Source organism: Salmo salar, chromosome ssa06, assembly GCF_905237065.1.
Source record: "Salmo salar chromosome ssa06, Ssal_v3.1, whole genome shotgun sequence".
Classification (NCBI taxonomy): Eukaryota; Metazoa; Chordata; class Actinopteri; order Salmoniformes; family Salmonidae; genus Salmo; species Salmo salar.
In genome coordinates, this window is record NC_059447.1 from 44591492 (window position 1) to 44663580 (window position 72089).

A 72089-nucleotide genomic window follows, 5' to 3' on the forward strand; every position below is an offset into this window, starting at 1 on the left:
CTTCCAGGCCTGAGGCGAAATACTTTCCTCTAGGCTCAGATTAAAGATATGACAGATAGGAGTGGCTATAGAGTCAGCTACCATCCTCAGTAGCTTTCCATCTAAGTTGTCAATGCCAGGAGGTTTGTCATTATTGATCGATAACAATACATTTTCCACCTCTCCCACACTAACTTTACAAAGTTTAAAGTTGCAATGCTTTTCTATGGTTTTCGTTTTTTTTTATGCATGAATAAGATGGCTCACTGTTCGTTGTTGGCATTTCCTGCCTAAGTTTACCCACTTTGCCAATGAAGAAACCATTAAAATAACTGGCAAAATCAAATAGTTTTGTGATGAAGAAACCATCTGATTCAATGAAATATGGAGTTTAATTTGTCTTTCTGGAAGCGAAAGAAACGCACACCTATTTAGGCGAGGTGCTGGCTAGCGGAGTGGAACACTTAAAAAAAATAAAGGAGAGCCGTACACTCTAGGAGCTCAGATGCAAAAATATAAGTACGTTTCGACAGACAAGCTGTCTTCATCTTCATATAACGACAAACACTGCGGGATGACTAATTTATATAGTGTCAAAAGACACACACAGGCAGTGTTGCCAACTCCTCAGTAAGGAAAGTAGCTATTTTTTATTATTATTTTTATTTATTTATTTTGCAGATTCATTTTTATTTTATACTTTATTTTATTTATTTTTTAAATTCAAAATACAGATCATCAATTTACATTCTTACATTCTTACATTACATCAAAACAGAACGCAGGTATTAATGAGAAAATATTGGAGAAAAAAAAACATTTAAAAATAAACAATTCTAGTGCAATTGTAATCACTCTGAAGAAATCTTAATGATTTAGGAATATGTTATTCTTGTTATTGTTTACTAGGGTTAATGTTTAAATAAAATAGTTACATTCAATCCCAAAAAAATTGTAGTTTTGGTATAGAATTTTGGAATTTTTGTTTGTGTATGACATATTTGGCAACAAGAATAAAAAAATGCACAATCATTTCAGTGGTCTTGTTATCATTGCAATAGTAACATATATCTTTCATGTCAAAAACATAGGTAGTGTTCATAATGGTAAATAAGTATTTTGGAAGGTTTTCCCAAAATTCTGACACAAATTTACATTCAAAGAACAAATTAGACAGATTCTCACCTTTTTCACAGAAAACGCAGATATCATCAATAGCCACAAATGTGGATATCATAGAATTACATGGATATATCTTATGTAAAATTTTGAAGTGCACTTCCTTAACTTTGTTGGTATACAATATTTGTAAGGCCTTAACCATGCATTTTTCCAGACAATGTCAGGAATAAGCATGTTCCAGAAAAACTTTCCTCTGGTGTAAGTTGGTTTTGTGAATGGAGAATTTGTCTTATATATTTATTACAACAAGATCTCTCAAGCAAGCCCACACCTTCCAATCTGAGTTCTGGATAAACTTTGTGATCATTACCAAAACTAAGGTGAGTTTTCATTAGTGTAGTTAGACCACTGGGAACAGCTTTGATCACAGAAATAAACTCTCTGAAATGTATTATAAATTGTTCATATGTGAAAATATTACCCTTGTTGTCGAAAACATCAAGAACAAAGTCAATATTCCTCTCATGCCAGCTGGGGAAGAACAATGACTTATTCCTTACAGTTATGTCTGAATTATTCCACAAAAGAGCTTTATGTGGGGAAAAATTGTGCAGGAAACATTTTCCAGGCTATTAAAGCTTGTTGGTGAAACCTAGCCAATTTAGCAGGTAAGGAAAGTAGCTATTGGCTGTCCTAAAAGTCGTTAATTGACGTCATCTCCTTATTTGCATAATTGGCCACGTGAACGTAATTGTGATGGATGCTGTAGGAGAGAAGAATAAAGTCGTGGGAGAGACAAAAAGTGAGTAAAAAACACCCTAAATATGTTTAGAACTACAAATGAACTTTCTTCTGTCGATTCTTGTTTTTTTTCATGTCACAATTCCAACCCTCCTCTTTTATCCGGGCTTGGGACCGGCAAAAGTTACCCAAATTAGACACTCTGGCGGAGTTACTTCGTTTTTTAATTTTTTTTTTTAAAGTTTTCTTAATTTGGTTTGGTTTTTAACCTTATGGTCCACTTAGGAGCCTACAACAAGTCTCAGTAAAACATGAACATTTTAACCATAACATTTTATTACAGTTACAGTTTTACGTATACAATCTAAATGGATAAAAAAGACAATCGAAAAAAACTCAGTGGCAATGTGAGAAAATGATGGTAACTAGTCTGGCCCTAATTCGTTTTTTTGAACGTAAGTCAGGGCGGCATCAGCCAGCGGCTGCTTCCGGCATGAACGTTTCATTTGCAGTCTGGACGCGGAGGGGTGAACATGTCCTGCTCTGACCGCAAAATGACTGGGCGGCTGTGAGTGCTTTGGGACGGGGGCGGCAGCACCCGCTGCTCGTTGAGAACAGTAAAAACGATACGTGCTTTCACGTCAGTCTCCAAAAACACCGGAAAAAGTCTCTAGATTTGTCGCTAGAGGGGTCTGAATACTCACTAAATATAAATTGGCAACACTGCACACAGGTGCCTGTAATCATGGCCGGGTGTGGCCTGATACCATTGGTTGGTTAATTATCATATATTAAAATAGCATACAAAAACAATTTGATAGCGTACGATCATAGATACAATTTGGCTGCATAAGCCTACAAACATTTACAATAGCAAAACCACAAGAATGATATCAGATCAAAGGTTACTTTGAGACCGAAGGGAGAATGGTCTTTAAATTAAAGATCCATCTGTTTCCCTGTTTGGGGGTGTTTGAAGGATCTACATTTATAAGTGCCATTGCATTGAGCGCAGCCATTCTTACACTTGTAGTTTCCATTCAGCAGGGACGGAAATAGACGTTGTGCAGGGATATCTTGGGGTGGTAGATCAGTTTACCAATTGATCTGTGAGGTGTCTGCCCCGCGAGAATACGACCAAGGGAAGGTCCGAAAACACATTACCGATACTATCATCGGATCTTTGAATGTGCCAATGTTTGAACGATTCCCTTAATTTGTTCAGAGCACTTTGAATAGCAGGTTTCTCCAGAACGCAAGAATGCTTATTTTTGCTATACTCACCTTGAAAAAGGTCATGTCTCGTTTTGAATTTTCTCAATGGCAGTATTTATCTGACCATTTTTGTACCCCCTCCTTGAATTTCCTTTGCGTCTCAGCCATATTTCTGTCAATCTGTTTTTACAAATGATTTTGATTCGACAGAATTGGATTTAGGGCAAACTGTTTTTCAAGGGAAGTGGGTGACAACTATCAGCCCTCAACAAACTGTTACGATCAGTAGGTTTCCTGCCAAGATCAGTGTATAGAACATTATCTTCACACAAGATCAGAAGATCAAGAAACACGTCAAATCAGTTATCAGATGCTCAGAACAGGAGTTAAGACGAGCATGGAACGCCTGGAGCTGTTTTGCATCACCCCTCCATAGAGCAAAAATATAATCAATATACCGTTTCCAAATAATGTTAGGCAAGAGAACATTTGCGAGGATTGAAAATAGACTGTTTCTCCATGTAACCCACATACAAATTAGCATAGTTAAAAGCCAATGGGGGATCCCATAGCAGTACCCTTCGTCTGAATAAAGAAATCATTTAGAAACATTAAGTAGTTGTGTGAGTACTATTTCAGCCAACGTTATAATGCATGCACTGGAAGGTAGTTCATTAGGGTAACGTTGCAGAAGAAAATGTTCCATAGCTACAATACCGCCCTCGTGTGAAATATTTGTGTATAACGACTCAACATCAAAAGCAACTAACAAAGTATTCTCAGGGAGAGGATCAAGAGATTCAATAATAGAGATCATACTGCTGGTGTCCTTTTTAAAGGAGGGGAGTTGTTCTGCGAGTGGTCTAATAAAAAAAGTTGATGGAGGGGCGGTTACTGCATCAATGCCCGCTACAATAGGGCGGTTTTATAACTGTCTAGGGTAACGCCTAGTAATTTAGTCTCCTCAACTTGTTCAACAGCCACACCATTCATTACCAGATTCAGCCGAGGTCTACAACTTAGGGAATGATTTGTACCAAATACAATGCACTAAGTTTTATAGATGTTCAGGACCAGTTTGTCATGATAATTTTCAATCCAAATGATAACTAACAATCAATAAGCTTTGACTAATCCCCAAGGTTTGTAAGACACTGGGTTAATAATAATTAAAGACAGCTTCTGCAAAAGGTCTGAACAGTTTATTCAGAGAACGTTCTGAAGTCCATTATACAAAGACATTAATTTTATAACTCACTCCCCACTTATGCACATACCTCCACACAAACAGTAGATAACCTACGCACATACATACACACGAACAGTAGGTGAGTTGTATCCCTCCCCAGAGTTCTCACCATGGTTAATCACTACCCAGTGCTGTCTGTTCCATTCCCCCGAGATTAGAGGAATGTTGAGGTACTCCCTGTCCTATCAGGGGCGAAAATCGGATATCAACTTTGGAGGGGACAATTACATGACATTTTCTCAAGAGCAATTCCTGAGGGGGACACCAAAAGTAGTGCTGTAACACATAGCCTACACTGTAATATGGTAAATGTATATTGAGGAACCAAAGAAATAAGGTGTTTGCCGTACTCCTAACTACCGGTACCCAAAACTACACAACTAATCACAACAGTAATACCATTGCCTTTGACAAATCTTAGTTCAGTCACCAGTTTAAGTTGAGAGTGGGGGTATCCATGGCATTTTCCAATTATGTTCCTATTTTACAAGTCAAAAAAATTGAGAACCTTTCATAATGTTGCCAAACAAAGACTCAACAAACTTACCTGAGACTCCGTCTCTGCCAGTCTGTCCCTGCATATCTGTCCCCAACTCTGCTGTCTGTGTGCCATCTGTTGCCTGCTCTGCCTAATGACATCATTGTGAAACATTTCCATTAGAATTTCATTTCTTTCTTATGAACATTTTATCAACTAGTCTTTGAGATATTAGGCTACTAGGGTTCTTACTTTGCGTTTTGGTGTACTGAAAAATACTCTGATGTCCGTCTTTTATTTTTCTGCCATTTTCCTACCTGGCTGGCTGGCTACACACACACACACACACAGTGTGTAGGTTATTTACAGTAGGAGATGGGCTTCTATCATATCTTTTATCATTCTATTTGGGCTTCGATCTAAAAGGTAGCTAGCAAATGTGAAACGGATTAAAATGACAAGAGTTGACAGCTGTATGAGTTCACCATTTACACAACATATGCTGCAACCTTTTGTAATTTTAATAGTTTGTTTCATATTGGCTGGCTTCCAACAATGGCTGAATTTGCAAAGCAAGCGAGCACCAATTCCGTTTCAGTGGTGTTTGCTATAATCTTTGCTACCCGGGTTAAATAAAATAAATAAATAAAAGTTCCCTTGCGACAATTTAGCTTTTGCAACGAGACCATTAAATATATTTAAGACAATGGTAGAAGAGAGTGTAGTTATGTTCAGTTTGGACTTCAGTTTATCGCTAACCTTATCACAGGGACTTTGAAGCACTAACTTACATCATCTGCATGCTGATCTTGGAATAAATTGACGATAGCAAAGATTCCATCTTTGACGAGGCCACATAAATGGAATAGGTACTAGCTAGCTTAATAGTTAATATTTGTGCGCTAGCTCTGCATATTCAGCTAGTGTGTGTGCGCGATTGACTGGAGTGAGTTCCTTTCAGACAGTAGACACGACCCCTCTGTTACCTTGCCAACTAAGGAACTGGCAGTGGATCAAACCATTGTGGGGCAAAGGGTGGGGGGGTCGCAATCTTTTGAAACTTAAAAACGCGCTATTAAGTGTCTATAATCAGCACAATTGCTTTCATTGCGTATTATTAATATTATTTAAATTACATAGTTATGTTTCAGTGATATATTGGGGGGGACAAATCATATTTTTCCCAGGATGGGGGGGGTCGTGTCCCCCCTGGGATTTCCGCACCTTTGTCCTATCATAAATTTCTCAAAGTTCTAGCTAGGTCGGGTCAAACACGGTCTTCATTGTTCTCGGTATTCTCTTAGGCACACACACGCACACACATTTCTCTTCCTCACAGGTCTCTACTGAACCTTATGGGACTTACGTTTTGTACTTTAGTTATTCATTATACATGCTAAATAAACAACGAATTACTAATTATTTAGGTTTCAGGGTAGAATTATTTAATCATTTATCTTTAAACATAGAAATTATTTTATCAGTTTTTTACTGTCCGCCCATTCCAAAACAGATTGCAACTCTTTGTTAAGGGTTTCAGTGACTTCATTAGCTGTGGTGGCTGATGCGTATCTGGACACACATGCTTTGTTTAATGCCAGTGGCAGGTCATTGGTACGCCATACTTTACATGTTTGACATTAGAGAGAACCTTTTGAGTTCTATTAGATGGATAGATCTGAATCCACGATATGGTAGAGGTTGAAAAGCCATAAAACAAATGTTTTTAACAACAGGTTATGGTCAATAATATCAATGGCTGCACTGAAATCTTGCAGTACAGCTCCCACAATCTTCTTAACAATTTCTTTCAACTGTTGGAATCGGCTAAACTTTGATCATTGTGGTAGTAAATGAGCGAAAGAGACTGGGTTCTATGTCAGAAGTTAAAGGTTCTCTGAAGAAAGACAGATGGCTTCGGAATGTATTGTGGGATGAGAGGAGAGCAATGTGTGAAACGGGAGACAGATGGACATCTGTAGATTAGCTGGAGGTGAGGACAGATTCTCTTAAGGGAGTAATAAAGGTTTGTTACCCTCTTTATTAGCTTCCTGTAGAGCCATAAAATGTAAGGATTGGAGAGGAGTGTTTAAAGTAGGATGTATTTCACTGTGATGTGAGAAATGTTTTGCTGTCTGATTACAGCTGTACAGAACCTTTGGGACGAATTAAACTTGGTTAAAGCTTCTCTAGTGTCCAGTACATGTTGAGTACTCTTCTCGATAAGCATGCTGAAAGTCTGTTGTTAATTTGTTTACAGAGAAATAGCATTGTATTTGGTGAAACACCATTCCCCCCCCCCAACAGTTTGCTAAGAGCTGGCAGCAAGCTTGTAAATATGCTGTTGCAACCAGTAAAAGCCACTTCACAACTCTTGGGTAGCGGAATTACTTTGGCTTCCTTCCAGGCCAGAGGCGAAATACTTTCCTCTAGGCTCAGATTAAAGATATGACAAATAGGAGTGGCTATAGAGTCAGCTACCATCCTCAGTAGCTTTCCATCTAAGTTGTCAGTGCCAGGAGGTTTGTCATTATTGATCGATAACAATACATTTTCCACCTCTCCCACACTAACTTTACAAAGTTTAAAGTTGCAATGCTTTTCTATTGTTATTAGGTTTTTTTATGCATGAATACGATGGCTCATTGTTCGTTGTTGGCATTTCCTGCCTAAGTTTGCCCACTTTGCCAATGAAGTAACCATTAAAATAATTGGCAAAATCAAATGGTCTTGTGACGATTTGATGAAATATGGAGTTGAATTTGTCTTTCTGCCCATAATTTCATTTAAAGTACTGTTTTTTTCCATCATTCTTTATGTCATTGGTCTTGGCTTCATAATACAGTTTCTTCTTTTTGTTGAGTTTAGTCACATTTGCAGTCAGCCAGTCAGATGTGCAGCCAGACTTATTATCCACCCCTTTTTCAACATCTCTTTCAACCATATAGTTTTTCAATTCCTCATCAATCCACGGAGCCTTAACAGTTATAACAGTCAGTTTCTTAACAGGTGCATGTTCATCAACAATTGGAAGAAGAAATTTCATAAATGCATCTGGATGCTCCTTATTAATCACATCAGACCAACAAATATTTTTAACATACAAGATTATGTTATATATTGTTATTGCATCAAATGGTTGTTTTCTGCAACAGAATGCAGTGGTTCTCAATCCTGGTCCTGGGGACCCAAAAGGTTGCACATTTTTGTTTTTGCCCTAGCACTAGACACCTGATTCAAATCATCAAAGCCTTTTGATGAGATTATCATTTTGAATCAGCTGTGTACAGTCGTGGCCAAAAGTTTTGAGAATGACACAAATATTAATGTTCACAAAGTCTGCTGCCTCAGTTTTCTATGATGGCAATTTGCATATACTCCAGAATGTTATGAAGAGTGATCAGATTAATTGCAAAGTCCCTCTTTGCCATGCAAATGAACTGAATCCCCCAAAAACATTTCCACTGCATTTCAGCCCTGCCACAAAAGGACCAGCTGACATGTCAGTGATTCTCTCATTAACACAGGTGTGAGTGATGACGAGGACAAGGCTGGTGATCTGTCATGCTGATTGAGTTAGAATAACAGACTGGAAGCTTCAAAAGGAGGGTGGTGCTTGGAATCATTGTTCTTCCTCTTTCAATCATGGTTAACTGCAAGGAAACATGTGCCATCATCATTGCTTTGCACAAAAAGGGCTTCACAGGCAAGGATATTGCTGCCAGTAAGATTGCACTTAAATCAACCATTTATCGGATCATCAAGAACTTCAAGGAGAGCAGTTCAATTGTTGTGAAGAAGGCTTCAGGGCACCCAAGGAAGTCCAGCAAGCGCCAGGACCGTCTCCTAAAGTTGATTCAGCTGCGGGATCGAGGCACCACCAGTACAGAGCTTGCTCAGGCACGGCAGCAGGCAGGTGTGAGTGCATCTGCATGCACAGTGAGGCAAAGACTTTTGGAGGATGGCCTGGTGTCAAGAAGGGCAGCAAAGAAGCCACTTCTCTCCAGGAAAAACATCAGGGACAGACTGATATTCTGCAAAAGGTACAGGGATTGGACTGCTGAGGACTGGGGTAAAGTCATCTTTGATGAATCCCCTTTCCGATTGTTTGGGGCATCCGGAAAAAAAGCTTGTCCGGAGAAGACAAGGTGAGCGCTACCATCAGTCCTGTGGCATGCCAACAGTAAAGCATCCTGAGACCATTCATGTGTGGGGTTGCTTCTCAGCCAAGGGAGTGGGCTCACTCACAATTTTGCCTAAGAACACAGCCATAAATAAAGAATGGTACCAACACATCCTCCGAGAGAAACTTCTCCCAACCATCCAGGAACAGTTTGGTGACGAACAATTCCTTTTCCAGCATGATGGAGCACCTTGCCATAAGGCAAAGTGATAACTAAGTGGCTCGGGGAACAAAACATCTATATTTTGGGTTCATGGCCAGGAGACTCCCCAGACCTTAATCCCATTGAGAACTTGTGGTCAATCCTCAAGAGGCGGGTGGACAAACAAAAACCCACAAATTCTGACAAACTCCAAGCATTGCTTATGCAAGAAGGGGCTGCCATCAGTCAGGATGGGGCCCAGAAGTTAATTGACAGCATGCCAGGGCTGATTGCAGAGGTCTTGAGAAAAAAGGGTCAACACTGCAAATATTGACTCTTTGCATCAACTTCATGTAATTGTCAATAAAAGCCTTTGACACTTATGAAATGCTTATAATTATACTTCAGTATTTCATAGTAACATCTGAAAAATCTGAAGACACTGAAGTAGCCAACTTTGTGGAAATTAATATTTGTATCATTCTCAACTTTTGGCCACGACTGTAGTGCAAGGGCAAAAACAAAAATGTGCACCCCTTTGGGTCCCCGGGACCAGGATTGAGAACCAGTGGAATAGGGTTCTTAGAAGTCTGTGTGAACTGAGAGGAGCTTCTGAGATTGAACTCTTAACAACTGATTTATGATGGTCTTGTCCTCTCTCGGAGGCCGCATTCCATAGAAAGTTGGTGATACAGCTATCCTGTGTGAGTATCTTGTATGTGTATTTCTTTTCTCTCCTTCTCCTCCTCACAGGTGGCAATGATCACTCCCCAATCAGTCACTAATCAGAAGACACCTGCTCCTTTTCACTTACCCTATGACAGTCCCTTTCCCTTGGTTTAAAACCCCAGTCAGTTGCTCTCTCATTAGTTAAATCTCACTGTAGCTCGATCTCTCTGTGTCCCCATCCCTCTCTTTTGTTTTGCACCTACATGCCACATTTGTCCGGTACCTGTGAGTATTGTTTTGTGGTGCATGACTGTTTGATGGTGGGAAAAGGGGGTAACAAGACCAGTCGCCCGTGGGCCTACATTACACGTAGGAAAACAGTGTCTAAATACACTAGTTAGTACTGGGCGGACCACCCACTGTATTTTTGGTTAGTTAGCTAGCTGTTCTTGAAGTAGGCTAGTCTAGCTCAGGCGTGTTTTTGGATTTATTGTCTCTTTCCTTGGGTCCAGCTCAGCCCCTTTTCCCGCCATAAAACAAACAGTCATGCACCACAAAACAATACTCACAGGTACCGGACAAATGTGACATGTAGGTGCAAAACAAAAGAGATCGAGCTTACAAAGAGAGATCGAGCTACAGTGAGATTTAACTAACAAGAGAGCAACTGACTGGGGTTTTAAACCAAGGGAAAGGGACTGTGATAGGGTAAGTGAAAAGGAGCAGGTGTCTTCTGATTAGCGACTGATTGATGACTGATTGGGGAGTGATTGCCACCTGTGAGGAGGAGAAGGAGAGAAAAGAAATACACATACAGGATACCTGTATCCCTACCAATTGGTGTTTGTGTAATGGGAGGTACCAGGGTGTAGATGGCTCGGGTATGGATAATGATGTTTCCACACAATGTGAACAGTCTTTACAGCAGATACTGTCTGATATGAATTATTCATTTCTTTCATACGAATCCTAACCTTTTGACCCATTCCACACAGCTGTTTTGTCATGTAGACTAAGGGGGTGTATCTTTGCTATAAAATATATTTGTACTCTTTGTGTCAGGGCTCTCAACCCAACAGTCAAGAGTGTTCTGTCGACCAGCCATCGTTATTGCAGAGCACTCACTGCTACTCTGTTCATATATGCATAGTCACTTTAACCATATCTACATGTACATACTACCTCAATCAACCTGACTAACCGGTGTCTGTATGTAGCCTCGCTACTGTATATAGCCTGTTTTTTGCTGTTTTATTTCTTTACCTATCTATTGTTCACCTAATACTTTTTTTGCACTATTGGTTAGAGCCTGTAAGTAAGCATTTCACTGTTGTATTCGGTGCAGGTAACAAACTTTGATTTGATTTAATGTAAAGTATGGTGTACCGCAGGGCAGCTCTCTAGGCCATCTACTCTTTTCTATTTTTGACAATGAGCTGCCACTGGCTTTAAACAAAGCATGTGTGTCCATGTATGCTGCTCATTTAACCATATACACAACAACAACCAATGCTAATGAAGTCACTGAAACCCTTAAAGAGTTGCAATCTGTTTTGGAATGGGTGGCCAGTAATAAACTGGTCCTGAACAGCTCTAAAACTAAGAGCATTGTATTTGGTACAAATTATTTCCCATGCTCTAGACCTCAGCTGAATCTGGTAATGAATGGTGTGGCTGTTGAACAATTTGAGGAGACTAAATTACTTGGCATTACCTTAGATTGTAAACTGTCATGTTCAAAACGTATAGATTCAATGGTTGTAAAGATGGGGAGAGGTCTGTCCGTAATAAAGAGATGCTCTGCTTTTTTGACACCACACTCCAAAAAGCAAGTTCTGCTGGGTATAGTTTTGTCTAATCTTAATTATTATCCAGTCGTGTGGTCCAGTGCTGCAAGGAAAGACCAAGTTAAGCTGCAGCTGGCCCAGAACAAAGCGGCACATCTTGCTCTTCATTGTAATCAGAGGGCTGATAGACTGGCATGCGTAGTATTTCTACCTTGGCCTAGAGTTGAGGAGAGACTGAATGCATCACTTCTTTTTATAAGAAACAATAATCTGATGAAAATCCCAAATTGTTTACATAGTCAAATTACACACAGCTCTGACACACACACTTACCCCACCAGACATGCCACCAGGGGTCTTTTCACAGTCCCCAAATCCAGAATAAATTCAAGAAAGTGTACAGTATTATATTATTGCATGGAACTCCGTTCCATCTCATATTGCTCAAATAAACAGCAAACCTGATTTAAACAAAAAAAAAACTGATAAAGCAACACCTCACGGCACAATGCCTCTCCCTTATTTTACCTAGATAGTTTGTGTATATGTAGGATACGTGTGCCTTTTAAAAAATGTATGTAGTTTTGTCCTTGAGCTGTTCTTGTTTATTAATGTTATGTCATGTTTTGTGTGGACCCCAGGTAGAGTAGCTGATGCTTTTGCAACAGCTAATGGGGATCCTAATAACGTATCAAACAATATTCTCTGGTCTGAAACGAAGATTGAACTCTTTGGCCTGAATGCCAAGCGTCACGTATGGAGGAAACCTGGCACCATCCCTAAAGTGAAACGTGGTGGGAGCATCATGCTGTGGGGATGTTTTTTAAGTGGCCGGGACAGTAAGACTCGTCAGGATTGAGGGAAAGATGAATGGAGCAAAGTACAGAGATCCTTGTTGAAAACCTGCTCAGGACCTCAGACTGGGGCGATGGTTCACCTTCTAACAGGACAATGACCCTAAGCACACAGCCAAGACATCGCAGGAGTGGCTTCGGGATAAGTCTCTGAATGTCCTTGAGTGGCCCAGCCAGAGCCCGGACTTGAACCTAATCTAAGATCTCTGGAGAGACCTGAAAATAGATGTGCAGCGACGCTCCCCATCCAACCTGACAGAGCATCTGCAGAGAAAAATGTGAGAAACTCTCCAAATACACGTGTGCCAAGCTTGTAGCGTCATACCCAAGAAGACTCGAGGCTGTAATCGCTACCAAAGGTGCTTTATCAAAGTACTGAGTAAAGGGTCTGAATACTTATCTAAATGTGATTATTTGTTTATTTTCATAAATTTGCTAAAAAAAATCTAAACCTGTTTTTGCTTTGTCGCTATGGGGTAGTGTGTATTTGAGGGAGAAAAAAACAATTTAATACATTTTAGAATAAGGCTGTATGTGGAAAACGTTAAGGGGTCTGAATACTTCCCGAATGCACTGTAAATACTAACATATTTTCACTAACACCATTTACGCATGGAACTACGTTATATTAAGTACTTATAAATCAATATAAAACAGCTCACAGAAGTATTGCTTACCTATGTGACGTTTTTGAACCACAGTAATGTACGATGAGCAAGGATGCGACTACGTGTCTCAGCAGCATTCCTAAAACACGTACACATCTAATTTGAATAGCCTAGGTACATTACTATCAGGGGGCGGAAGGATATGGACTATACCGCTCAAAGCACCAAAATAACAAGGGTTACAATAGCATCTCTCTCCATTGAATACAGGCGGGTGACGTCAACAACCTCATCGAATATTCAAACAAGGATTACAATAATGACCTAAACACCAAGCTAAAGAAAGTGTAGGCGGGAGCTAGACAGCCGTTGTGCTGCTTTGCTGATAACAACTCATTGTTAGGGCAGAGAGACGTGTACCATGTCAATATATCCATAATCTTTGGTTTACCCTCTGATCAGATCTGCTGTAGAATTATTATATATTTTTTTTTTCTAAGTTAAATGACTGGACAGACTGAACCATCGTAGAATTGTGTGCAAAAAGGTTTATTTTAGCTTTACTTTTCACTAAGCAGTTTTAAAATGTAGTTAGAATAATTGATATAGGCTTTCCGTTTGTATAGACTAGTAGGCTATGCGTCAAGGCATATAATTAGGCCTAAATACTAGACCTACGGAAAATTAATTAAATGAATAGTAAACATTCACCTTTGCATATTGTCTTATGTTAATGTTTATTAGTGATATCATGAATTTGGCGTAGCCTAATATTTACATGGCTATGGCTATATTATTATTATTATTATTATTATTATTATTATAACAGCTTTTTTTTGTATTTACATTAGGCTATACAATTTTACATTTATTGTGGTTTATCCATCCAGTAAGTATCGGCAAGCCATTCTTCAAAATCGGTAGATTAAAAAAAAAAAAAAAGAATATAACTTATTTTTAAACCTTTTATTTAACTATGCAAGTCAGTTAAGAACAAATTCGTATTTACAATGACCCTAGCAAACACTTAACCCGGAAGACGCTGGGCCAATTGTGCGCAGCCCTATGGGACTCCCAATCACGGCCGGTTGTGATACAGCCTGGAATCGAACCAGGGTCTGTATTGACGCCTCTAACACTGCGATGCAGTGCCTTAAACCGCTGCGCCACTCGGAGCTCATAAATGCATGCCTCTTAGATCAACTCTCCTAACCTTGTTCTTTTTTTCTATTCATTACGATGACTTTTTGGTCCACGCACCACAAACCCAAAATAAGATTGTAGCCTACAACTAGAAGTGCGCGGAGCTTCACTAACTAGTTTTCCATCCAACATTTGTATGCGAGTAGCCTGTGTCGGATAAAAAATGTTATGACCGGCAAATTTGTCGGTAAACTTTCCAAATGTCGACAAAACAAAATACACTAGACAAGGCGGGATCTTTTTGTCGGTAATTTTGTGAGAAATAGCGATGAAACGCCTTTATGCGGCACATATTGATATAATAACCATCATATTAAACATGGAGTCACGCGATGGTGTTGTACCTCTACTATGACTCAGGAAAGCATGCAGTTTATTAGGCTAAACTATGTTATGAACTTCACAGGGTGGTGAAAATGCTGTGATGGAGTTTTATACTCCAATAAATATCGAGGGTCTTATTCTGGTGAAATTATGATCGATCCTTGGCTGCCGTTTGACAAATAAAAATAATATCAGCTTCAATTTTGTTACTTTAACTATAACATTGATAAGGTTCCTGCAAAATGATCTGCTTTTCATAGACACGTATTCTTAGTGTGGATATATATATATATATATATAAAAATTCCCCCGCATAGGTATTTAATTTGGAGCAGTAAGGATATTTTGTATAGAAACACGTCTTTTTATTATTTCATATCCTCCTGGTGAGTCAACTTTTTAATGCAGAAAGATTGTTACTCAATTATGAGGAATGTTTATCTCGTTACAATATCCCTGTAACACCTAGAGAGTTCGCCATTGTCTTTGATGCTATTCCATCATGAACTCTCATGTTGTTTAGAGGTGTAACCAGACCTCAACTTCTTGAGCTACTCTCGCTTAATCCAGTTGACTCTCCAATAGGAAAAATGTATTACTCATTCCTCCCTCAGAACAACAGATCTATACGTGCTTTATTTCAAAGGGATACTGTATATTCCTTATGTCAAAACTTACTGGAATACATTTGTCAATATCTGTTGGGGAAAAAAGTATGGTTATTACCACACAAGTACCTGCTTGTTAACAAGGTCAGAGGTCTCTTTCAGAATGATCCATAAGTATTACCCTGCGAATCATTTACCTGAAGAAACTCAAAAAAGACATTAACAACACATTGCTGTGCACCCAGAAACAATTTTGCTTTTATTTTGGCATTACGGCAAGATATGTATAATGTTATAAATACATTTTTGTTTATTATGGGAGAATGGGCTGCTCGGTTTCCTTATCTATAATAAGGATAAAGGAAAAACAATTTTACCTCCTAAATCTATTTGTGCTAATGGTAAAATGTCATATTCATAAATATAAACAGTCTTCCATGTTTTCTATAAGGAATTCGAGCAGTACAGATGATTCTACATTCTTCCAATAAGAAAGCTGTTAAAACAGTCAATACGTGTGTACCTTTTTAAGGTCTTCAATCTGTAATGTGTTGTGCCCCCTAGCATATGTTATCATTGTCTGTTTTGTATACTAATGTTTCTTCAATAACATCTGCAAAATATGTGGACGTAACCAATGACATTTTATATGAGGAAATTATAGTCCTCAAACCGCTTTACAGTTTCAATGACTCACCCAATGATGTGCAGCTCACTCACTGAAGATAGACCTTTGGCAGGAGCCCATCGCCGATCTTTCTCAAGATAGGCTTTTAATTATTTTGTTTCAGCAGGAGCGATTTGCTTTCCAACCTGTGCTCTCCCATAATTGCATTTGAAATATTGCAAAAGGCCGGTTTTAGCTGTATGCCTTTCACTGACAGCTTTGCCATGCGTTCCCGACTGTAAGCAATGCATTGTGATTGGGTTACACACACCCCACAGCTGGGCTATACATGATTTATTTTGTAATCTATTGATCCTCTGTGGCTAAATTACAGGCAAATGTATGGCAATGATTCTTTAATGAAATAAATGAAGTACAACTCTGGAGAGATGGTAGTTGCAGGCTCATGTCTCAGAGCAGAGAGAGGGAAAGATCATAGAAATTCTGGTTCTGTGAGATACAGCCACGCTTATCAGGCGCGGGCTGAAAAATCTACGTTTTCACCTTAGATTACGTTTTTTTTTAGGTGGCAGGATAATTACAGAGAAGGCAACTGAAATACATTTTGATCGCTTTTATTAAAATGTTTACATTGCAAACAGTGAAAATTATTATTCATGCCATGAGAGGTACCGGATCCAGGCAAATAGGTTCCGGAACGAAACAGTCCAAAACTGAGAGGTGCATCCGGCTCAAATTATGCACTGAACGGCAGTCAAGGATCGATCATCATGTCACCAGAATAAGACCCTTAATATTTTTTATTTCACCTTTATTTAACCAGGTAGGCTAGTTGAGAACAAGTTCTCATTTGCAACTGCGACCTGGCCAAGATGAAGCATAGCAATTCGACACATACAACAACAGAGTTACACACGGAATAAACAAAATATACAGTACAACAAAAGAAAACTAAGTCTATATACAGTGAGTGCAAATGAGGTAAGTTAAGGCAATAAATAGGCCATGGTGGCGAAGTAATTACAATATAGCAATTAAACACTGGAATGGTAGATGTGCAGAAGATGAATGTGCAAGTAGAGATACTGGGGTGCAAAGGAGCAAGATAAATAAATACAGTATGGGGATGAGGTAGGTAGATGGGCTATGTGCAGTGATCTGTGAGTTGCTCTGACAGTTGGTGCTTAAAGCTAGTGAGGGAGATATGAGTCTCCAGCTTCAGAGATTTTTGCAGTTCGTTCCAGTGTTGGCAGCAGAGAACTGGAATGAAAGACGACCAAAGGAAGAATTGGCTTTGGGGGTGACCAGTGAGATATACCTGCTGGAGCGCGTGCTACGAGTGGGTGCTGCTATGGTGTGCACTTTCACTGCCCTGTGAAGTTAATCATTTATTTAATCTGTATCCTAATAGACTGCCTGGTTTCCCGAGTCGTTGTAAGAGGACAACGCACCATATCCTCACGTGACTCCAAGATTACTTTCGATAAGTTGGTTATTATATCAATATTTCCGCATAAAGACGTTTCCACCTCCATTTCTGGCATAATTAATTTCTATAATTGTATCGAAACTTCCTGTTTTCCTCACAGCTGTCATTACTTGTTTATATGGTATGACTTTATTTGCATAAAAACTGGTTGGAAACGTGGTGATTTGAAACTTTTGGCAAAAAAAAAATAATAAGCTGCCCTGTGAAGGGTTATTAGCAGAGCTGTAATTTGAGTGATAAAGCATATTACCTACGGGGCACAGACGTCAATTTAAGTGTAGTTTTGATGTACATTTGAGTTGTCAACTAACACACAATTTAAAAGGAATTTTGTGGATCTCTTAACCTAAATCCAATGATATGGTTCCACGTTGTTGATTTCACTTTTAAATTGTTTGTTAGTTGACAACTCAAATGTACATCAAAACTACACTTAAATTGACGTCTGTGCCCCGTGGGTAATATGCTTTATCACTCAAATTACAGCTCTGCTACTAACTATATATATATATATATATGATGGCAATAACGTTGATTCAACCAGTTTGTTCCCAGTGCTTAGCCCCTTCAAGATTTGACATTGCTTACCTGGTCAGAATTTGATGCTCTTGTCTTCTACAGATGGGTACGTGCAAGCAGGTACTTGTCCTAGCTATTTTCTGTCTGTCAGCATCAGTGATGTACTCCTTCATATACCACTATAGCACACCAGAGGAAGACTCGTATCAATTAGTTCCTCAGCAAATAAGGTACATTTTCTTTATCAGCAACTGTTTGTTTTAACTTTTAGTTGGACGACTTTCACCGGTTATGGTGAAGCCTGAAAACACACTTGTTTTTAAAACGGTTTTGCCATCGTGAAAATCAATAATGTACTGTATCAGTTTTGAAATTGTATATTGGGCCTCAATCTTCACCAATGGAACCTTTCCAGTTCTTGCAGATTGTGTTCTATTTGTCCCTGTGAATGAATAGAGCCGTACCATCCACCAGTCTCAGACAACCCAATTGCACCTGTCAGGGAAGCAGAGTGTTCATACTGAAAGATCACCTTCCAAAAGACCGGTATGATGACATAGTCAAACGAAGAGCTGAGGAGTACAGGAAGCATCATATCAGGTGGGTGAAAAATACTACAAATGTAACCTGGTGTTACTGAAATCTCTAGCTTGCTTAGCGAGTCGTCCCCCCCGTGACCGCCACCCATTTAACATTTCAAGCCACAACTGTGGAGTTAGTTTATTGTAATTCCGTTACACTGGCAAGCAGGTCATTTCTGAACATGAATACTCACTAAATTGATTGGCATGTCTTAAACATGCACATGCGCACGGCCTACTGTACGTGCTGTACTCAGGAAACATTAATGGGACCATTTTGATAATCACCTAGGACAAGCTCCAGTCTGAACAGGCTTGTTTTTGCTCCATCCAACTCCCCTCTTCAGTATCCAATCCAGGGGTTCACTGTTGTCCCTCTTCAGAAGACATTGATACCAGGTAGCCTATGCAATAACCATTTGGTTTATGTACCGTCCATCATCAATAACGACTAACTGTATACAGTATGTTCTTTGCAAAGCAGTTACACAATAGATTAGTAACTCGATATTTAAATTGTGCTTATAAAAATATTATTTCAGGTTTAGCTCTCCATGCAGCAAAAAGACAAAGTTACAAGGTTGGTTCGAAACGCTTTGAATGGATAATGGGTCTTAGGTTCTCCATGATGTAATGAACAACTGTTTGATTGGAATCTTTGGTAAGACTTTACAGTAAGGATATTTATTGACTTAACTTATGCAGTGTATGTTATGGCTAAAGCCAGTGTACAGACAAACGCAGGATACAAACAAAGTCAATTTTACCCTTAATGTTAAGCGTTACCTGCTCTTTTTGGTGGTGGTTCTTTACATCAGGTGTCATATCTACCGTTTTCTGCTTAGCTTTTACTTCATGTAGGGGAGAACCGGGTTGAAAGTAACACTTTAGTTTTTTCCTATTTACTCAGAGATCGATAGTGCTTGAAAAAACATATTTTATGATAAACAACTTACAGTATATATGTCCTATACCATTATAAACTGTAATTAAATGTCTAGGATACATTATTTTTAAATAAAAAGACCGAGAACGAAACGAACACAATACTACTTTTGTACCTGCCAGGCGGGTCTAAACTGAAACAGGATTGGGGCAAAATTAACAGCTGGCCAAAAGTGCACAATATCTGTCTTATTTACATTTTTTTCTGGTTTGTAATGCTCTTTTCTTTCAAAAAAGGTACTATCAGCCATAGTTTCTTGTTTGTGTCGATTCAATAAATAAGTATATGGGTTCGAAATTCATTCAAATTAACCATGCCTCAACATCGCAATGTCGCGCAACCACTATTTTGCTTATTAATAGGACTAAAATGATCACATAATAGCTATATTAACCAACATTTCTTTAATGGAAATGTTAAATGACTATTCATGTTTAGCCCTACAAATCAGATGTGTGCCAGTTGGCTTTGTCATGCGTACTCCTCGTAACTTAATAGAATAAACGTTTATATTATCTTCACAAATGGCAAACTCATCATGCTTATCACATTTCCATGGCTTGAGGTAATTGACACCCAGAATCATAGCTATGTATATATTTTTTAACCACTAACCTGTCGATAAAAGCATATTGTGAGAAGCTAATCAAGTCAATTAAGGCATTATTTTAAAGATGTCATATATACTTTAAACATTTAGATAGCAATATGAACTAGAAGAGGCAATGGCCAGTGCTTAAACATTTGTTTGTTTTATTCCAGGTCATCAGTTGAAATTTCGTCTCACCCAAGACTAGCTAACATGATTTTTAAAACCTATGATGCCATACATATGTAAGCACAACTCTACAACTAAAAAACATTTCTGTGTCCGATGGCTTCTGTGTTATCTGAGAAAATGGGCATGTTACTTTCACCCAGTGTTACTTTCCTCCCACTGTTATGCCTACAACAGCTTCATTTAGTGGATGCATGATACGTTTAATCACATAACCTGCCACGTTAGTTATCCTAACCTGCTATGTAAACAAATCATCAGTACCATCACACCGGTTCTCACTGTCTTCCTTTCCTTGAAGTTAGCAGCAAATCATTTTTTTCCCCACTGGTTCATTCCTCGGGTTATGGTATGTCTTTTTGAGACCGCATTGAAATGAACAGTATTGACAAGGTTTTTTTCAAATGTTTTACCTAGCAAACTGCCTATCCACAGACAGTTTCACAAATATTAATGGCACATTTATTTTTTTTTATTTTTTTACCTTTATTTTACCAGGTAAGTTGACTGAACACATTCTCATTTACAGAAACGACCTGGGGAATAGTTTCAGGGGAGAGGAGGGGGATGAATGAGCCAATTGTAAGCTGGGGATGATTAGGTGGCCGTGATGGTATGAGGGCCAGATTGGGAATTTAGCCAGGACACCAGGGTTAACACCCCTACTCTTACGATAAGTGTAATGGGATCGTTAATGACCTCAGAGAGTCAGGACACCCGTTTAACATCCCATCCGAAAGACGGCACCCTACACAGGGCAGTGTCAATCACTGCCCTGGGGCATTGGGATATTTTTTTAGACCAGAGGAAAGAGTGCCAACTACTGGCCCTCCAACACCACTTCCAGCAGCATCTGGTCTCCCATCCAGGGACTGACCAGGACCAACCCTGCTTAGCTTCAGAAGCAAGCCAGCAGTGGTATGTTTTACCATGTAGAACAAATCATCCACCTATTTTTCACATTTGTCTACAATGACAGTAATGCTGACACGTTTTGTGCTCCAAAAGATACACATACTTTAACTGTATATCTAAATGCTAAATCTCAATTCGCATTGTGTTTTTCTGCTTCAATCTAACTTTTAACAGCAAAACTTAATTTTAATACACCCTAGAGGAACTTAATTGATTAGCGAAAGAAGTATGCAGATGCTAACAGGAACCACATTGATTCAACAACTGTACAATCACAAGTTCCATAGAAGTGGAAAATGGTCCATCTTCTCAACCTTTTGGCCTGAATCTATGAAAACGCTATGGTGTTATGTACCTGCAGGTGACTCTGAGTGTGTCCAGTGGTGTCCTGGCCATCATGGCCCTTGGAGAGGGAGACAAAGAGGGACAGGTAGAGAAAGAGATCACTGTCCAGTCTACCAGCCTATCTGACCTCAACAATCTTCTGGGACGAATTACCTACACCAGCACTGTGTACCGGATGAGGACTGGAGACTTGGGTAAGGCCATAGATCCAGCTTTCCTACCATACCCATGTCTTCCTCTCCACATGATCTGAAACCAATATATGAAACCACCCTTCCCTGCTCTTTCACCAGCTCACTTCACGTTTGAACACCATGAGGCTGTCTTCCCTATTGTCATCCAGCAGACATCAATGCCTGTTTTATATGACATAGGAAACGGTGAGATCCCCCTTTATTCCCTTGTAATGTAGCCAGTATCCGAAAGTGAAATTGGGGATAATGAATCAACCATAGGGGGAGGATCAAGACTCAGGATCAGAGTGGTGGGATAGACATAAAGGGTACACTAAAGATAATGTGATTGTTAATTCGTTGTGTTTGGTCATGAAGCTTCTACAGATATGTGCAAATGGCGGCGTCTTTAAACTGCAAAACTTAGGGCTATCGTCAGGTACCAAGATTAGGTCATCAGGAAGAATGACATCACCCCTCATATAATGAAAATATGAAAGCAGAGCAAACATGCTGTCAGCTTGCCAAATTCAACATTCCGTAACCTTACTTCCTCCATTCCTGAAAAGTGGATCTTTAAGCATCTTCATCATGAGCGCCACAAACTCTGCTGGCTTACCAACTTCAACATGCCATCACCTAACTGCAATCAGCAAATTATTGGCACCTTTGAATAAGATGCGCTAAAAAGACTCTAAAATAAAAAACACTGAGTTGCTGTATATTGTATGCAAGAAAATAGTGTTATTTTATAGTAATACAATTGCTCAGAGAAATTAGATTTTTTTTTAAGAAGTAAAAAAAGATGGGGTCAAAATGACTGTTTCCAACACTCGAGCACCCTCCCCTTGCGAGAATAATGACGGACTTTTTTATAAAATGCCTTGTGAGATTGGAGAACACATTGGGAGGGATCTTAGACCATTCCTTCATACAGAATCTTTACAGATCCTTCATCCTGGTATTTGGTATGATGCCGTTGACCTGGACCAGTGGAAGCAAAAAAGAAGCCCCATAATATCAAAGATCCACCACCGTAACGCTCTGTGGGAAGCCAGATGTTAAATAAAATTGAATTTCAACTTACTCTGCCGGTTGCCTGGTAACGTATTATTAAACCGACTTTCCCAATGTGAAAGCCTGTGAGGTCAGTGAGAGGGATTTGTGCATGCAGGAACAGTCATGTGTGCTTTACATAAGAGTGTAGGTTAACAGGGAGAATAAACCAATATGAAAGTTATCAATATCTTATTGATTTATCGATGTTGGTGCCTACCGCTAGCAAACATTGTGTATAAAACCTTAAAAGGACCCCTAATACGGCATTTCACATGACTGAGAATACAGATATGTATTGTTGTTCAGAAATGCCTTCTTTTAAAAAAAGAAATTGTAGGGGCGTGGATCAGTAAACCAGTCAGTATCTGATTTGACCACCGTTTGCATCATGCAGTGTCACACATCTACTTCGCATAGAGTTGATCAGGTTGTTCATTGTGGCTTGTGAATTGCTGTCCCACTCTTCAATGGCTGTGCGAAGTTGTTGGATATTGGCGGGAACTAGAACACGCTGTCGTACACGTCGATCCAGAGCGTCCCAAATATGCTCAGTGGGTGACATGGTGAGTATTCAGGCCATGGAAGAACTGGGGCATTTCAGCTTCCAGGAATTGTGTACAGATCCTTACGACATGGGGCAGTGCATTATAATCCTTGTGACATGGGGCTGTACATTATCAAACGTGAGGTGATGGTGGTGAGTGGCACGACAATGGCCATCAGGATCTCGTCACGGTATCTGTCCATTTTAAAATTTCTATTGATAAAATGCAATTGTGTTCGTAGATTATGCCTGCCCATACCATAACCCCACTGCCACCATGTGGCTCTTTGTTCACAACGTTGACATCAGCAAACCGCTCGTCCACACAACGCCGTCTGCCATCTGCCCAGTGCAGTTGAAACCGGGATTAATCCATGAAGAACATACTTCTCCAGCATGCCAGTGGCCATCGACGGTGAACATTTGCCCACAGAAGTTGGCGACGACACCAAACTGCAGTCAGGTCGAGATGCTGGTGAGGACAGCGCGCATGCAGATGAGGCGGTTTCTGACAGTTTGTGCAGAAATTCTTTGGTTGTGCAAACCCACAGTTTCATCTGCTGTCTGGGTGGCTGGTCTCAGACGATCCTGCAGGTGAAGAGGCCAGATGTGGAGATCCAGGGCTGGCATGGTTACATGTGGTCTGCTGTTGTGAGGCCGGTTGGATTTACTGCCAAATTCTCTAGAATGACGTTGGAGGCGGCTTATGGTAGAGAAATGAACATTGAATTATCGCACAACAGCTCTGGTGGACATTCCTGCGGTCAGCATGCCAATTGTACGCTCCCTCAAAACTTGAGACATCTGTGGCATTGGGATGTGAAAAAACTGCACATTTTAGTGGCCTTTTATTGTGCTCAGCACAAGGTGCACCTGTGTAATGATCATGCTGTTTAATCAGCTTCTTGATATGCCACACCTGTCAGGTGGATGGATTATCTTGGCAAAGGAGAAATGCTCACTAACAGGGATGTAAACAAATTTGTGCACAACATTTGAGAGAAATAATCTTTTGTGTGTATGGAAAACTTCTGGGATCTTTTATTTTAGTTTATGAAACATGGGACCAACACTTTACATGTTACATTTATATATTTTTTCATTATACAAAGCAAACACGCGTCCACCTCCAATTGCAGTAGGATCTCGGATGTCGCTGCATTAAACCAGAGATTATCTCTCATTGCAGATATCAACTACCGGGTGACCGTCGTCACCAAGACGTTTCTGAGATACACCGAGCTGCAGGTCCTCATCAGTAGCATAAGAACCTATTACAAGGACATCAAAATCATCATCGCCGACGACAGCCTGGAGCCACAGAAAGTGAACGGCCCCAACATTGAACAGTACATCATGCCCCCAGCACAGGTACAAGCTGGTTTAGGTCAAATTGAAAACCTCAAAGTGGACATTCAACGTGAATTGATGATGGATATAAAATACATGTTGAGCATGTGTGATTGAATTTCTGAGTTGAAAGGAATAGAAATAACATTTTATTGAAATGTTATTAATGAACCCAGGTGTATGCATTTGTCTCCAGGAGCAGATCAGTGCAATAAGGGTAACCTGCCATAGACTTACACTTACAGATGTAGGATCTTAATTTGAGTCAGTTTTCTACAGCAGGAAAATAATCCTGCAGCAACAGTAAATGTGGATTATAATTAATGGACATTTTTGTGGGGGTTGACGCTTTTTTTCGTTGGCAAATTTTGAAGTGCAAATTACAAACGTTAGCTGTGCAGGAAAATTCTCAACAACAAAAGAGTAATCAAATTAAGATCCTACGTCTGTAACAAACTCCAGTCAGCCACACTGGAATTTAATAATAATACATTTGAGAAGAACGCAGACAACCACCAAAGCCTTGAAGTTTTAATTGTCATTATCGGCAGCAGCAGTCAGACAAATGAGCAGGTTTAGGAAACAGCCTTCGTAATTATGCACGTTTATTTAGATGACGTCACATACATTTTTCTCATTCATGGTGGCTATTGTTGAAACAAAAGGCTTGTTTAAATGGCTGCGTTTACACAGGCAGCCCAATTCTGATAATTTTTTTCCCTCACTAATTGGTCTTTTGACCAATCATATCAGCTCTGAAAAAGAGCTAATGTGAAAAGATCTAATGTGATCGGTCAAAAGACCAATGAGTGGAAAAAATATTACAATTGGGCAGCTGGCGTAAACACAGCCTACCTGGCTCTAACATGTGTCCTTTGTCCTGATCTTGTCCACTTTCTTATTGTGCCCACATTTTTAGACGGGTGTAGACGATTAAAAGACTCATTGTGATCTAATTGTTATCAGATCTTTATGACCACCTCCCGAGGAAGACACGCATTCTGTCTGGATATCTTACAAGTGTAGATGGATCTGGACAGTGAGACCATTTAAATCATCATTATCCCGCCCTCTGAAATCATTGACAAGTGACGCCATTGACTTATGGCATCCAATATGTCTTAAAATAAAATATTATTTAGAAAGAATATCTGTCAAATATTTTGAATAGAGGGAGACACTAGGATATGGTCACAATGAAGACACAGTGGACGGTTAAGAGACATTTTACTACAGTGTGTAGACGCAAACGGTTACAACGTGGACAGGTGCGTTGTCAGTGGGGTAGCAGGGGTGGATCCCCCCCCCCCGAAATATGATTGCCTCCCCATTCTCATTGGGTCAGAGCGCTGTCAATCTGGCTCAGATTGAAGATGAAATGTTCCGCAATCAGAAGTTAAGTGGTTTTGTTCCTACACATTTCGCTCAAACTTTTGTTCTAACTTTAATTATCACCCCATTCCTGAGAAGTAGGACTGTTTCACTTCACAATGCTCACCAGCCACGCAGGAGACATTAGAACAGGGGCGGAAATCCCGGGGGGGACACGACCCCCCCCATCCTGGGAAAAATATGATTTGTCCCCCCCCAAAATATCACTGAAACATAACTATGTAATTTAAATAATATTAATAATACGCAATGAAAGCAATTGTGTTGATTATAGAAACTTAATAGTGCGTTTTTAAGTTTCAAAAGATTGCAACCCCCCCCCACCCTTTGCCTCACAATGGTTTGATCCACTGCCAGTTCCTTAGTTGGCAAGGTAACAGAGGGGTCGTGTCTACTGTCTGAAAGGCACTCAATGAACGTAACTGACGTGAGGTTAATCCAGTCAATCGCGCACACACACTAGCTGAATATGCAGAGCTAGCGCGCAAATATTAACTATTAAGCTAGCTAGTACCTATTCCATTTATGTGGCGTCGTCAAAGATGGAATCTTTGCTATCGTCAATTTATTCCAAGATCAGCATGCAGATGATGTAAGTTAGTCCCTGTGATAAGGTTAGCGATAAACTGAAATCCAAACTGAACAGAACTACACTCTCTTCTACCATTGTCTTAAATATATTTAATGGTCTCGTTGCAAAAGCAAAATTGTCGCAAGGGAACTTTTATTTATTTATTTTATTTCACCTTTATTTAACCCGGGTAGCAAAGATTATAGCAAACACCACTGAAACTGAATTGGTGCTCGCTAGCTTTGCAAATTCAGCTACTGTTGGAAGCCAGCCAATATCAAACAAACTATTAAAATTACAAAAGGTTGCAGCATATGTTGTGTAAATGGTGAACTCATACAGCTGTCAACTCTTGTCATTTTAATCCGTTTCACATTTGCTAGCTACCTTTTAGATCGAAGCCCATATAGAATGATAGATGATAGAAGCCCATCTCCTACTGTAAATAACCTACACACTGTGTGTGTAGCCAGCCAGCCAGCCAGGTAGAAAAATGGCAGAAAAATAAAAGACGGACATCAGAGTATTTTTCAATACACCAAAACGCATAGTAAGAACCCTAGTAGCCTAATATCTCAAAGACTAGTTGATAAAATGTTCATAAGAAAGAAATGACATTCTAATGGAAATGTTTCACAATGATGTCCTTAGGCAGAGCAGGCAACAGATGGCACACAGACAGCAGAGTTGGGGACAGATAGGCAGGGACAGACTGGCAGAGACAGGGAGTCTCAGGTAAGTTTATTGAGTCTTTGTTTGGCAACATTATGAAAGGTTCTCAATTTTTTTGACTTGTAAAATAGGAACATAATTGGAAAATGCCATGGATACCCCCACTCTCAACTTAAACTGGTGACTGAACTAAGATTTGTTAAAGGCAATGGTATTGCTGTTGTGATTAGTTGGGTAGTTTTGGGTACCGGTAGTTAGGAGTACGGCAAACACCTTATTTCTTTGGTTCCTCAATATACATTTACCATATTACAATGTAGGCTATGTGTTACAGCACTACTTTTGGTGTCCCCCTCAGGAATTGCTCTTGAGAAAATTTCATGTAATTGTCCCCTCAAGTTGATATCAGATTTTCGCCCCTGCATTAGAAGGTACTGTGACAAAACCGCAATTGAAGAAATGTAGATTTTTTTTAACGATCAATATTTGTATGATGCGTTTCAGTCACTTACTGACGCAAATACAAATTGTTACACCTTTGCCATATTCAAGTCATTTGACATATTTTCTTATTAACCTTATCAACATAGAAACTGGTTGTAGTTTTTGTGCTACAATTGTTAAAAAAGCTATTCTGTAACAATATAGCTGAAACCCCTATTGTTTGTCAGTGTCAGGGTAGCTTGTCATATTATGCTAACTCCAGTAATGTAAATTGTTTTCACCAATCTAACCATATCAGAATCAGATTTTATTTTGACTGTCAATATATGCTGAGCAGTGGAGGCTGGTGGGAAGAGCTATAGCAGGACATGCTCATTGTAATGGCTGGAATTAAATTAATCCATTCTAGCTATTACAATGAGCCCATCCTCCTATAGCTCCTCCCACCAGCCTCCACTGACACTGAGTGTACAAAACATAAAGAACACCTTCCCAATATTGAGTTGCCTTCCCCCCTTAATTAATACAATAGTTTGATTTAAGGCATTCACATGCTTTGTAAGAAGACCGATTGCCATAACAATCCTGTTGACATGGACACACCTGAAATCAGGCTACCTAATGCTACTTTGATAAATGCAGACAAACGCCAATCAAAATTGGCCAATCGCCAATCGCGTTCTACCACAGCGAGCATGCTATTTTTGGGAAGCATGTTTTATTCTGAGTTCGGACATATAAAGTCTGTATGTGAACTACTTCTAAGAGCCATACATTCAGTTGTTTCTGAACACACTTCACTCGCGCTAAAGAGGGAGGCTCGCTCGGCTGGTGGTATCACATGCGCAGATCCAATACCTCTGTTACGCTGATTTAAGGTGTTTCCATGTCCTAATCATTTGAAAGATTGCTCAGACAACCAGGTGTTTTAAACCTGTTAGGGACAGACGTTCCGCTAGCGATATCCAATGGTATAGCGTGGCGCGAAATACAAATACCGCAAAAATGCTATAACTTCAATTTCTCAAACATATGACTATTTTACACCATTTTAAAGACGAGACTCTCCTTTATCTAACCACATTGTCCGATTTCAAAAAGGCTTTACAGCAAAAGCAAAACATTAAATTGTCAGGAGAGTACCCTGCCAAAAATAATCACACACCCATTTTCAAAGCAAGCATATATGTCACCAAAACCGCAGCTAAATGCAGCGCTAACCTTTGATCTTCATCAGATGACACTCCTAGGACATTATGTTATACAATACATGCATGTTTTGTTCAATCAAGTTCATATTTATATCAAAAACTAGCTTTTTACATTGGCATGTGATGTTCAGAACTAGCATACCCACCAAAAACTTCCGGTGAATTTACTAAATTACTCACGATAAACGTTGACAAAAAACATAACAATTATTTTAAGAATTATAGATACAGAACTCCTTTATGCAATCGCGGTGTCAGATTTTAAGGTAGCTTTTCGGTGAAAGCACATTTTGCAATATTCTGAGTACATAGCCCGGCCATCATGGCTAGCTAATTTGACACCCACCAAGTTTGGCCCTCACCAAACTCAGATTTACTATAAGAAAAATTGGATTACCTTTGCTGTTCTTCATCAGAATGCACTCCCAGGACTTCTACTTCAACAACAATTGTTGTTTTGGTTCCAAATAATCCATAGTTATATTCAAATACCTCCGTTTTGTTCGTGCGTTCAAGTCACTATCCGAAGGGTGACGCGCGAGCGCATTTCGTGACAAAAAATGTCAAAATTTTCCATTACCGTACTTCGAAGCATGTCAAACGCTGTTTAAAATCAATTTTTATGCTATTTTTCTTGTAAAATAGTGATAATATTCCAACCGGGCGACGTTGTATTCATTCAAACACTGAAAGAAAAACATGGAGTCATCTCGTGCACGCGCATCTCCATTGTCATTGTTCCCTGCCTGACCACTCACAAAAACTCCTGCTGTTTTTCGCCAAGAGACTGCAGAGACGTCATTCCACTTTCTGGCGCCTTCTGAGAGCCAATGGAAGCCTTAGAAAATGTCACGTTACAGCAGAGATGCTGTATTTTCTTTAGAGAGGCCACAGAAGGAGAACAAATTGTCAGACAGGGCACTTCCTGTATGGAATCTTCTCAGGTTTTGGCCTGCCATTGAGTTCTGTTATACTCACAGACACCATTCAAACAGTTGTAGAAGCTTTAGAGTTTTCTATCCAAATCTACTAATTATATGCATATTCTAGTTTCTGGGCAGGAGTAGTAACCAGATTAAATCGGGTATGTTTTTTATCCGGCCGTGAAAATACTGCCCCCTATCCCAAACAGGTTAATCGGCGTATGCTTACTTCGATTTTGACCTGACGCCGATTTTTAAGATAAACAGAGTAAGATGACTATTGCATAATCTGCCTACTACCGTAATAAGTTTAATATCCAATTATTAGCGTGCATGTAAACATACTCACTGATTTGAAGTGGATTTAACAAGTGACATCAATGGGGGATCATAGCTTTCACCTGGATTCACCTGGTCAATCTCTGTCATGGAAAGAGCAGGTGTCCTTACTGTGTTGTATAATCATGCCAACCATTGTGAAGCTGTTATGGAGTTGTTTTAAAAAAAAAAGTGTTTTTTTATCATTAACATAAGAAATGTTCAATATGAAGAAAAGCAGTATGACAATGTGACATAAGCTAGAAATAATAGGCGCATGCCAATTGTTCTCCTACCGCTAAAGAAGGTTGTCGGCAGAACCCGTCCATTCATTAGACATTTGCAGCTGCTAAAGACCATTCTATTTCAGTTAGTGCAAGGTTTCCTTTCCTATGTTATACAGGTGTAGGATCTTAATTTGATCACTGTTACTGTGAATATTCACGCACCGTAAGAAAATACAGATGAGCTTTGGGATTTACATAAATTCACTGAAAACCCGTACTAACACATGGTTATATTAACAGCATTGCACTTATGTACCGTAATTTCCAGACTATTAAGCGCACCTGAATATAAGCCGCACCCACTGAATAAAAAAAAATATATATTATTTTGAACATTAAATAAGCCGCACATGTCTATAAGCCGCAGGTGCCTACCGGTACATTGAAACATATGAACTTTACACAGGCTTTAACGAAACACGGCTTGTAAAAAAAAAAAATAATAATTAGCAGTAAGCTTTAGTTGTCTTTTTGCACTGAGTCAATTCCTAACGCTGCTGTTTCCAACGTCTTATCATCGACTCATTAAGACCAAGCTCCCGTGCAGCAGCTCTATTTCCTTTTCCAACAGCCAGATCAATCGCCTTCAACTTGAAAGCTGCATCATATGCATTTCTCTGTGTCTTTGCCATGATGAGGGTGACAAAATGACTACCGTTATCAGAATGATGGGAAGTTTGAGAGCGCTCGATTTAATCTAAACAGTAAACAAAAAAGTTGTTTGACCTTAACCCGTTCAGCAATTTCATTGGTCTAATGAAAGCTTCATGCCGCCAAAAAACTGAGCACGTCACAGAATGTGTTTTTTTTTTAGAAAAAAGCGGGAAAAATCCATATATTAGCCGCGTCATTGTTTAAGCCGCGAGGTTCAAAGCCTGGGAAAAAAGTTGCGGCTTATAGTCCGGAATTTACAGTAGTGTAATTTTAGCCAGCTAATACCCTAACCACCTATCAAGCAACATTATGTACTAAACGTTCAAATCCCTTTGCTGCAGGACTAGTTGCGGCTTATAGTCCGGAATTTACAGTAGTGTAATTTTAGCCAGCTAATACCCTAACCACCTATCAAGCAACATTATGTACTAAACGTTCAAATCCCTTTGCTGCAGGACTATTTTGCGATGACAGTGCTGGTCAAATTAAGATCCTACATCTGTATGCCTTTCGAATCCTGCACCCAAAGACTTTTGATGATGAACTGTTGAGTCGGGAACACATTTTGCAGTTAACAAGTTTACCATTCTTTTATTGGATATTTTCATCACAGATTACAAAGTAATTTTGAGGACATTTTCCTTCACAAAGGGCTGGTTTGCTGGCAGGAACCTGGCTGTCTCGCAGGTTACTACCAAATACTTCCTCTGGGTCGATGACGACTTCCTGTTCACAGACAAAACGAAGATTGAGAATCTGGTGGAGGTGATGGAGGCCACACCAGAACTAGATGTGGTGAGCAGAGTCACTGTAGCCTGATCCCCGATATGTCACCAGGCTAGAACAAGTATTACCTGTTTTGCTTAGACTGGGACTGGTCGTCAGTGGTAACACAACTCTCAACACTCTCTTAACAATCTTGATGGTGTGAAAAAAAAGAAAAGAAATCCTGCTTCAGACCGACTAAGCTATCCACAACTCTGAATCCAAGTACCTGTCTGACCTTATTCTACCCTCCTGCCCCACACGCACATTTCACTCCTCCAGGTCCATCTCCCTTCAGCAGACTAATAACTATGTGACAGGGTTTTCAGTTGAGCGGCTGTAGAACGTACTTCCATACACTGTCAGGGTGCAGAGTCTCTGTCCTCGTTTAAGGCACAGGTCAATACCCTGCTGTTCAGAAAAGCTTTCAAGGACCTCTGCTAATTCTGTTTTCATGCCCTCTGCATCTGACAACACATGAATATAGCTTTGCTTGTTGTCTATGTTCCACACTCTTGGGAAAAATGATACCAAAAGGGTTCTTCAGCTGTCCCAATAGGATAACCCAATTTGGTTCAAGGTAGAACTGTTTTTGGTTACACCCTTGTGGGTTCCATGTAGAATCCTCTGTAGAACGGTTTCTACATAGAACCGAAAAGGGTTCTACCTATAACTAAAAATAGTCAATCAAAGGGTTCTCCTATGGGTACAGCAGTATAACTCTTTTAGGTTCTAGATACACTCTTAGGGGAAAAAAAATAAATAAATATATATATATATATATATAAGTTCTGTGTTTTGGATTGTTTATATAGAATTTTTTTCAACGCATTTTGTCTGTGCTTTACAAATTAAATGAATAATAATTATTATTACTACATGTGGACCTGCTCTGTTCTCTGCCTCTTGTGATCAGGTGGGGGGCTCTGTGGCGGGCCACGGCCAGTTCTACTTCTCTTTGGTGTACGAGGAGGGTAATGGGGAGGACGGGGGTTGTCTGAACAGAAAGGGTGCAGTGAAATACCAACCTGTTCCAGGCTTCCCCACCTGCTCCTTCACCAGCGGGGTGGTCAACTTATTCCTTGGTCGCACCGACGCCGTGCGCAAAGTGGGCTTTGACCCCCGGCTGAAGAGAGTGGCGCATTCAGGTTGGCTTTTAAATTGATATATATTTTTTACCTTTATTTATCCAGGAAGTCTCGCTGAGATCTGAAGATCTGCATTAGATGGGATACTTTTATTTTATATACATACAGTACTAGTCAAGTTTGGACACACCTACTCATTCCAGGGTTTTTCTTTATTTTTACTATTTTCTACAATGTACAATAATAGTGAAGATATCAAAACAGTGAAATAACCCAAAAAGTGTTAAATAAATCAAAATGTATTTTATATTCTTCAAAGTAGCCACCCTTTGCCTTGATGATAGCTTTGCACACTCTTGGCATTCTCTCAACCAGCTTCCTGGAATGCAGTTCAATTAACAGGTGTGCTTTGTTAAAAGTTAATTTGTGGAATTCAAATCAAGTACATGAAATGCTTACTTACAAGCCCTTAACCAACAATGCAGTTCAAGAAGAGTTAAGAAAACATTTACCATAAACTAAAGTAAAAAAATTATCACAATAAAATAACAATAACGAGGCTATATACAGGGGGTACCGGTACCGAGTCAATGTGCGTGTTACAGGTTTGTCGAGGTAATTTGTACATGTAGGTAGGGGTAAAGTGACTATGCATAGATATTAAACAGCAAGTAGCCGCAGTGTAAAAACGAATGGGGGGTCAATGTAAATAGTCCAGATGGCCATTTGATGAATTGTTCAGCAGACTTAAGGCTTGGGGGTAGAAGCTGTTAAGGAGCCTTTTGGTCCTAGACATGGCACTCCGGTACAGCTTACCCAGCGGTAACAGAGAGTACAGTCTATGACTTGGGAGACTGGAGTCTTTGACAATTTTTGGGCCTTTCATCTGACACCGCCTAGTATATAGGTCTCGGATGGCAGGAAGCTTGGCCCCAGTTATGTATTGGGCCATACACACTACCCTCTATAGCACCTTACAGTCAGATACTGGGCAGTTGCCATACCAGGCGGTGATGTAACTGGTCAGGATGCTCTCGATGGTGCAGATGTAGAATTGTTTGAGGATCTGGGGACCCATGACAAATCTTTTCGGTCTCCTGAGGGGGAAAAGGTGTTGTCGTGCCCTCTTCACAACTGTCTTGGTGTGGTTGGACCATGATAGTTTGTTGGTGATGTGGACACCAAGGAACTTGAAGCTCTTGACCCGCTCCACTACAGCCCCATTGATGTCCCTTTTGTAGTCCGAATTTCTTTCCTTCTTAATGCGTTTGAGTCAATCAAGTTGTGTTGTGACATGGTAGGGTTGGTATACAGAAGATGGCCCTGTTTGGTAAAAGACCAAGTCCATGTTATGGCAAGAACAGCTCAAATAAGCAAAGAGAAATGGCAGTGCATCATTACTTTAAGACATGAATGTCAGTCAATATGGAACAAGTGCAGTCGCAAAAACCATCAAGCACTATGACAACACTGGCTCTCATGAGGACCGCCACAGGAAAGGAAGACCCAGAGTTACCTCTGCTGCAGAGAATAATTTAATTTAAGTTACCAGCCTTAGAAATTGCAGCCCAAATAAATGCTTCACAGAGTTCAAGTAACAGACACATCTCAACATCAACTGTTCAGAGGAGACTGTGTGAATCAGGCCTTTATGGTCGAATTGCTGCAAAGAAACCACTACTAAAGGACACCAATTAGAAAAAGATGTGGGACCAAGAAACACGAGGGATGAGTTGGACTGCAGAGTGAAGGTCAAGCAGCCAACAAGTGCACAGCATATGTGGGAACTCCTTCAAGACTGTTGGACAGGCATTCCAGGTGAAGCTGGTTGAGAGAATGCCAAGAGTGTGCAAAGCTGTCATCAAGGCAAAGGGTGGCTACTTTGAAAAATATATTTGGATTTCTTTAGCACTTTTATGGTTACTATATGATTCCATATGTGTTATTTCATAGCTTTGATGTCTTCACTATTATTCTACAATGTAGAAGATGGTAAAAAATAAAACTTGAATGAGTAGGTGTGTCCAAACTTTTGACTGGTACTGTGTATATATATTATTTGTTTAGCTTCTTGATTATTTTAGGAGGGAGACTTGGCCATTATGTGTTATGTACAGTTGAAGTCGGAAGTTTACATATACATTTAAATACACTTTTTCACAATTCCTGACATTTAATCCTAGTAAAAATTCCCTGTCTTAGGTCAGTTAGGATCACCACTTTTATTTTCAAAATGTGAAATGTCAGAATAATAGAGTTTAAGCTTTTATTTCTTTCATCACATTCCCAATGGGTCAGAAGTTTACATACACTCAATTAGTATTTGGTAGCATTGCCTTTAAATTGTTTAACTTGGCTCAAACGTTCCAGGTAGCCTTCCACAAGCTTCCCACAGTAAGTTGGGTGAATTTTGGCCCATTCCTCCTGATAGAGCTCGTGTAACTGAGTCAGGTTTGTTGGTCTCCTTGCTCGCACACACTTTCAGTTCTGCCCACAAATTTTCTATTGGATTTGAGGTCAGGGCTTTGTGATGGCCCCTCCAAACCTTGACATTGTTGTCCTTAAGCCATTTTGCCACAACTTTGGAAGTATGCTTGGGGTCATTGTCCATTTGCGACTAAGCTTTACCTTTCTGACTGATGTCTTGATGTTGCTTCAATATATCCACAATTTTACTTCCTCATGATGCCATCTATTTTGTGAAGTGCACTAGTCCCTCCTGCAGCAAAGCACCCCCACAACACGATGCTGCCACCCCCGTGCTTTACGGTTGGAATGGTGTTCTTCGGCTTGCAAGCCTCCCCCTTTTTCCTCCAAACATAATGATGGTCTTTATGGCCAAACAGTTCTATTTTTGTTTCATCAGACCAGAGGACATTTCTCCAAAAAGTAAAGTTGCAAACCGTAGTCTGGCTTTTTTATGGTGGTTTTGGAGCAGTGGCTTCTTCGATTATAGGACTCGTTTTACTGTGAATATAGATACTTTAGTACCTGTTTCCTCCAGCATCTTCACAAGGTCCTTTGCTGTTGTTCTAGGGTTGATTTGCACTTTTCGCACCAAAGTACGTTCATCTCTAGGAAACAGAACACATCTCCATCCTGAGCGGTTTGACGGCTGCGTGGTCCCATGGTGTTTATACTTGTGTACTATTGTTTGCACAGATGAACGTGGTACCTTCAGGCGTTTGGAAATGGCTCCCAAGGATGAACCAGACTTGTGGAGGTCTACAATTTTTTTTCTGAGGTCTTGGCTGATTTTCTTTTGGCTTTCCCATGATGTCAAGCAAAGAGGCACTGAGTCAGAAGCTTCTAAAGCCATGACGTCATTTTTTTGAATTTTCCAAGCTGTTTAAAGGCACAGTCAACTTAGTTCATGTAAACTTCTGACCCACTGGAATTTTAATACAGTGAAATAATCTGTCTGTAAACAATTGTTGGAAAAATTACTTGTCATGCACAAGGTAGATGTCCTAACCAACTTGCCAAAACTATAGTTTGTTAATAAGAAATTTGTGGAGTGGTTGAAACACTTAGGTTGGAGTCATTAAAACTAGTTTATGTAAACTTCCTACTTCATCTGTATGTAGATATACAGTATGAGAAGTGCACAATGTGGATGGCGGCGGTATCGTATAATGTTGAGTGTGTATTTTTCAGTCTGTTTGTACTGTGTTTATAGCAGTACTGTGTGTCTAAGACAATTTTCCCACCAGTGACATTAAAGTTTATCCTATGCTAAGAGGGCCATTAAATCCCCGTAAAAACCGTTGCACACATTTTACATTTTAGTAATTTTGCAGACACTCTCTTATCCAGAGTGACTTGCAGGAGCAATTAGGGTTAAGTGCTTTGCTCAACGGCACATCGACAGATTGCAGCAAGTCTGTAAACTATGTCAATAGGAAATCTGGAAAGCTGTGTCAATAAGAAAGACAATGAACAAATTCAAGAGTGATGTTCCGTTTCAGTGTTGTTGGGTTACGTGTGGTAAGTTTTGAAAAAGTCAATTGTTGCTATAGACGATTATGAACATGTTGCTTTTTTTTAACCCAAGTTGCTGTTCTTATGCTTAAGGCACTGCTGTCTTTGGTAATTAATCTTTTGTCCATTCCATTTTCCCTGTCCATATGTCTGTTTCAGAGTTCTTTGTGGATGGGTTGGGCAGTTTGCTGGTTGCCAGCTGTAGTCATGTCAGCATTGACCACCAACCCAAAATTGAAAACGCAAAGTACTCGTCGTTCCGACATCAACAATCAAAAGATGTAGAAGACAAACTAGCCCACCACTTCTTCAAGAACCACCTGAAATGTATCCATTATGGATAGTTTACAAAGAAGTAAACAGTGAAAATAGAGGCGCAATAGTGAGGTGCACCATTCCAAATATGTAATCGCGGCATCCCGTCTGTAGTGGTGCAGTTCTCTGCAAAAAATGTACAGGAAGCAAATGAGTAGGAGGCGACAAAACCAGTATCTTTTTTTGACTGTTTGTGAAAAAAATAAAGGTTTTACGGAGTCACATTTAGAATGGTCTGAAAACTGTTGCTCTAGGTACTTTCTCCTCTACTGAGTTCTGTGCTCACAAGAGCGATAGAGTATAGTAGACGGTTGCGGTCCAAAAAGTGATGCGTTATTCCTGTGTTTATGCCCTTTTAAGGATATCCTGTTCTCGCTATTTCGGGTGTGCTTGTGTAAATTGATAGGGCACCTGTCTCTTTGAAGTAAAGCACATGTTTTGAAATAAAAAGTAATGGAAGTGACCTTGTTGAACTTTAAAGAAAATGTGTTTGAACATTTGAAACAGTTGGGAATTTTTGTAGTGAATTTATGGAGCTGCTGTGTAGTGAGCTTGTGACCCCTTATAGAATGAAGAAGTAATTTCTAGGTAGGTCTCCCTGAGTATAAGTAAGTGTTAGACTTGTCCTGTGAACACCATGAGTGACAAGAAACCTCAAGAGATAAAATACAGGACAAAACACAACACGACGAGAGACAACAGCACTGCATAAAGAGAGAACTAAGACAACAACACAACATGGTAGCAGCATACATGGCATAAAAATGATTGGGCACAGACAACAGCACAAAGGGCAAAAAGGTAGAGACAACAACACATCACGCAAAGCAGCCACACTTGTCAGTAAGAGTGCCCATGATTGAGTCTTTGAATTGAGATAAAACTGTCCAGTTTGAATGTTTTGTTGAAGCTCGTTCCAGTCGCTAGCTGCAGCAAGCTGAAAAGACAAGCGACCCAGGGATGTGTGTGCTTTGGGGACCTTTAACAGAATGTGACAAGCAGAATGGGTGTTGTATGTGGAGGACGAGGGCTGCAGTAGATATCTCAGATAGGGGGGAGTGAGGCCTAAGAGGGTTTTATAAATAAGCATCTAGCGACGGGTATACAGAGATGACAGTTTACATAGGAGTATAGAGTGCAATGATGTGTCCTATAAGGAGCATTGGTGGCAAATCCGATGGCCAAATGTTAACCTGTTAGGGCTAGGGGGCAGTATTTGCACGGCTGGATAAAAAAATGTACCCGATTTTAATCTGGTTACTAATCCTACCCAGTAACTAGAATATGCATATACTTATTATATATGGATAGAAAACACCCTAAAGTTTCTAAAACTGTTTGAATGGTGTCTGTGAGTATAACAGAACTCATTTGGCAGGCAAAACCCTGAGACAGATTCTGACAGGAAGTGGATACCTGATGTGTTGTATTACCTTTAAACCTATGCCATTGAAAAACACAGGGGCTGAGGAATATTTTGGCACTTCCTATTGCTTCCACTAGATGTCACCAGCCTTTACAAAGTGTTTTGAGTCTTCTGGAGGGAGATCTGACCGAACAAGAGCCATGGAACGATGATGGCCCATTAGACACCTGGCGCGCTAGGTCATGCTGGGTACCCTCGTTCCAATACGTTTTAAAAGATGTTGCATTCGTCCGCCTTGAATTTTATTCATGTTCTGGTTAAAAAAGGCCCTAATGATTTATGCTATACAACGTTTGACATGTTTGAACGAACGTAAATATATTTTTTCCCCTCATTCATGAAGTGAAGTCCGGCGGGCTTAGATCATGTGCTAACAAGACGGAGATTTTTGGACATAAATGATGAGCTTTTTTGAACAAAACTACATTCGTTATGGACCTGTGATACCTGGAAGTGACATCTGATGAAGAGAATCAAAGGTAATGGATTATTTACATAGTATTTTAGATCTCCCCAACATGGCGGCTAGTCTGTATCGCAACGCATATTTTTCTGGGCGCAGTGCTCAGATTATTGCAAAGTGTGATTTCCCAGTAAGGTTATTTTTAAATCTGGCAAGTTGATTGCGTTCAAGAGATGTAAATCTATAATTCTTTAAATGACAATATAATATTTTACCAATGTTTTCTAATTTTAATTATTTAATTTGTGGTGCTGACTTGAATGCCGGTTATTGGAGGGAAACGATTTCCTGAACATCAACGCCACAGTAAAACACTGTTTTTGGATATAAATATGAACTTGATAGAACTAAAAATGCATGCATTGTCTAACATAATGTCCTAGGAGTGCCATCTGTTGGAGATTGTAAAAGGTTAGTGCATAATTTTAGCTGATTTTATGGTTTTGGTGACGCCTGTCTTTGAATTGGCACAACATTACACACAACTCTTGTAAATGTACTGTCCTAACATACTCTAAATTTATGCTTTCGCCATAAAACATTTTTGAAATCGGAAAACGTGGTTAGATTAAGGAGATGTTTATCTTTCAAAGGGTGTAAAATAGTTGTATGTTTGAAAAATTTTGACATTTATTTGGTTTCAAATTTGCCGCTCTTGAAATGCACCTGCTGTTGATGGAGTGCACCACGGGTGGGACGCTTGCGTCCCACCTAGCCCATAGAGGTTAAAGATCATCTAGCCGCTCGAGAGCACCCTTACCTGCCGATCTATGAATTATGTCTCCGTAATCTGGCATGGGTAGGATGGTCATCTGAATCATGGTTAGTTTGGCAGCTGGTGTGAAAGAGAAGTGATTACGATAGAGGAAACCATGTCTAGATTTAACTTTAGCCTGCAGCTTTGATATGTGCTGAGAGAAGAACAGTGTACCGTCTATTTATACTCCCAAGTACTTATGAGGTGACTTCCTCAAGCTCTAAACCCTCAGAGGTAGTAATCACACCTGTGGGGAGAGGGGCATTCTTCTTACCAAACCACATTACCTTTGTTTTGGAGGTGTTCAGAACAAGGTTAAGGGTAGAGAAAGCGTTTAACACAAAATCCGGGGAGGTGCCAGCTGAGTATAAGACTGTATCATCTGCATATACATGGCTAAGAGAACTTCCTACTTCCTGAGCTATGTTGTTGATGTAAATTGAGAAGAGCGTGGGGCCTAGGATTGACCCTTGGGGTATTCCCTTGGTGACAGGCAGTGGCTGAGACAGAAGATGTTCTGACTTTATACACTGCAGTCTTTGAGATAGGTAGTTAGCAAATCAGGACAAAGACCCCTCAGAGACACCAATACTCCTTAGCCGGCCCACAACAATGGAATGGTCTACCGTGTCTAAAGTTTTGGCCGAGTCAATAGAAATAGCAGCAGAACATTGCTTAGAATCAAGGGCAATAGAGACATCATTGAGGACCTTTTTTAAGGTTGCGGTGACACATCCATAACCTAAGCGGAAACCAGATTGTGTACCAGAGAGAATACTATAGACCTCAAGAAAGCCAGTCAGTTGATTATTGACAAGTTTTTCCAACACTTTTGATAAACAGGGCAAAATAGAAATAGGCCTATAACAGTTAGGATCAACTTGATCTTCCCCTTTTTAAAAAAGGACAAACCGTGGCTGCCTTACAAGCAATGGGAACCTCCCCATAATGGAGAGACAGGTTAAAAAGTTCTGAGATAAGCTTGGCGATGATAGGGGCAGCAACCTTAAAGAAGAAGCGGTCTAAACCATCTGACCGAGATGTTTTTTGGGGGTAAAGTTTCAGGAGCTCCTTTAGCACCTCGAACTCAGTGACCGCCTGCAGGGGAAAAAGAGGGAGAAGCGTCAGGCTAATCGAATTAGAAGTGGTGGGAGATTAGGAAATGTTGGACGGGCAAAGTCAAATAGGAATCCTGACTTAATGAAGTGGTGATTAAAGAGCTCAGCCATGTGCTTCTTGTCAGTAACAACCACATCATCAACATTAAAGGACATGGGCAGCTGTGACGAGGAGTGTTTATTTTCCAGAATTTATTGGGGTTATACCCACAAAGAGAGAACTGCTAACTAACTTTGGCCTTCCGGATAGCCATATTTCTAATTTGCCTAAATGAGAGCCAGTCAGCCTGAGTATGCGTGTTCCGAGCCTTTCGCCAAATGCAATTATTGAGGTGGAGTGTGGTGGCTAATTTCTGCATTACCAAATGAGGAGAGTTACAAACTTCACCCACCAGTCAGAGTTTTACTTAAATTTCATCTTTAATAATAAGCGCTTTGCAAAAGCACTTGACTTTCAATGATGGCTATCTCCAATGAACCATTGAAAGTGACAACACAAAAGTACAAAGATCTTTTATAGCCAAGATACGCCCCTCTCAACGTACATGACGAACCACAGATCTTAAGAACAGTTCACAAAGGGACTTCATATTTGAGAAAAGAGTATCCCTTAGCCAGATAACATTCGCTATAAATTATCGTTCAGTTTGGTCCCTATGACGAGGTTCTAATCTCGTACCTGGTACTTCATAGTACAAAAACACCAACTCATCCAATGGCATATATCAATTGTCAGCTCTAGATACTCCCATCTCAAGTAAACCCCCTCTTGATCCCGCTCCTGGACAAGCTCACTGAGGGGAGTGACTTGCGCACAGACATTGTGGAAAAGTGCCACTGCCAACACCAGAGTCCAAAGGGATACATTCTAATGACAAGTATCTCACATAAGCATATTATGCAAATAAAACATCCTAATTATCTATGTTACCCAACTAATTCTGATTCATCCGCCACAGGAGTAACTCAGCAAGATCACATTCGAAACCAGGGGCTGAACCTGTTTTTAATTCTTATTTTCTTTATGGGGTCGTGTTTGTTCACAATACCACTGAAAATATAAAAAAAGAAGGCCCAAGCGTCTTCGACAGAGGGCATCAAGCTGATTCTATACTATTTTACAGAGGCCAGTTCATGAAGGAAGGCTTGTTCACCCGGGCCTTATGGATTAACCCCCAAAAAGACTATGAGCTTGGAGAAGCTGACCATGAGTGATATAAAAAAAAGAAAATAAATAGATGCTCTATGATTTCTCTGTACAGCAGCCCCAGACAATCATGTACAGTAGCTCCAACTTACAAGAATTGGTTTACAGGACAGTAATGAAAACAGTTTATATGAGCACTAATTCAAACATACAATGATATATATTTGAAACAATTACCCATTCAAAAATGTTGTTTCAAAATCACTTCTCATTGTGTACATTTCAAGGTTTCATAAACATAAAACAACTATCTAGTTAATGTTTCTCAGACTTAACACACTGTTGAGTTTCCTATTTACTAAAGAACAATCATTAAGACAAAACACAAAAAGTTGTAATAATAAGCATGCGTTCTCTACTGAAAACAGGTACATTCTAGAAGATTTTGTTGTTGATGTGAGATACGTATTGATAAGTTAGTTAATTAAGATGCTGAATATAGAAATATATAGGCTTCTTCTATAGAAATAGGTCAGGCCTCTTGCTTAATAGTACAAAGCAGATAATTTAGTTGATGTTCTTACTGGTCCTAGATTATGGCAAAATCATTTATATGAATGCAGCTGCCACTACATTAAAGCCATTAGATGCATTTGACCATAGATCACTTTGCTTTAGTATGGGTACAAGTTCAGTACACATCACTGCATTCTCTATCATAAAGTAGGCTGACCTTCTTTGAGGTCACGTAAGTCAATTCATTGCTCTCTGCATTTATAAAGCTCTTTGACATACTGTAATCTCCCTCTGTAGCTAGCATCTACAATAACCATTAGACGTACTAGTTGGAGTTATCATACACAGTCTCAGGGATTGCTAGCTCTGGAAATTCCTTTGGTCTGTACAGAGTTAGGTCAATCAACTCTCTGCAGCTTACTTGTGGAACAATCTCCAAGCTTCTCTAAACGTTGATGTTTTGGTGTCTCTAGGTTAATCCAGACTGCTGAATGAGGCCTGTTACAACTTACTTACAAAACCTTTAAAGGAGTTCATGAAACCATTCAGTCATGGATGTATGTAAACATATGTAACAGATATTGCTTGTTACAGAAGCCTACTGTAGCCTGACCTATTTCTATAGAAGAAGCACCTTTCTATATTCAGCATCTTAATTAACTAACTTATCAATATGTTTTTTTTAAAGACAACTTAACGTCTATACTGATACACCATACAAGGTACATACACTTCAATCATTAGAAAAATTGTGCGTACACTCTAGAAAACAACATATACTTAGTTTTGCACGTATTCAATAATAATTTAAGGTCAATAAAGGTTTTCTGTAAAATAATGAAAGCATAATGTAGTTCAGATAGATCATGATCAGCGGGGCGGGCAATAGAGTACACAACTGTATAGTCTGCATAAAGGTGCAGGTAAAACTTTATTATTATTATTATATTTATATTTTTCTGACCAAACAATATTGTTAATGTGTACAATATAGTTGTTTATTAGACATTCTGACATATAACGCAATGCGTAGGTACTTAAAAATGTATATTCCACATTTAAACAACAATTTCGACCTCCCTTGGGTTATGATGTATATGACATGACAAGATACATTGGCTATTTTAGTAATCTTTTTTTTTATTTATACGTTTATAATCCAAAAGTATGTTTTTAGAGGGGAGGGAAATATTGTTCATGTTAAACTGTAGATAACAAGAACCTTTGGTGAATCAAGGAGTCACTGATGTTTTATATACAGTACTACGCATATCGAGAAGGCTCGTTCTGACAATAAACAAGAAGCTTTAAAGTTTCAAACGAGACTGTCAAGACAGGTCCGTACTGTAGTACTGCACCATTACACTGTTACGTACTACTAATGTACTGTATCTAAGATGTTAAGGAATATCTATTGGGGGGGGGGGACATGTGCACACTATAACACATTCCCCACATCATCTAAGGATGAATACACTGACACTGACATTGCATTTTGTTATGTGAAAGTAGCATAAGTCTGTGTAAAGAGTTTACAATTTTGTTTAAAAGTTTAGAATATGTCTCTTGTGAATATTGAGACGTGGTACATATATATTATTATGTCTTTCAATTTGTTACACATTTTTAATAGTACTTGTGAGTTGTAGACATGTTTTTCAGAGGTTATAATACAAATACATGTTTGGATTTAGTTACACGTTGAGTTGTTTTCTACATGTAAGCTATGATCTTATACAACCTTTTACATATACAACCTTATACATATACAACCTTATACAACCTAATACCTTATACAACCTAATACATATATAACCTTTTTCATTTACCCCATTGTGTGTGTGTGTGTGTGTGTGTGAGAGAGCGAGAGAGAATCAATTACATAAAGTTAACACAGATGGACACTATCTAACACGTCATGACTGTTCTGTGAGGATCACAATGGGTCAGATGAACCAGACCTTCTCCCACTCGCAGAGGGGAGGATAGAACTGGTGTCCATTTTCCACCCAAAACTCTGTCATCCTAAAAGTGAATAATGGAACAATATTTCTAACATAACGTGGGGAATGGTCAGTGAGGAACTATGGAAAACTAAGCTCATATTGTTATTCATTTTGTGATGACATCAAACACTGTATGGACAAAATACTGTAACTTTATCTGTCAAGTTTCCATTACTTTGTGTATATGATATGATACATGATTACAGTATTTTTGTTAAGATAGGAATTTGCTTTTAGGAGTCATAAGAGAGAACTTCTAATCATATCCTTTGCACATTAAGTAGCCACACCCCGAGTGAGGCCAGGGAGCTTGTCAGCATGACAGATGGCCCCTTTTGACTATGTGTGCCTAAAGGCTTGGAAGAGAAATCAACCTTCAGACCAGAAAACATGAGGCATTAGCTATATGTTAGAAATGGTTGAAACTTTGAACCTCAACACAAGGTGAAGAAACTCACCTTCCTTTAGACCAGAGAGACAAAGAGCTGCAGCTCATGTCCATCACAAAAAATGTCCATCACAACAAACAAAAAAATGCATGAAATGAAAATGAAATGTATGTAATCACTACTGTAAGTCGCTCTGGATAAGAGCGTCTGCTAAATGACTAAAATGAAATGTAAAATGTAATGGTTCGAATCCTGAAGACCAACACGAGGAGGAAGAGGCGAGAAGCTCACCTCAGACAATCACTGGTACAGCTGATTAGCTGTCCTAAGTACGGTATCTAGGAAAGTGAATTCAAGTAGGACCATCCTATTACTCTCTTCAGACCATCGCCTACCACGCTGCTCTCATCACCCCACTGGGGGTCATCGACACGGCTGATTAGCCTGTCTTCAGAGGACCACTCTTCCAGAACGAGTGGAAGGGAACACCACCTTTTAGTTCTGCTCCAGACTGCATGACAAGTCATTGAAGCCACAGACAACTACGAAGAAGGACATCTTGACCTCTTGTGGACAATCAGAGCCTTACACTCAAGTCTGAGAGAAGGCCAACCAAACCCCTTTCCGAGAAGGCTTGGTTCCGTGTGTGTGTGTGTGTGTGTGTGTGTGTGTGTGTGTGTGTGTGTGTGTGGGGGGTCTTGGTTGCATGATGAGGTGTCAGGTCACTAGCTACACATATAATAATAATATGTATGATTTATACAAAGGTTTCTTAAAAAAAATATTAGGGTTATAGTTTAATATTGCATGGTAAACTTAATTTAATAAAATAATTTTAATATGTATGCATTTCTGTACTAACGTGTGTGTGTGTGTGTGTGTGTGTGTTGGGGGGTCTTGGTTGCATGATGAGGTGTCAGGTCACTAGCTACACACACACATTAGTACAGAAATGCATACATATTAAGTTTACCATGCAATATTAAACTATAACCCTAATATTTTTTAAGAAATGTCACGGCTATCGTCGTCGTCAGACGATATAGCGAAATCATCGTCGGAAAAGGAGGACCAATATGCAGCAGGATTGTGAATGCTCATCTTGAAGTTTATTAACTCAAAAGTGAACACAAAATAATAAACAACGTACTCACGATCTACTAGACAGTCCTGTTAGGCTCACACACGCTAAACAAGAAACAATCTCCCACAAATGACAAACAAATACACCCTAATATATGGGACTCTCAATCAAAGGCAAATAGACCGCACCTGCCTTCAATTGAGAGTCCCAACCCCAATTAACCAAACATAGAAACACACAGAAATACATAAACATAGACCATAAACCAAAAACCCGGAAATACTAAATCAAACGCCCTACTACCAAAACACCACCCCGAACTACATAAACCAAATACCCTCTGCCACGTCCTGACCAAACTACAATGACAATTAACCCTTATACTGGCCAGGACGTGACAAGAAACCTTTGTATAAATCCTACATATTATTATTATATAAAACTACAACTTAAAACAAAATAAATGTTTATATGTATAATTGTTCTTTTAGGTGTAAAGACTGTTTTTAAATGTATTTTTTCTTAGAAATATTAGTATTTTCCTCTGCTTGTAAACCCACAGCTTTTATCCTGACACCTCCCCATGCAAGCAAGACCCACACAGGTTAAGGTTAGGGTAAGGGTTAGGTGAAGGTAGTGGTTCCCAAACATTTTATAGTCCCGTATCCCTTCAAACATTCAACCTCCAGCTGCGTACTCCCTCTAGCACCAGGGTCAGCGCACTCTCAAATGTTGTTTTTTGCCATCATTGTAAGCCTGCCAGACACACACTATACGATACATTTATTAAACATAAGAATGATTGTGAGTTTTTGCCACAACTCGGCTCGGTTAGAGGACCAGGGCACAAATAATAATATTATAATTATCAATAATTTTGCTCTTTATTTAGCCATTTTACATGTAAAACCGTATTTGTTCATCAAAAATTGTAAATAACTCAAAACAGGTTAATAAGAAGGGTGTGCTTGAAGGGATGCACATAACTCTGCAATGTTGGGTTGTAATGGAGAGAGTCTCAGTCTTAAATCCTTTTCCACACACAGTCTGTGCCTGTATTCATGCTAGTGAGGGCCGAGAATCCACTCTCACATAGGTACATGGATGCAAAGGGCATCAGTGTCTTAACAGCGTGATTACTCTGAGCGCAGCCCTATCCGGAAATCTGGCAGTGGCTTCTAATTAAATTACATTTTCACAGATCCGCTTGTTGCAATTTCGATGAGGCTCTCTTTTTCAGATATTGGTAAGTGGACTGGAGGCAGGGCATGAAAGGGATAACAAATCCACTATTTTATGTCGTCCGTTTTGGGAAATTACCTGCGTAATTGCGCACCCAGCTCACTCAGGTTCTTCGCTATATCACATTTGACATTGTCCATAAGCTTGAGTTAATTTGCACACAATGATGGAAAGACGTGTGTTGTCCTTGTTAATGCAGACAGAGAAGAGCTCCAACTTCTTAATCATAGCCTCAATTTTGTCCCGCACATTGAATATAGTTGCAGAGAGTCCCTGTAATCCTAGATTCAGATCATTCAGGCGAGAAGAAACAACACCCAGACAGGCCAGTCGTGAAACTCGTCATCATGCAAGCGGTCAGACAAGTGAAAATTATGGTCAGTAAAGAAAACTTTAAGCTCGTCTCTCAATAAAAAAGAAAACGTGTCAATACTTTGCCCCTTGATGACCAGCGCAATTCTGTATGTTGTAAAAGCATTACATGGTCACTGACCATATCATTGCATAATGCAAAGTTAACCATTTTCACTGTAGTGTCCAAAACGTATTTCAAGCTGTCAGGTATTCCCTTGGCAGCAAAAGCCTCTCGGTGGATGCTGCAGTGTACCCAAGTGGCATCTGGAGCAACTGCTTGCGAAGCAGTAATTGTTTCAAAACATCTCCTACCATGTCACTGATGCGCTTTGAAACAGTGTTGTTTGATGAAGACATTGTCTGTATTGTTTTTTTGGTCTTTTCCCACAGCATTGTCCTAGCCATATCCGCGGCAGCAGGAAGAATTAAGTCCTCCACAATAGTATGGGGCTTGCCTGTCTGAGCCACTCGGTAGCTCACCATATAAGACGCTTCTAGCCCCTTATTATTATAGTACTACCAGTATGTGTCTCTATGGACGAGGGTCTTACTTTTTTTAACCATTTATCCATTTTCGAGCAAACTGAATGAGCAGCAGCTACGTATGGCTACATTCCCGTCAGAGAGTTCCCGTCAGAGAGTAATGGTTAATGTGATTGGGTGTTAATTATTTGAATAGGCTACCTGTATTTGACATTGTGTTGTTATTTCACTTTGGCAGTGAAACTGTTTGAAAATGTGAATCACATTTTTATTTGGCGTACCACCGACGGCATTGCACCTCAGTTTGGGAATAGTACGGTAAGGGTTAGGTTTAGAAAAAATATTTTTACTCCCCCAAAAAATACTCCCAAAAAGTGCTGAAACTTCATAAAAATTAAATTGTGTGTGTATGTGTGTGTCCAGTGTCTTTTTGTGTGTCAGCTGCAATGTGCATTGTAACACAGTGGTCACACAATATCTATTTTAGATTACCCCCTCCCTCCCACACATACAAAAATAAGTTGCAGGGTTCAGTCATTAATCTAATGGATTAAGACAGACAAGACTCTGAAATGGGATTGGGAGGATTTGACTCAGGAAGCAATTTGTCTTTGGGCTAAAGGGGTTGATCATTCAGGATGTGGCCTTTAAAGGGACAATCTGGGATTGATACATAATTTTGGATTGATGATATATAGCCATTGATTTTTGAAGAATATCAATAATAAATGCCTCAACAATATTAGATTGTTGAACTAAATTATCTGTAAATAATGTAATTGTAAACCATCAGTGTAACGCTTCAAAACATGGTTAAAACTATAATTTTGATCTCATAGATATGCTATGGATGCAAGAACTGACCGTCTATACGTTTGACAGCGTTTCATTTCTCCAGCCCTACAGATGGAGGATCTTAATTTGAGCCAGTTTGCTACAGCAGGAACATAAGAGGGGTTGATACACTTTTCATTAGGGCAAATCAAGTCTGACATTTTAAAGTGAAAATTACAAACTTTAGAAGCCTTTTTAAACATTGAATACACTATAAGTTTGCGTTTCCGGCTGTGCAGGAAAATTCTCAACAACAAAAGACTGATCAAATTAAGACCCTACATCTGTATCTGTCCAAGATTGCTCCTTTAATAAGAGGTGACATGGGGCCAGATACCAAATGTGCCAGGTCTCAGGTTCAGATGGGACAGAAGCAGACAACCAGGAAGGTCACTGTTAAGTGGCAAAACACGGATGAGGGATTGGAATTGTTCGTGCAAGTGAAGTCCAGAAGGATCCTGAAAGGTTTGAATGGGTCTTGCCAAGAAACCAACTCATAACATGCCTGACAATCCTCTTAAGGATCCGCCCCTTTAAAAAAAAAAATCACCTAAAATGACATACCCAAATCTAACTGCCTGTAGCTCAGGTCCCGTAGCAAGGATATGCACATTCTTGGTACCATTTGAAAGGAAACACTTTGAAGTTTGTGGAAATGTGGAAGGAATCAAATCAAATCAAATTTTAATGGTCACATACACATGGTTAGCAGATGTTAATGCGAGTGTAGCGAAATGCTTGTGCTTCTAGTTCCAACAGTGCAGTAATATCTAACAAATAGTGGCATTATTTAAAGTGCAGTTGTTTAAAGTGACTAGTGATCCATTTATTAAAGTGTCCAGTGATTGGGTCTCAATACAGAATATACATGTGATATGAGTAATGTAAGATATGAAGACATTATTAAAGTGTCATTATTTAGAGTGGCATTGTTTAAAGTGACTAGTGATCCATTCGTTAAAGTGTCCAGTGATTGGGTTTCAATGTGGGTAGCAGCCTCTCTGAGTTAGTGATTGCTATTTAGCAGTCTGATGGCCTTGAGATAGAAGCTGTTTCTCAATCTCTCGGTCCCAGCTTTGATGCACCTGTACTGACCTCGCCTTCTGGATGATAACGGTGTGAACAGGTAGTGGCTCGGGTTGTTGTTGTCCTTGATGATCTTTTTGGTCTTCCTGTGACATCGGGTGCTGTAGGTGTCATTGAGGGCAGGTATTTTGCCCCCGGTGATGTGTTGTGCAGACCACATTCTGCAAACCGCACCACCATCTGGAGAATATAACAGAATATATCTGGTCAAAGATTATCTGATCTGGTCAAAGATAATACAAAGAAAAAAACAACCGTTCTTTTGTATTTTTTTTGCACCGTCATCTTTGAAATGCAAGAGAAAGGCCATAATGTGTAATTTTTTCAAATGTTATTTTACCTTTAAAAAACTAGGCAAGTCAGTTAAGAACAAATTCTTATTTTCAATGACAGCCTAGGAACAGTGGGTTAACTGCCTTGTTCAGGGGCAGAATGACAGATTATTTTACCCCGTCAGCTCGGGGATTCGATCTTGCAACCTTTCAGTTACTAGTCCAACGCTCTAACCACTAGACCACCTGCCGCCATAATGGATTATTCTAGCCCAGGTGCAATTTAGATTTTGGCCACTAGATGGCAGCAGTGCATGCGCACAGTTTTAGACTGATCCAAAAAACCATTGCATTTCTGTTCAACATTTTGTATCAAGACTGCCCAAATGTGCCTAATTTGTTTATTAATAACTTTTCATGTTCAAAATTGTGCACTCTCCTCGTACAATAGAATGGTATTCTTTCACTGTAATAGCTACTGTATATTGGACAGTACAGTTAGATTAACAAGAATCTAAGCTTTCTGCCAATATCAGATATGTCTATGTTCTGGGAAATGTCCTTGTTACTTACAACCTCATGCTAATCGCATTAGCCTACGTTAGCTCAACCGTCCCATGGAAGGGACACCGATCCCGAAGAATTTTTAAACAGCATGCCTATGTCATACTGTATAGGTCTTATACTCTACATGTTGTTATTACCATCCCTTCTCTAAATTTATCTTAACTACCCCCCCCCCCCCAATTAAATCCATCACAATCCTCACCTGTCCTTACAATACAGAGTTAACATTCTGAGTGAACACAGTGCAGTGCAGTTTTCCTTTCCAAATCAGTTGACTGAATTGGGGGCCTGAGTTTGGCGCTGAGACAGTGTGTGAATGAAGGTCTGTAAAGTGGGCCAGGCTGTTTTAAAATGATTTCCTGGTCAATCAGAATGCTCATATTCGTGTTCCATTTCAAACTTTTTTTCTCCCGTTTTTGACCTCTGAGAGTGACCCAGGTGAGAGTGGATGTTTCTCATAACAAACACAGATCTGGGGCCAGTTTAAACTTTGAAACCCCATGATAAAGGTCAGGATTGGCATTGTGGGCATTTGTCTGAAGCTGATACTCTCTCTCTGTCCTCCTGTGACACTCAAAGGTCATATGTGATTTGAGGTTGACATTTGGCGCAGCTAATTATTATAGACTAATCTGATTAGGAACGGGGGGGAGAGTTGTGCAATAGTCTCCTCCCAATCTGTCATCGTGCCATCTGGAGAACGCCCTAAAGAGGAGAGGTGAGGGACAGGGTAAGCCAGTTGGACTCAGGAGGGAGACAAGCCAATCGCAGCGGTCCCATAGAGGGCGAGAGACTACAGTTTCCCTGCATCGACTGTCCCCACAACCAATAGGTGAGTGTCGGCCCGAGGAGAGGGTGTATGTAGCGACTAACTACAGTCTTGGCCATTAGCCTGGACCAGTGTTCAGGGAGATTCTAGCTCATCTGAGCAATTCATTGAATTAAATAGTGTGCATTTAGAACATTTTTCGATTTTTTATTGAGGGATGGATTTTTTTAATTGACCGGAGTCAACAAGCCATACTACTAGATTTTATGTAGTAACACATTACTAATACGATCAATTATTTGTATAATTGACCCGCTTCGAGTTGTTTTCACTGTTGTTAGACATAACTCGGAGGTCTCTTTTTTTAGATTGAGTTATATCTGAGTTTTTTTGACTGAATTTCTGTCTGTACTCTTCTTTTATATTCCATATCAATGGCCTTGTTTGGGACAGAAATGAATGGATGAATGCAGTTTGTGTTTGCTCAGCGTGGCTAGAAGTCACAATGTATTAAAGCTGTTGTCTGCACCACCCACTGTCACAGTGGCTCCCTTACCTGCTCTAATTGATCATGTGACATGTAATTGCTCGTTTTGGGTTTGGTTGGTTGCCTGATTATGTTGGCACAGTGTGTTGGTAGAGGGTAGGATTGAAGTAGGACCCAACAAAAAACACCAACCACATAGCCTTCATGTATTTCAAAAGTTCAGTTCTATGATAGATTATTTTAGGATAGGGAAGAGTCAACAAGGACTACAACTGATATGTAAACAGATATGTCAAAAGTTAATTGGTTTGTTCATACAGTCAGATATCTAAGGCTCCCCTTTTGTAGGCCAGCGGATGAATTTCCCTCCCCCAAAAATATAATATATACTGTATATATTTTGGAAGTGTCGGTGTATTCTCAAAATGTTTAGAATTGCAGGAAATTAACTCTACAACTTAAAAAATGTCTCTCTGCTGTCGAGACCAGCGAGCCACTGCGAACCATCAGTTCACATTTTTTGTGGCCCCTACCCCATCAAAATTGCCCATCCCTGACCTAAGATATCTTTTACTGTGTCAGTGTACGCCCAAAGAGATCAACTCTACTTAAAAACAAGATATTATTAGAGTAGAATTCCTGGCAACTAGCCATACAAACTTAGACAATGTATAGGGTGTGTTCTTATTGGATAATCCTGTTCTGCAACCTTCTTTAGCTTGTTGTGACATCATAGCTTTATTTTACCACACATGCAATAGAAAACAGGCCAGGGTGCCTTGGACCGGTCATCCCAGCATGAGATTCCTAAGAAAGAGGAATTACATGGATTTGAAAGGTGAAGATTAAGACCTGGGTTCATGGGCTTATCCATTAAACTGCTTTGTTGAAGACCGATATAAGAATTTCAAACAAGTATGCCAACGTGTTCAATTAGTGAATTCATTCACAAATCCCAAAGACCCTCACGTGGATTTAGATGAATTGTGATCAATATTGACAAGCAACAAGATAAGAGGTACTTGTTATAGCATGGTGAACGTTTGTTGTTTATTTTGTGTGCCCTCTCTCATGGGTCCTCCCCCCTCCTTCCTTCTCAGGGAAAGATGGCTCGGGATATGTCAGACATTGACATCCTTAAGATGGAGTTGGAACAGCTGAAGAAAGAGGTCTCAACACCCAGGGAGCCTGTAAGTACCATCAAAGGGTCCATATAGAGAAGCTCTGTAGTATTACAAAGGCCTCCCTGCAAACTGATACAGTCCCATTGAACTGAATTAGAATGCTGCATTGAAAGAATCCAAACTTCTATTGACCCCTCTCTGTTTCTCTTAGGTGTCCAAGACATCCAAGGACATCATGGAGTGGTGTGAGGCTGCGTCTGGTACCGACCTCCTGATAACAGGAGTACCAGATGATAAGAACCCCTACAAGCCTGAGAAGGGAGGCTGCATAATCACCTAGCTCGCCTGGGGACAAACAGCCCCAGGTGGGACACAGGGAAAAACATCAGATTTATTTGTCAGTTTCAGGCTTTTCAGCACTGTAAAGAGTGGTACATAGCTGCATTAAGTTAGCCATGTGTTCCCATGTGACTATAACAAGAGAGACTTCCACTAGGTTAGCCAGTTTTGGACAACACAACATTGCACACTGACTGGGCTACACAAAGGTCACCTCAGGTCACTTGGAGCTGAGGAGAAGGAGATTTATCCGGGGACGGTTCAGGGGATTGGAGGGATCACTTGGTTACGATGGTGTCCTTCCTTTCTCTTTGACGATCTATGACCCTACCCTCCTCACCTGTCAGTTATCTCTGGCGGTTCTAGAGCTTCCAAACAGGCTCCGGAATGTTCCAAGTGCACCCACTACTGACCTGGTTTTGTTTTGCTTGTAAATAAAGTGTATCCAGTACAGCAGTTTCTTTGACGTCTCTTGGTTCTCTCTGTGACTTCTCTCTGTGACTTCTCTCTTGTTTTGCACCTCATATGAACATGGATCGTCTCATGCTGCACGTATCCTTTGATTCAATCAAGTTGTAATGTATGTTTTAGAAATCAATTAATCAGAAGGTGGGTTGATGTATGATATATGTCACTGTGAACGGATACAGTCCCACTGAACTAGAACGTTGAATTGTAAGAATTCAAACTCACCTTTCTTTTTCAGTCAGACTTTATTTGGATAGTCCCATACAGATGGGCAAACTATCAACAAACTATCTCTTGATATCCAACAGCTTGCTGAGGTTAGGGTTAGAATAAGGGTAAGGGTTGAGGTTAGGGTAACAGTTACCTTTAGGTTTAGGATAAGGGTTACGGTTAGTAGATAGTTAGTTGAAATGTTGTTGAAAGTTAACTACAAACCATCTACTTGGGACTATCCAAATAAGTGGTCTCTCTCTCTCTCTCTCTCTCTCTCTCTCTCTCTCTCTCTCTCTCTCTCTCTCTCTCTCGCTCGCTCGCTCTCTCTCTGCATGAATGGCAAAACTACTGTTGCTAAATCAAAGTGAGATAATGACAACAATAACAGTAAAAAAAGGAATAATAGTCATGGTGATTAGAGAAAGGATATATATACAGGTAAAAATAAAATAAACACCAACCTAAAGTGTCTTAATTAATAGGGTGTTGGGCCACCCTCCTTCTATCGGAGGGAGGTGACACCACTCTTCCACAATAAATTCCGTAATTTGGTGTTTTGTTGATGGTGGTGGAAAACACTGTCTCAGGTGCCGCTCCAGAATCTCCCATAAGTGTTCAATTGGGTTGAGATCTGCTGACTGAGACGGCCATGGCATATGGTTTACATCATTTTCATGCTCATCAAACCATTCAGTGACCACTGGTGCCCTGTGGATGGGGGCATTGTCATCCTGGAAGAGGCCACTTCCATCAGGATAGAAATGATTCACCATAGGTTGAAGGTGATCGCACAGAATGGTGTTAATTGATGTTTAACTTGCCCTCTAAGAGGATGAGTGGACCTAAACCATGCCAGGGAAATATTTTTATATGAATAAAAATTTAAATAAATAAAAATAGTAATAATAATGTGATAATATAAAAAAGCATTTTGCTTTGATAAGTAAACAAAAAGTGGAAGATATGAAAGGTTTATTGCCAAAACAATTTATCACATTTGTGTTTTTTCATCAGATATTATTGCTTTTGGGTACCTTCATATGTGTGTAAAATATTACTGTTCTCAGATTTTTTTTTTGGTGTACAAAAACGTTTTTTTTTTGTTCGACATCCCAGAAAAGATGTTCAGCATGTAAAGCATCGTATCGTGCAATTACAGGCGGCTTGACGATAGGCTCCCTGTTAACCAGCTATACATTTGATACCAGTTGGTATTGAACGCGCTCACTTTTTCATCCTTCTTTATGAAACTGATCTCAGGCAGAGGTCGACCCTCGCTTTTAATTTGCGCCTTTTCCGTGTATCCCAGAGAATGAAGAACCCATAGAACCCCCATAATGCTCTGTGGCACAATCCCAATACAACACACTAGGTTAATTCTCTGATCCTACATCTATGATTGGATGGACAACATGTCAGGTCATACAGCAAAAGCTTGGATTGGTTGCAGGACGTCCTCCGGAAGTGGTCATAATTACCATGTATGTCTATGGAAGGGGGTGAGGCCTATCAGCCTCCTAGGTTTTGTATTGAAGTCAATGTAGCCAGAGGAGGACGGAAGCTAGCTGTCCCCCGACTACACCATGGTGCTAGCCCAGACAGTGCTGTTGAAGTTACTGTAGACCTTCATTGCAAACAGTGTATTTTAACAAATTATTTGGTGACATATGAATATATTTAGTGTAATTTTATCTAAAAAGGAAAACATTTTTAATGTTTCACTATTTTTATGAAATTTCACTGAGGAGGATGGCCCCCCCTTCCTCCTGTGAGGAGCCTCCACTGGTTGAATGCTTATTGACTCAAGATATTTCAGCTTTTCAACGAATTTGTAAAATTTTTGAAAAAACAGAATTCCATGTTGACATTATAGGGTATTGTGTGTAGGCCAGTGACGAAAAATCTCAATTTAATCCATTTTATATTTAGGCTGTAACACAACAAAATGTGGATAAAGTCAAGGGGTGTGAATACTTTCTGAAGGTGCATCAAACATTAGGAACACCTTCCTAATATTGAGTTGCACCCCCATTTTGCCCTCTGAACAACCTCAATTCGTCAGGGCATGGACTTTACAAGGTGTCGAAAGCGTTCCATAGGGATGCTGGCCCATGTTGACTCCAATGTGTCCCACTGTTGTGGCAAGTTGGCTGGGTGTCCTTTGGGGGGGTGGACCGTTCTTGATACACACGGGAAACTGTTGAACACGAAAAAGCCAGCAGTGTTCCAGTTCTTGACACAAACCGGTGTGCCTGGTACCTACTACCATACCCCATTCAAAGGCACTTAAATATTTTGTCTTGACCATTCAGTCTCTGAATGGCACACATACACAACCCATGTTTCAATTGTCTCGAGGCTTAAAAATCCTTCTTTAACCTGTCTCCACCCCTTCGTCTACACTGATTGGTGTGGAGTTAACAAGTGCCATCAATAAGGGATGTTGCTCAAAAAAATATTGGTAAATGTTGAATTAATATGGAAATGACTAAAAGTAACTCCACTACATGTAACTGTTATTCTTAACAACTTTCAAAGACCTGGATTCGCCTGGTCAGTCTATGTCATGGAAAGAGCAGGTGTCCTAAATATCTGTATACTCAGTATCTATAGACACAAGGAGATCATGCAGTATACATGGAACCACATTGCATAGATACAACGAGATAAGCTATGGAATGCAGCTGTGCGGGCAGGTCAGTAGTGGGTGTCTGCGTTTGTGTGTGTGTGTGTGTGTGTGTGTGTGTGTGTGTGTGTGTGTGTGTGTGTGTGTGTGTGTGTGTGTGTGTGTGTGTGTGTGTGTGTGTGTGTGTGTGTGTGTGTGTGTGTGTGTGTGTGTGTGTGTGTGTGTGTGTCTCTCTCTCGCTCCCTTTCTATCATGCTTTCTTGCCCGTACATATCTCTGAACATAGTCTCCGGGACTTAACGAGAGTGTTCCACGTTAATATTGAGAGACTAGAAGGCATCTGCTCTACTGGTCGTACTGGAACACTTAATCTGATCTGATTAATTCATTCCTTGATTCCCAATCAGCCCCTAATCTAATCACGGACAGGATCAACCCCCTCCCCCTCACTCTCACAGTAAATACTGTACTACCCTTCCCACATGCAAACGTTCTTGAGAAAAAGTGTGTTGAATCATCCCTTTGTCCCTGTATTCATTTGAATATTAACCATGATATGCAGTTGTTCTATCTACCTTGGCTGCATGCGCTGACTGTAAGTCACTCTGGATAAGAGTATCTGCTAAGTGACCAAAATGTAAATGTACAATTCATCAGCGCTCATTGCTGTAGGAACATCATTTTCTATTGAGGTCAGCCTAACGACACGTTTGTTTGTGTCTGAAGCTCCCATTGAAATAGGATGACTAAGGAACATATGCAGTTGTTTGTAAAGTGGGAGACATGCCACCTTGCGACCTGTTTTTTCAAGAACACCCACGTGAACGGAACGTCTGGCTCCACTTGATGTTACATGGGACCAACACTAGGTGGTACTGTTGACCACATTTTCAATGGTAAGCTTCCAGCCATGACAGACTGTATTGGTGCTGTATGGTTCCAGATTGCTTAAAATGGAAACTCACCCCAATGCTAGATATCTATTGTTGTACCCTTTAACTAAACTCTCTCAAATGAAGGAAAATGGCTTCTCCAAAATGGCTTAATTTGCAAACCACTCCCGAATATTAGGGACATAATCTAACATGATTTAAAGCTGTCTTTTTTAAAAATGGTTGTAATTATTTCTGAAAGCCTTTCGTATGAACTACCTCAGTTTTTGATGGTTTTATTATTTTATCCCAGAGATTTTGAAATTGTGTATGTTGTGAGTGTGTGTGTGAGCGTGCATGCGTGCGTGCGTAAGTGATTGGTGCACGGGTGTATGTGAGCAGGCATATGGGCGAGCGAGCGTGTGGGCATGTGTATCCGTTGGCTTGTGGCTGCTCTGGAAACACTTTCTATCCTACTGTATGGGAACTGCAGATCTGTGTATGTGGCAGACCTGTGACTGGGAGAGACAACCTCCTTGAACCTTCATTCACAGCACTGTTACATTAATCAAAATTTGTCAAAAACACACTAGTAATATTACTGTAACATTTCCACTCTTTCAACATCCAACATCTCCCTCAGAGGAGAAAGCTTCTCTGAATCACAGCAGTCTGTCTGTGAGCATAATGTCTTTATACTATGTATAGCCAGTCAGGGCTAAGTGAGGACAGGGTAATTTTATGTTGCTGTGTGTGTGTGTGTGTGTGTGTGTGTGTGTGTGTGTGTGTGTGTGTGTGTGTGTGTGTGTGTGTGTGTGTGTGTGTGTGTGTGTGTGTGTGTGTGTGTGTGTGTGTGTGTGTGTGTGTGTGTGTGTGTTGGTCATCTGGGCAGTGATGGTGGTGACTAACAGGCCTAGAGCTCCCTCTACAGGTCAAGCAGGTCAAACAGTCTCATAGCTTGCAGAGACATCTCCCCTGTTTAGTGTTTCCAAAGCTGGGCTGGTAGACAGGGCTTGCATCCCAAACGGCACCCTATTCCCTTTATACTGCACTACTTTCGAGGTCTCTGGTCACAAGCTATATAGGAAATAGGGTGCCATTTGGGACATAGAGAATAATAATGCGAAACAAATGCTGAGAGGGTATCTTCTGAGACCTCGGTAGAAGACACAGTGGAAGTGCAATTGAATGCACGTGAACAAGAAACAACAGACCCTTGTTGCAGCTTGTATCATAACTTTGATAGCCACACCAAGTGGCCTACATCACAGAAAATGAATTGCTTAGAGTTGCTGACACCAGTTCCTCCCAATAAGGAAGTTACAAGGGAACAATTAGGTGAAGTGTTTAGCGGGCACTAAGCATCAATTGATCCTATATTAAGTGTAAAGTGGACTTGGAGCAAGATCTAAAGCATGAATCTGCTGAGGGCTCCCAGAAAAAAAGTGCAAATCTTTGCTTTAGCTCAGGCCCATATGGTGTCACGGAGTGGTCTCACAGTTGGATACTCTTCAATCCCCCTTCAAACATTTCCTGCCACAGCACAGGCTCCAGGTCAAACCCTATGGGTATGCACTGTAGAACCTGACACACACAGGGATTCGAAATGGAACAGCAGCTTCTAGCTGTTTAGGGTTTGAAATGTGTATGTGTATTTTTGTATGATTGTGCTTTTTTTAATTGTTCTTTTTGTTTTTTATTTTCCTGCCTTGATTGTGTATGTGTTTGGTGTTGTCACGCAGGGCTCCCTTGGAAAAGAGACCTTGGTCTCAATGGGACTCCCCTGCCTAAATAGATAAACAATATATACCGTGGTCATGTATCAACATTTATATTCTCAACACTTATGGACACATTGGCATTTGACAACACCCTACTGTTCACACAGCAAATTCAGCTCTCCTCCTCTTCCCTGATGATATCATATGGTTACAACCCGTTAACTATTGCAACTGAAGAGCTTCAAGTTGTCAAGGAGAAAAACAAAATGAGTCAAGCGCACGCTTGCCTGCAGCCTTAGATTCATCTTGGCAAAAATATTGACGGAAACAAATGGGTGTCTTCTGTGTTATGTGTTCTGTGTTAATGCCAGCAATGGAATGACAGATCTGTTTATGAGTGCCTCTATGTCTCCTTAGCTCTGTAGCTAGGATTGAAGTAGAGATGTATTGTAAGAGTGTGATTCCTTGATAAAATTCTGTATTATCTTTATTCTACAGGTACGTCGACCTACATAATGCATCTGCATTCTGTGCACAAAACAGGATTTGACGCAGAGTGAGTTGATGCCTTTTGCTACGCTGCGAGGTAAAAGGGCACACACACACACACACACACACACTCCACCAGACCATCTGACGATACGCATGTCTCATGTTCTGTAACAAGCTCTGTTGTCATTATATGATAAGACTATGGAACCTCCCAATGGCCAATCAATATTCACCAGGTAGGTGGCTACTGGCTAATGCCCTCACACAACCCTAGAGAAATATAGTTTTGACCTCTTTTACCTCTCACAGCATTAGGTATAGTCGGCCTTTTAACGAAACGTGAAAAATGTAAAGTGGTGAAAGTGAGCGGTTACAAGGCTAACATTTGGATATGAAAACAGGTTTTCATTGAAGGTGTTTGTCTTCGCCCCGTGCGTTTATTTACCAGCATCCCCCGGGTCGCCCTGACCCGTGTAATCGCCCTGGCAACTATTTGGATAAGGCCTGAATCAAAGGTGCAGTGGGAAGCCTCTGACTTCCCAGGACTAAGTGGACATTTCCTAAGGAAACATGGAACAGATTGGCTGGGCCCAGAGTGAGAATAAAGCCCTCTTTGTGAGAAACAGGCTGGGGAGCCAGAGGTAGTACAGTCTTGCAGCAGCTCACCTACTCCTCCTCTCTTTCCATTACTCTCCATCTCTCTCTCTCTGTCTCGTGTGCTCAATCTCTATCTGCTGATGGCTTACTGTAAAATGACTTACTTTGTTCGTGTCCTTTGCACTCTTGACCACTGGTCTGAAAGATATCATGACAGAAAATTCACATCATTGACATAGGTGTAAACATTTCATATGCTGTGGATCCCAAGTGATGTGCCTATTGTTCCATCTTGAGAAGAAACCTTGGTAGACTGGTATAGTCTTTGAAGTGAGTAGACGACGTGCCAAGGAGTAAAGAAGGCAGGACATGTAGCTAAAGGTCCAGAGGCGGGGACATAATAACGGGTCAAAAATAGTTTATTGTGTGCACTTTGCCCGCAATGGTGGCTTGAATGGTTTCCCACCCTTTGAGATCGCAGAGATGATGGATTTAAAAAGGATGTTTAGCCGTTCCTGAACAGAACTTTTAAACAGTTGCTCTTTTTTTGGAGGAGTTTATTAATCCATTCTCTTTTATTTATCCAAGGTGAGCTATCAGCTCAAACTGGGCGCCATTATTCCCTAAGCCACATGGGCAAGTCTCATAGTGGAATTGTTTGCAGAAGCAGGATGAGCAGTGAGATATATTTACCATAAATACTGTAATACTGCAAATAATAATATGGGCTCGGATGCGCCGGTGCGCACACACACGTGTATGACTGTATGACCCCTTGTAGTCAGTGAGCAGCCGTCCTCTCCCTAGGGAACTCCAGCCAGTCACAGAATAGAGAGCATGGCCAGTGAATCACGGTGTGTGGGTGTAAGCGGACTAACCAACACTGGCAGTGAGAGCAGTCAATTATACTGGAACTAGGATTGTGCCCAGACAACTAACACACACACACACACACACACACACACACACACACACACACACACACACACACACACACACACACACACACACACACACACACACACACACACACACACACACACACACACAGCATCATACAATTACCCTGTCCTCACTTAGCCCTGGCTGGCTATACATAGTATAAAGACATTATCCCATTATTACGCTCACAGACAGACTGCTGTGATTCAGAGAAGCTTTCTCCTCTGAGGGAGATGTTGGATGTTGAAAGAGTGAAAATGTTACACTAATATCACTAGTGTGTTTTTGACAAATTTTGATTAATGTCCAGAATAGCGTTGAGGAGACAGAAGAATACTGCCATGGATAGGTTGATAACAGGACTTTGTTTAGTAACTGTGATTCTGGAAATATACATAGCCACGTTTCGTTTGGACACACCCATGGTTAAACTGGGAATTCAAAGTAGGGGGAGCCCAATTTGGAGGGGTTTAGGGTAAGGGTTGAACCAAAGTTGAACATAAGGCTAGGGTTAGGGTTATGCCAAGATTAAGGTTATGCCAAGACTAGGTTTAGGGTTAGTATTTTTATCCTACTCCTTTTCGGACCAATACGATGCTGGAGTTTGGCTCCTACCTGGCTTACTTTTTGACTGAAGGTGTGAAACAAAATCATACATTTCTTACTGGACATGATCAAATACCTCCCCATTTCAGTCTGTTTCAAAACCTTTCCTTCGACTGAACACAACCTAGGTTTGCTCAGACTGACATGTGAGCCTGGGGGAGCGGGAGGAGGAAGAGGGAGTCTTTGTCAGTCTTTCCAAGATGAGCTCTGGGCTCCTCTGGCTGGCCTGACACTGGCTCTGCTCTGACAAGACTCCCAGCTGCAGCGTAGCCAACTGCCTGCAGCTGCAGCCAAGATGTGAGCTGAAGGCCAATCAACCCAACCCTAGCCCGGAGAGAGACAAGGGCTCAGGTTCAACTCACACGTGGACTTTCCTTAGAGGTGCAAGGCGAGCTTCCCTGATAACTATATCTATCATTAAGTGTGCCTTGAAGAAACCTGCATTAGTTAAATTGTTTGAGTGGGTAATGGAGATTGTGGTGGAAATGTTTGATTATTTAAATTATTATGGAGGTGTTATTACCGTAATTGAACACTGAAAATACTGTATATTATGGTTCTATGTTATGACAGTGTGTTATGACACAGTATGAACTAATGAGAGAGAATTAGGCCCTAGTTTTTTTTGCGTTGTTTGTAACTTATTTTTTGTAACTTATTTTGTATCTAATGTTGCTGCTACCATCTCTTATGACCGAAAATAACTTCTGGACATCAGAACAGCAATTGTTCACCACAAACTGGCAGAAGCTTTTTTTTCCTTTAACGAGTCCAACGAGCCCGACGTCAAAGACAAACTGCTTTCCAGGGAACAGGCCCAAATCCCCATAATTTGCGTGAAGAGACGACGGAGAAAAAGGGGACGGAGGTCGGGCTGCTTTCTGAGAATTCGTAGACTATCGAATAAACCCCCCCTGCCTTCCGTTCTTCTAGCTAATGTGCAATCATTGGAAAATAAAATCGACAACCTACGAGTAAGATTAAACTACCAACGGGACATTAAAAACTGTATTATCTTATGCTTCACAGAGTCGTGGCTGAACGACGACATTATCAACATACAGCTGGCTGGTTATATGCTGTATCGGCAGGATTGAACAGCGGCGTCTGGTAAGACAAGGGGTGGCGGACTATGCATATATGTAAACAACAGCTGGTGCACGATATCTAAGGAAGTCTTGAGGTTTTGCTCGTCTGAGGTAGAGTATCTCATGATAAGTTGTGAACCACACTATCTGCCTAGAGAGTTTTCATCTGTATTTTCCGTAGCTGTCTACATACCACCACGGACCGATGCTGGCACTAAGACCACACTCAATGAGCTGAATTCCGCCATAAGCAAACAGAAAGACGCTCATCCAGAGGCGGTGCTCCTAGTGGCCGGGGACTTTAATGCAGGGAAACTTAAATCTGTTTTACCAAATTTCTATGAGCATATTAAATTTGCAACCAGAGGGAAAAGAACTCTGGACCACCTATACTCCACACACAGAGATGCATATAAAGCTCTCCCTCGCCCTCCATTTGGCAAATCTGACCATAATTCCATCTTCCCGGTTCCTGCTTACAAGCAAAAATTAAAGCAGGAAGCACCAGTGACTCGATCAATCAAAAAAAACATGCATGAGAGCATCAGCTGTACCGGAAGACTGTGTGATCACGCTCTCCGCAGCCGATGTGAGTAAGACTTTTAGACTGGTCAACATTCACAAGGCCACAGGGACAGACGGATTACCAGGCCGTGTACTGTGAGCATGCACTGACCAACTGGCAAGTGTCTTCACTGACATTTTCAACCTCTCCCTGTCCGAGTCTGTAATACCAACATGTTTTTAAGCAGACCACCATAGTGCCTGTACCCAACAACACCAAGGTAACCCGCCCAAATGACTACCGACCCGTAGCACTCACGTCTGTAGCCATGAAGTGCTTTGAAAGGCTGGTCATGGCTCCCATCAACACCATCATCCCAGAAACCCCAGACACACTCTAATTTGCATACCGCCCCAACAGATCCACAGATGATGCAGTCTCTATCGCACTCCACACTGCCCTTTCCTACCTGGACAAAAGGAACACCTATGTGAGAATGCTATGCATTGACTACAGCTCAGCGTTCAACACCTTAGTGCCCTCAAAGCTCATCGACAAGCTAAGGACCCTGGGACTAAACACCTCCCTCTGCAAATGGATCCTGCACTTCCTGACGGGCCGCCCCCATGTGGTAAGGGTAGGCAACAACACATCCTCCACGCTGATCCTCAACACAGGGGCCACTCAGGGGTGCGTGGTCAGCCCCCTCCTGTACTCTCTGTTCATCCATCACTGCACAGCCAGACACGACTCCAACACCATCATTACATTTGCCGATGATACAACAGTGGTAGGCCTGATCACCAACAACAACAAGACAGCCTATAGGGAGGAGGTCAGAGATGTGGCCGTGTGGTGCCAGGACAACAACCTCTCCCTCAATGTGATCAGGACAAAGGAGATGATTGTGGACTACAGGAAAAGGAGGACCGAGCACGCCCCCATTCTCATCAATGGGGCTGCAGTGGAGCAGGTTGAGAGCTTCAAGTTCCTTGGTGTCCACATCACCAACAAACTATCATGGTCCAAGCACATCATGACAGTCATGAAGCAGGCAAGACAAAACCTATTCCCCCTCGGGAGACTGAAAAGATTTGGCATCTGTCCTCAGATCCTCAAAAGGTTCTACAGCTGCATCATCGAGAGCATCCTGACTGGTTGCATCACTGCCTGGTATGGCAACTGCTCTGTCTCCGACCGCAAGGCACTACAGAGGGTAGTGCGAACGGCCTAGTACATCACTGGGGCCAAGCTTCCTGCCGTCCAGGACCTCTATACCAGGCGGTGTCAGAGGAAGGCCCTACAAATTGTCAAAGACTCCAGCCACCCTAGTCATAGACTGTTCTCTCTGGTACCACACGACAAGTGGTACCGGAGCACCAAGTCTAGGTCCAAGAGGCTTCTAAACAGCTTCTACCCCCAAGCCATAATACTCCTGAACATCTAGTCAAATGGCTACCCAGACTATTTGCATTGCAACCCCCCTCTTTTACGCAGCTGCTACTCTCTGTTATTATCTATGCATATTCACTTTAATAACTCTACCTACATGTACATATTACCTCAATTACCTTGACTAACCAGTGCCCCCGCACATTGACTCTGTACCGGTACGCCCTGTATGTAGTCTCGCTATTGTTATTTTACTGCTGCTCTTTAACTACTTGTTACTTGTATTTCTTATTCTTATTTGTATTTTTTGAACTGAATTGTTGGTTAGGGGCTTGTAAGTAAGCATTTCACTGTAAGGTCTACACCTCTTGAGTCACAGACGTGATCTTCATGTGCGGGTTGGCGCTCCCCCTTGGGTTGTGCCGTGGGGAAGATCTTCGTGGGCTATACTCGGCCTTGTCTCAGGATGGTAAGTTGGTGGTTGGAGATGTTGTGTTGGAAAAGTGAGTGGGTGGGGTTATATCCTGCCTGTTTGGCCCGGTCCGGGGGTATCGTCGGATGGGGCCACAGTGTCTCCCGACCCCTCCTGTCTCAGCCTCCAGTATTTATGCTGTAATAGTTAATGTGTTGGGGGGCTAGGGTCAGTCTGTTATATCTGGAGTATTTCTCCTGTCTTATCCGGTGCCCTGTGTGAATTTAAGTATGTTCTCTCTAATTCTCTCTCTCTAATTCTCTCTCTCTTTCTTTCTTTCCTTCTTTCCTTCTTTCTTTCTCTCTGTTGGAGGACCTGAGCCCTAGGACCATGCCTCAGGTTTACCTGGCCTGATGACTCCTTGCTGCTCCTCGTCCACCTGGTCGTGCTGCTGCTCCAGTTTCAACTGTTCTGCCTGTGGCTATGGAATCCTGACCTGTTCACCGGATGTGCTACCTGTCCCAGACATGCTGTTTTCAAGTCTCTAGAGACAGCAGGAGCGGTAGAGATACTCTGAATGATCGGCTATGAAAAGCCAACTGACATTTACTCTTGAGGTGCTGACATTTTACACGCTCTACAACCACTGTGATTATTATTATTTGACCCTACTGGTCGTCTATGAACATTTCAACATCTTGGCCATGTTTTGTTATAATCTCCACGAGGCACAGCAAGAAGAGGACTAATACAATTTGATTTGATTTGATTTAGTTACTATTGTGTAAAGGTTAAATTACATCGATTATGTATAGGTTGAATGACTTAGATTTACACATACACTGAGCGGAGCTCTATAAATACTAAAACACATACTTACTCCAGTCTCTCTACTCTAGAGGAAGTAGAACCAGACTGGCTGTTCAGATTTATTTACTGTCCCCCCTCCCCTACAGTACACACTCTCACTCACTCCCTGTTTCTCTCTGTCTCTCTATTCTGCCTCTTTTCTCACCACCAACTCTGCCCCCAACAAGTGAGACAACACGACAGTGTTGTTTAGAAGAAGGCTGTGGCGTCCTCCTGAAGTGGACTGACTCCTCCTGGTTTCAATATGGCTCTCTATACTGTCTGTAGTCCAGAGGAGTTCTCCCTAGCTGCAGTGGGCAGTCAGATCAAGGGGACTGGCTCTCCCTGCACTCGCAATGAAGCGTACTACCACTGGGCTCAGCTGTTTGTAATACTGGCTGAGCAGCCCGGACTGCTATACACGTACATAATGCCACATGCTCCAGCAAGCCCAGAGGAGAAGAGCGAGACGGAGGCCCTTCTAGGGGGAGAAGATACATCTAATGTACTACAATCTACTGCTGTGATAGGGAAACTTTGGAAGCAATAGAACGGCTAGTCTTATCATCTTAAATTGATTGTGTGTCCAGTTTATGCTCGGCTATTGCTATCTTCTAGATATTAGTACACTCTTAGAAAAAAAGGCTTCCAAAAGTGTGTTTCGGCTGTCCCCATAGGAGAACCCCATTTGGTTCCAGGTAGAACCCATCTGTGGAAAGGGTTCTACATGGAACCCAAAAGGGTTATTCAAAGGCTTATCCTATGGGGACAGCTGAAGAAACCTGTTGGGTTTTAGCTAGCAGCCTTTTTTTCTCTAAGAGTGTATGTCGATACAGATGTAGTAAGATTACTCACTGATTTCAGTTGGTGTTTTGGTACAATACAGAAAATGTGTGAAATGAGCACACTGTGGCCTTTCAGGGATAGAAAAATGCCACAATATCTGTATCATAAATCATGAGATCATCATTGTGATATCCTCCCCATTCCACAGTGACCTGTTGCTCCTTCAATCTCCTATTCCTACCATTGATATACTGTAGGAAAAGTTGAATAATGTTCGGAGTGAAGAGTGAGGTGGAGTCGGTGGGCTGTCAGACTGCTATGAGGTACAGCCTTTGCTGGCTGAAGATCACAGCCTCTTGCCTTTGTAGACGGCTATCCAGAGGAGATATACGGTATAGGTAACAACATGGCAGGGGGTGCAGGTAACACTCACACCTGGAGCACTTTACCGTTCCCTCTAGCTGAAGTCTTTGAATTCATGCCTCCGCCTTTTTGGAATCCCTTCTGTTCCCTCTCTGCTATCATTTGTATTCTCCATTTGTCCTTCCACACACACTAATATAGATTTACAAGTGGAAAGCGTGAGTCTGGGCTTATCTTCATTCAGAACAATTTGAGATCAATATCTGGAGTGTATATGACTATTGAAAATACTAATCTGTGCTATTTACCTTGTCTCTTATGTTGACAGTCTCCCCTGTTGACTGTGAGTGTGTGTACGTGTTTTAAGGATGTCTGCTTGTGAGTAAGTGTATATTGTTCTAGGGTTGCAGAGCAGGCCCCTTTGTTTTTCCTGGAAGGGCTTCTGTCAGCTCCTCCCCTATTGGCTAGCTCTCACAGCTTGTCCGACAGCACCAACCGGACATGTCTTTCCAGCATGAGGTCCTGATCACAAGCCTGACAGTCTCAGGCTAGACAGACATGGTGGAAGGAAGACACATTGGCTAATATGAGGTGATAATTTCCTGTTTCATTTCAGGTGTCAGTCAGTCAGTCTCTCCCTCAATTTTCAATTCAATTCAATTTGCTTTATTGGCATGACATAACAATATTGCCAAAGCTTACTTTGGAGATTTACAATATTAACATAATGAAAATAATAATAATCAATGTTGACTGTCCCTCATCTTATGGCAGGCAGCAATGTAGTGCGCTGCCACAGCTATCTGAGTCCTCCCCCAACAGGACGGATGCTTATTTTCATCAGAGAGGTCTTTGTAACCTTGAATAAGGGTTTTGAATTTGGGGAAATGACACTTACTAATTGTTTTATATTTTTGACATTTGTCAGGAAATGCAGGTCTTTCTCAGGTTCTGCTGTGGTAGAGTAGTCGCACAGCCTTTCCTCTACAGGGAGCCAGATTTTCCTGTGTCTACCCTTCTCAGTGGCAAGGCCAGTACTTTGTCAAGGTCTTTGTCAAGGTTTTCTAAGGTTTTGATCAGCAACCATGGTCAAATAGTTTGCCACGGTGTCCTGTTGATTTAAGGCCAGATAGCACTGAATTTTACTTTGTGCTTGTGCTTCCCAATAAGTAATGTACTTTTGTTTTGACTGTGTAATTTGGTTTATTCTGATTGATTGGATGTTCTGGTCCTGAGGCTTGAGTGTGTTAGTAGAACAGGTTTGTGAACTCAGCCCCAGGACCAGCTGGATGAGGGGTCACTTTTCTTTGCTCAGCTCTTGGCATTGTAGTGCTTGGTAATGATATGAAAGGGGATCACTGTATTTTAGTTGTTTCCACAACCTAATTGCTTGTTTTTTAGTTTTTATTATTAGTGGATATTGGCCTAATTCTGCCCTGTTTTCCTCTGGACATGTACAGTAGGAGAATCTTACAGAACTCTGCATGCAGGGTTTCAGTGGGGTGTTTGTCCCTTGGGTGAAATCTTGTTTTGCATGTGGACCCCACACCTCGCTGTGCAATTGGTTCAATGACACATAAAATTTGTTTTATCCGATTTTTTTATAGGTATTTCAATTTTCATTCGTTTTTTAATGGCGTGCTTTCTCTCTCAGTTCATTTACTGCCTCATTAAAGGTGTCCAGTTCAGCTTACTTCTAAACCTAAGTAATTGTAGCGTGTGCAGTCAGGGGCTTTGCCAGAATTTTGGGGCCCCATGAAAAAAAAACTACTGTGCCCCTAACATAGAAATCAGAATGTTTCAGATTAAAATAACGTACTGAACAATATGTGTTATTAAATGTATTAACTATAAGCTTCTGCTGCTCTATACTACAATTGTGCAGATTCTAGTTTCCAACTTCATCCTTTGCCTATATTAACAGTATTGCAAACATTTTTGGTTCCTAATGTTAACAAAAGCTGTCTTTGTCATGAGATTTTTATTATGCTTTATTATAAACAACTACACAATTAGTGACTTGTTTTTTAATATATGGTGTTGTAGTCAGTTTTATGAAGAAATGACCAATGATCCATGTTTCAGATTAAATAATGTATTAAAAACTCTTATAAACAAGGCTAACCCCTTCTGCCCTATGTACAATTCATAAATATATGCCTAAATAACATACCCCAAATAAATATATAAAAATCTGACTGCAGGCATAAATGTGGTACCTACAGAGAACAAGCATCTGTGAAACTGCGACTGCAGTGTCAAGACATTATGTGGACATTCCTGAGTAAGTTCAACAGGAGATAAACCATAGTAGAAAATACTCTGACACTGTATTTTGCCCATCCCTGGGCAGGCTTGGATAAACAAAACTCAGAGGTTACACTGCACCAAGAGCCCAGTGTCGAGCCTTCTTGTGAGCAAACTAATTTATAATGCCTTTTAAAGTTAAATTTTTTAGCTAACTGGTTTTCAATTGAAAGGATGGCAAGGCTGTTCAACCTGTCTTGGCACATTGTAGATCTTAGATAGTTCCTTATAAGTTTCAGCTTACTGAAGGCACGTTCCCCTCCAGTAACTGTTACAGGCATTGTACAGAAGATTCGCAGTGCAATGCACACCTCTCCAAAAATGCTCTGTAGCTGCATCTTGTGGATGCCATTTAGGAGCTCTACAGGAGAAAGACCATCTGAAAAAGTGGCACCATATATCGGCTTTAGATGTCGCACATACTTGTTTCTCAATTTGTGGCAAGATACAGTAATTTGGTTTTCAGTCATTTTCCTAAATGTAAGTATTGGTGAAAACTCCTCGCATATAGCTGCAATCGTGTGGAACCGCATGTCCAAATGACTGATTATACTATCCAGAGCCACATAAAACACTGTGTTTTGCGAAATCCAGTGTCTGACTTCTGTTCGTTTGCCATGTCATCTTCAGTCTCATCAGGGAAACGTTTTCTTTTTTTCTGGCGGCTCCTCTGTTCACTGTGAAACTGAATAGTAACACCCATTTCACTTCTTCCTGTAGTGCCTTAATGTGAGCTGCTTCAGTGTCCAGAGAAATATTTCCTGACTCAAGAATTAGGCTTCTACTCTCAATACACTGCAAAACGTTTACCCAGAAAGTGAGCAGGAAGATTGCCTTCTCTGGCCACATTGCTGGATCATCTAAAATCTCATCTTCCTCACTTCAAATCTGTCCATACTCTTCCTTTCCCTTATTACTGGCTTGTTCAATCTCTTCTGTCACTCCTTCACTGGCACAGCTGCTACTCTTTAACTCCTCTTCCTCCTCCCTGCTCTCCTCTGTCTGTCTGACAGCTTTCTGCTGAGATTCTGCCTAACTGTGGCTCTCTAGGCGCTAGGAAGTGAGTAGACAAAGGGGATTTTAGGTTAATTGTTCGCTCCTACAAAAGATTACCATACTAGAAATCTACTACTGAACAAAAAAACATTTTAATAGTATACATATCAAATAGAAAATTTATTTATGTGTGTCTAAGTCATCATGTGCCTTACTTTACAATTTAAAAATGGTCTAGTTATGCTGCTGCTGCTATAAAACAACTGCCTCAACTCCAAGGTCCGCTGTTTCAACTTTGTGTACAATACTAGACACACGTTGGGATCCTTGTCTACAGCAGTAGTAGTAGTAGCATCTACTGTATGGTAGGTAGGCTACATGGTAGGTTTTAATTTTAGTCTAGCTCGCTAACAAATATCCCGCAACAATTGGGGAATACGGTTAGAATAATATCTAAATAATAGTTAATTAGTTGGGTTTTCGATGCCTGATCTGATTATGGTTGTACGTTTACATTTTCATCACCAATTTTTTTTCTATCATTTTTTAAATGATAAACAAATATTTTTCAAAACATTTAGGGGCCCCTACCATGAATCATTCATGTTTTCCCCCCCTTAACGACGCCCTTGTGTGCAGTACTCTATAAATTTTGTATCAATTGAGAATTTTGGTCTAATTCCCTGAGATCTTGATCTTCTCTTGAAAATCATATTTTTTTTGTGTCTTTTTGGGGTTTACTGCCAGGGCCCAGGTCTGGCAGTACTGTTCTAGAAGGTCCAGGCTCTGCTGTAGGCCATGTTCTGTGGGTGACAGCAGGCACAGGTCATCTGCAAAGAGCAGGCATTTAATCTCTGAATTGTGGAGACTAACACCAGGGGCTGAGGATTTTTCTAGATTAGTGGCCAATTAGTTTATGTAAATATTGAAGAGTGTAGGGCTCAGATTGCAACCCTGGTGAAGGCCCTCTCCCTTGTTAAAGAAAGATGTTATTTCCTTGCAAATGTTGATGCTGCACGTATTGCCAGTGTACATTGATTTAATTATGTCATATGTTTTACCCCCTACACCACTTTAATTAACTTTGTAGAAGAGTCCTGTACGCCAAATAGAATCAAATACTTTCTGGAAGTCGATAAAGCAAGTGTACATTTTGGTATTATTTGGTGTACATGTTTATCTATCAGGGTGTTTATGGTGTAAATATGATCGGTCGTGCGATGTTGTGGTATAAACCTAATTTGGCCTTTACTCAAGACATTGTGGTTATTAACCCTTGTT

General features: G+C 40.6%; 2 protein-coding genes across 3 annotated transcripts; both read left to right on the plus strand.

The window, feature by feature from the left end:
* Positions 1–1802: 1802 nt before the first annotated feature.
* On the plus strand, positions 1803–37414 carry LOC106607533 (beta-1,4 N-acetylgalactosaminyltransferase 1). The gene is made up of 11 exons (XM_045721310.1): positions 1803–1903; positions 17901–18028; positions 18214–18398; positions 18672–18778; positions 18922–18959; positions 21380–21557; positions 21657–21743; positions 24329–24510; positions 31613–31756; positions 32643–32874; positions 36955–37414. The coding sequence occupies exons 3-11, from the start codon at positions 18247–18249 to the stop codon at positions 37137–37139; spliced, it is 1305 nt and encodes a 434-aa protein (XP_045577266.1). The 5' UTR covers positions 1803–1903; positions 17901–18028; positions 18214–18246; the 3' UTR covers positions 37140–37414.
* Positions 37415–51546: 14132 nt separating this feature from the next.
* On the plus strand, positions 51547–54029 carry gngt2a (guanine nucleotide binding protein (G protein), gamma transducing activity polypeptide 2a). Of its 2 annotated transcripts, XM_045721311.1 has the most exons (4): positions 51583–51686; positions 52872–52948; positions 53211–53300; positions 53446–54029. In XM_045721311.1, the coding sequence occupies exons 3-4, from the start codon at positions 53217–53219 to the stop codon at positions 53572–53574; spliced, it is 213 nt and encodes a 70-aa protein (XP_045577267.1). In that variant the 5' UTR covers positions 51583–51686; positions 52872–52948; positions 53211–53216; the 3' UTR covers positions 53575–54029. The 2 variants fall into 2 exon arrangements, with proteins under 2 accessions (XP_014060039.1, XP_045577267.1); XM_014204564.2 differs by lacking the exon at positions 52872–52948 and having other exon boundaries at positions 51547–51686.
* The last annotated feature ends 18060 nt before the right edge of the window (positions 54030–72089 follow it).

Coding starts and splice junctions, on each gene's coding strand:
- gngt2a (XM_014204564.2), top strand. CDS start 53,217: ATGGCTCGGGATATGTCAGACATTGACATCCTTAAGATGGAGTTGGAA. Junction 53,301..53,445: donor TCTCAACACCCAGGGAGCCT/GTAAGTACCATC, acceptor TGTTTCTCTTAG/GTGTCCAAGACATCCAAGGA.
- LOC106607533 (XM_045721310.1), top strand. CDS start 18,247: ATGAATAGAGCCGTACCATCCACCAGTCTCAGACAACCCAATTGCACC. Junction 18,779..18,921: donor TCAGAAGACATTGATACCAG/GTAGCCTATGCA, acceptor ATATTATTTCAG/GTTTAGCTCTCCATGCAGCA. Junction 18,960..21,379: donor CAAAAAGACAAAGTTACAAG/GTTGGTTCGAAA, acceptor ATGTACCTGCAG/GTGACTCTGAGTGTGTCCAG.